This window comes from Sorex araneus, chromosome 1 (assembly GCF_027595985.1).
Source record: "Sorex araneus isolate mSorAra2 chromosome 1, mSorAra2.pri, whole genome shotgun sequence".
In the NCBI taxonomy this organism is placed as follows: Eukaryota; Metazoa; Chordata; class Mammalia; order Eulipotyphla; family Soricidae; genus Sorex; species Sorex araneus.
In genome coordinates, this window is record NC_073302.1 from 95,194,620 (window position 1) to 95,266,708 (window position 72,089).

Genomic DNA, 72,089 nt, shown 5'->3' on the forward strand with positions numbered 1-72,089 from the left:
AGCAGTACTCCTACATTAGAAAAAAAAAGACGAATAGGAAGAGAAGGAAAAAGGATCAGGAGAAGAGCAACTTAAACTACTTATCTCCCAAAGGTTCCTCCTCCAAATACAATCACATTAGGGGTGAGGAACTTTGGGGAGACACACACACACAACTTTACTTCACAATCACAGCTGACAGCATTCAGGATGTAACAAGGAGTGAAAAGAGAACCACAGGATTAACCACCAAGGCCTCCCAGCCTGTGGGCATATTAAGGTCACTTACAAATTTCTCTTGCCTTAAGCTACAGGGCAGTTCCAAATTGTCTTACAGCGATGATATCCAGAATGGAGCAAAAATGTATACTCTTCCTTCTCAATAATTGCTTTGAAGATTCTGTCTAAATAGTTACTATTCCTTATTGTCAATTCCAGCTTCAATTTGCCCTCATTAAGGATACTTAACACTCAAAAGGGTCTGTCAATAAGGTTCCCCAAAATACAACAATGAACAAATTTGTGCTTCTCCTTCCTTTCTTCTGTCCTTCTCTCCTTCCCTCCCTCCCTCCCTCCCTCCCTCCCTCCCTCCCTCCCTCCCTCCCTCCCTCCCTTCCTTCCTTCCTTCCTTCCTTCCTTCCTTCCTGGGAAGGGGAAAAATTGGAGTTAAGATAATAGCATCGTTACCCACAAACCACCCCTGATGCCATGTAAGTTCATCTACTGGCCTTACTCGGGAGACTTATAAGTAAATTTTGCAGGATATCAATTAACCAGGATGAAATTTTCAGGTACCCTCTAATGGCTGTGACATCTGGGACCCTCCAGACTGGTGCGGGCCAACACCCCCCTAAACAGAGCTGCTCGCTCCCACATTCTAGAGTTGCCACTATGCCTCTGGCCAGACTCCATCATCTCAGAATGAAACCTCACTCAGAAATCAACCTGTGGAAAAATTCAGGTCTTTGTGACTGAAATAACCAGACTTTCTCGGAGTTGGGATGGGATACCTCCCCCCCACCCCACCTCCTCGTACTTCTGGAAGTCTTGCAGTCACAAGTCCACACCCCGAAGCCGCCACCCAGTAACAAACTTAACTCTAGCTGTACCACCCAATTAAAAATTCTGGACTTCTTGGAACGACATCTCCAAACTTTACAATAACAATCCAGTAGCAGCACATGAGATTGAATGGGATGTAACGCAAAAGACAACCAGTCTCAACAAAACATTAACTAAAGGCCTAACCTGTCGCATCTTAGTAATCCCTCACACAAGAACTTAATGTCTCCATGGTGAGAGACAACAATTTACACTAATTTTCCTCTAAGGAAATATTTTTGATCATTCCATTAGCACTTTATTGATGAGGAATAATATAAAATAAATTATTGTGGGCCTGCTATAGGAACAGGTGGAGGGGTGGTTCAGAAAGTTGGAGACAATGGTGGAGGGAAGGTACTAGTGGTGTGGGATTAGTGTTGGTAAATGACAGTGTTTATATAAAGTGTAAGTGGGAAAAAAGATAATAAAGCTTGTGGAAATGTCCTTATAAAAAAACACGAGGTCCTTGCCTACCTCCCATAGTTGTCACCACAACAACTCATCCACCAGCTCTGCTCTTCAGATTTATTACCTAAATTTCTAAGATACTAACCAAGCAGCTGAAATTCATGGACCCACCATTTCCCCTGGCTGAAAACTCCGGGCACCCCGAAGAGGGGATGAAGTCTGTCTGCCTGCTCAAGCCCCGGCAGCTGCACCCATGCATCACTGCTGCCACCACCTTAGCGGCCTACAACCTAACTTCACAGCTTCACTATAAATCTCTGCAGAGGCACCAACTTGCATAAACCCCGGAATCCCTCTACCAAGGCTGAGAACTCTGGGGTCTTCTTGGAGTGGAGGCACCCCCTCCTGTGATTTCGGAAGCTCAGGCTGCTGCAGGCATTCACTATCCTAACACTGACTCCTAACCCTGACTCCTAACACTCCAACACTGATGCCAACACACCCATAGGCCCTGCTCTTCAGGTTCACGACCCGAATCTCCGAGGAGATGCAAGCTGAGCAACTGAAATTCCTGGGCACACAGGGTCCTTCAGCTGAAAACTCTGGGGGAACTCAGAAAGGAAGGCAGATCAAATATTGACCTTGTCAAATACCCGACAGCCACACCACACACCCTGCCGCTGCCACACTGATGGCCTCCGGCCTAATTTCACAATTTCACTAAGAACCTCTGTGGACTTACCCTAATTCTATAGATTTAAAAGTTTCTGGGTCATACACCCTCCAAATTCCACTAAAATTCCAGTGGGAGCACACCAAATTACATGAGAAAGTAATGTAGAAGCCAACTAAACTCAACAAACAAAAACAACAACAAAAAAGACTCAACTAGCAATGTACAGCTTAGGATATCATCAGACTAAGACTTAATCCCATGGTGAGATATAACAATTTTTACAATTTTTTAACTGAAGAAATTTTAATAATTCCTTTAATTGCTTGGTTGTAAGATTAGGGAGTGATTGATGATAGGGGACAATGGTGGAGGGAAGGTCACTCAGATGGTGGGGTTGGTGTTGGAATATCAGAAGGTAGTAACAACAGTATTATGAACAACTTTGCAAACCATGGTATTTAAATAAAGTAAAAAAAAAATGAGGTCTTGAACACATGCACACACAGACACACAGGAATACCTGAAGTCTGTTCTCTCTTTATTGAGAATACTTTGGCATGAATCCCCAGCCTTTAGATCCAGTCGGGTTGGGGGTCTAACTCTGCCTTCCACAGTGGGCAGGGATTACCTTGGATACCTTATATCCTCTTTCTCCAATGTGCTAAATCCAAGTGGCCTTTCATTTTTAGGCTAACCTGAAAGCTAGAGTTTGAGGTAATAAAATACTGCCCTAGGGCATGCCCATGCAGAGGCACGTGCTGTGTGCATGCTTTACTGCACACAGCAGCCCAGCGCATGCAGAGAGCACCCACCACGGCTGCACTTAGTTCTGCAACACAGCCTTCAAATCCACACAGCAGTGACAGCCACCAAAGTAAAAGAAGAGACCACTTACTTTTGATTTTTTTTTTGGAAAGTAGCAGAGTTTATTGAAAAGTAGAAGAGAAAAGAAAAGGAATTCCCCATGGGGGAGGAACTTGTTATAGGACTAAGTTCTACTCTTGATTTTTTTTTTTTTTTGCTTTTTGGGTCCCACCTGGCGATGCACAGGGGTTACTCCTGGCTCTGCACTCAGGAATTACCCCTGGCCGTGCTCAGGGGACGATATGGGATGCTGGGATTTGAACCCGGGTCGGCCGCGTGCAAGGCAAACGCCCTACCTGCTGTGCTATCTCTCCAGCCCCTACTCTTGATTTTTTAAAAAATGTAAAAAGAAAGAGAAAAAGATTCCAACCCATGCACAAGCTGAAGGAAATCAGTGGTATTTAATGAGACGTCATTAAGATAGAACTTTCATTGGAAAACAGGTTAAAATCTTTATGGAATGTAGGGTGAGAAAATAATGCATTATCTTTTAAATTTCAATCAGAAACCTTGCAAATATGATGCTAGAAAAAGGGACTGGATGAAGCAAATTTTGCCAGTTTTGTTATGTATCATTCCTTTGAATCCTTGACATGTCATTGGGAGGTTGGAGTTGTCCCCATAGAAAGGAACTTGTCGAGAAGATCAAGGAGCTTTCCTTACATGCAGTTTGGAAGTGCTAACTATCTCAAATTCAGGGAAGGCTGTACCCCCACAGGCAGCAGGGAGGCCCCTGGGTAAGTATCTCTCAGGACCCAGTCATACTTCTAGAACAGTCATACTGGAAGGCGCCTTGGAGGCAAAGATCTCCAATTCCTAGGTACAGAGGCTCAGCTGCGGGTTTCACTAAGGCCTCCTCGTTCCCTGGCCAGTATTCTCTTTGTTTGGTCAGGCGTGGTCTCCCGTCTCAGGGATTTAATGGCTTCCCACCGAAGTTTACTATTCTGTTGAGTTTTCAATAGAGATTTCTCATCTTGCCTGAGTTTAAAAAGGAGCTGGAGAACTATTTCCTTTTGCTGATTTACTCAATGGAAATGCATGAGCTGAGGTTCCCTAATATACATAATCTGCTTTTGATCATCCAAGAGAATGACTAAGAAGTGATTAAATCAGAGCAAAATGGTCTTATTTACAGTTAGTGCTCAGTTTCTTGAAACACAAACTTCCCACCCAAATATTTGTCTCAAGATAAACATCTCCTCCCACAGTTTGCCATAACTGACTTCCTGTTAACACAAAAGCAGGCATCTAAGCAGTGTAGCTAGGCTACACACCATGAATTTCATTGAGAAGCAAAAAACTTCAGAGGACACACTTTTGTGCTGAATTCTGTTCTATAATTCTGGACCAGGATTTCCTGATGGGTCTGGAGTTAAATCTTATTTTTCTCTTGAAGGAAAAATATTAATAAGCCCATTTATGATAGCTAAGAGTTCTTGACAGAACTTAATGCCATCAGTTTTGTAGAAAACTTCCTTCTATTTTCTGGGAGTTTCAAGAGAATAAAACTGAACCTGCACATTGAAGCAGAAAACTTCCAAGTAAAAGAAACCTGGATAGTTTTTCACATTAAGTTGCAAATAAAATTTTGTTTGATGAGTCACATGGTTCATGGTCTCTAAGGTAGGCAGATAACTAAGAAATAGTTCTTCATTTCAGTATTGCATTGGTTGACCAGAGAGTAGGGTGCAAGAAAAGATGAGAATAAAAAGCTACATCTGGGATGTGATCTAAAAGTCTATGATTAGGTAGAGAAAGAACTGTGACACTGCTGGGATTCCTCTACTCATAGAAAGTGGCTGCAATTCCATGACAACCATCTGAAAGGTCCTGGTGGAAGAGACAGTAAAATCATGACTGAATGATAGTCAGACACCTGCAAGGGCACCTACTGGTATTTAGGGACCCACAACAGGGTTTGCTCAAGTGGAAAGCATGGGGTTTCCCAAGATAGATTGTTTCCAGGTCTTATTTCTTTGAACTTCAAGGATCATAATATTCTTGCAGCTGTGGGAGGGGTCTGCTATGGTCTGCAGAGTGGAGTGACTGTAAACTCACTGTTTGGACAAAGACCGTTGCATGTGGCTACCACATGTTCATATGATACCAAAAAGGCTTCTAGTATGGACTGAAGCCATTATCCTATTTGGTTTTCATAAAGAATCACATTTCTTCAAGAGATATCTAGACCCACCAACATTCAGTTGTGCTCCATACCCATACTGATTCTTATTTTAAACTACATTATTTTCCCTGTCACACTTTGATCCTTATTTTTAATTTACCTGTTGGCTCATTGTTATGTTAAACCTTCAGTCAAGTTACTTAATATCATGGTGCAATTCTTCTTGTCTTCTGTTATTAGCTTACTTCCTTATGCAGATTCTCTTCTCTCCCTCCATCTTGGTCTAGAATTTCAACCAATGATATTCTGGGATATATCCCTTGCCCTTGAATAAGCACCAGCATCTCTTCTCATCTGGATTTCAGACTCCAGGCCTAAGCATTTAGTCCTATGGGCAGAATTAGAGGAAGCCTTTTTGATTCCCAGAAGCAAATATGTTCAGTATTTGGAAAGATCTCTCCTTCGTTGGGATCCATAAAAGGCACAAATTAGTACAGCTGCAGAGAATGAGTACATGATATATATTTAAAGTAAATATATGTTCATTACTCTAATACATTTTATATATATATATATATAGTTAAATACCATAGTCTGATTCCAAGAAACAAAGAAGCAAAGTTGGTCAGAAAATAGGAAAATAAGAGTTAACAAATAGTAAACAACACTGCAATTATAACACAGAAGCCAATAGAAAGTACTTCAAAGAAAGTCATTTGACCAAAGAAAATAAGGCAGCAATTCTTGTTTGAGTAGGTTATGGGGGCAATATTTTAGAGACAAAACCAGTGAAATAAATGCTTCCCCTAAAATTAGGAAACTAAAAGATTCTCAGATCTCTCAACCATCAGCTAAGTGGACACAAATGTGTTTATAATCTCTCTAGTTTGAAGCTACAATAATATGAAATGTTTATGGTGTTATGGCATCATTATAAAAATTTCCTCTTTTGAAGAGGAAATGAATTAAAGACAGTCACTTATAATTATGCCATATATTTATATAATGGAATAAGTTATAAAAGATCAAAGATGTAGAGAACTGTGGTGTAAAACTAAAGGCCTTTTACAATTTTGCAAAAAAATTAAGATTATTAGCTTCCAAGTAGGTTTTTTATCCTAAAAACATTGTTTTCAGCATTGGATTTTTTATAATGTCCATAGCTTCATGGTTGACCTATAATCATACGACCTATAATCTTGCCCAGATGATTCAAAAAATTCATTTAGAAAGTGAATGCTTACAATGATACTTGTTGCCGATTCTCTTTTAAAAATCAACTTAAAACATTCCTTAAAAAGATTTTTTAATACTGGGGTCAAATTAGCCAAGAAAACCATGCAAGCTTCTAGATTTACATTCTTCTTCGTCAAAAATTTTGCCTCATAGAGACAAGTTGAGATTTAGCAAAGAGAAAAGAAGGTGAAAACCAAATCAAATAGAGAAATAGCATTTTCCTATAAGAGGTAAAATTTATGAAAGCTTGAAATTGACAAATTTCAAATCAATGCAAATTAATTCTAGCTAAGTGTTCTTTGAGAAGGAATTTAAAATAAAGAAAGGAAACTATTAACTAGGAAGTATACTTTCCCAACTACTACTACTACAACATTCTTTCTACTTTCAGCATATGGGGAACTGAGAAAAACCCAGAAGAAGGAAGTCCCCTGAGCTTCTAGAACTGTTGAAATAGATCCTTGCCCATGTCTACGTGGTGGCAAGTGATACTGGTTACTGCATGGGAGGAGAGCCAAGACCCCATTTGACAAAAATATCTACAAACACAATCAACCATGTAGTTAGTGAGTTAGTGTGTCCTATCCACTTTGGGAGAGGCTTATTGATTGATTGATTGATTGATTGATTGATACAAGTGGCCTTTCAGTAATTCTTGCAGGATCAGCTTAGTTGTTGCAAATTCTGCCAATTCTTGTTTGTCTGAAAAATTTCTTATCCCTCCCTCAAGTCTAAAATATAGCATGGTGGGATATTGGATTCTAGGGTGGAAGTTTTTTTCAGTCAGTATTTTAAATATGTCATTTCACTCTTTCCTGGCTTGTAAGATGTCAGCTAGAAGGTCTGTTATGAGTTATATGCTGTTTACCTTATATTTGAGGTGTTTTTTTTTTAAATCTCTTGCTGCTCTAATTAGTCTATCTTTGTCTTTTGATTACCATTTTTATTACTATGTGTCTTAGCATTCTTTGTTTGAGACTATTTTGTTTGGTAGTCTTTGGGCCTCTTGAATCTGTGGAGAAGCCTCTCTCAAGATATCAGGAAAGTTCTCAGCTATTATTTCTTTGACCCACTCTTTTTCCTCATTACCTTTTTCCTCTCCTTATGGTATTTCTGTGATTCAAAGATTATTTTTCTTACTATTATCTATCAAGAACCTTATATTCTTTTCCATTTGTTTACTTTTCTTTTTTCAATTTATTATTAGTGATGGCCAACATTTTGTCTTCAGTATCACTGATACAATCCTCTGCATGTTGAATTCTGTTGTTTCAATTTGCTTTTATAGTTTTTAACTCCTTCAATTCCATTTGTGTGGACTCTGATACCTTGAATCAGATTCTCTTTGATCTGGTAAAATTTTTCTTCTAGTGACTGCTTTAGTTCAATGGCCATTGTATGGAATATTTATTTGAGTTTCTCATCAGTGAGTCTTTAGGGTTTAATCTGAGCTCTCTTTTTTTGCCAGGACTTCTGTCCCTGTCGCCAGAGCAGGTGAAATCCTTTGTTTCACTATTGTCTCTAAAGGTGTGTGGGTACTACAATTTGAGTTTCAGAGGGCAGATATTGGAGGTCTGATTTAATTTGTTATTTTTCTACAAGCAATATGATTTATAACATATTAGTATCATGATATCTGTGTCCTTAGGATGTTACTTCATTGGTCATGCAGTTCAGTGTCTCATATATCCCTTTGCATAGAAGATTTGAAATAGACATATTTGGGGAAATATATGAGACCCAAGAACACTTGAAATTCTTGGGACTTAAGTGTTCGGGATGTATGCACAGTTTTATATTTGAGAGGGGTTTAGAAGTGGCTTCCTTTGTCCTCTTCCAGGAAGAGGTAGCAGATGGCACATAAGTAGCCGGGTGGGAGGGGAGCTGGTGCCTTGATCCACCCGAATGAAGAAAGAAGCTTTTGTCAGTTTTCAGGGTCCTTGGGGACATGTCTTAGGTTCAATAGGGTTTGGGAAGGGCTTCTTTAGTCTGAGGGACCCAGGAAGAGGTCACAGATAGCACAGAAGTCACCTTGACACTCTGGAATCAAGACATGCTTTAATATTAAACCCCCTTGTTTGCAAATGTCTAGCCTAAAAATCTACTGATAAAGCTCCTACATACTCATTTTTGATGAGTTGACATGCTCTTATTTCACCCCTAAATTTCAGCTTTTCTGCTTTAATTTTTTTAGGGTTTCACAATTTCAAGGCATTGTGCTCTAGCATTGACCTTTATCCTCAGTCTCAATTTTCTTTTCTTTTTTTCCCTCCACAATAGCATGATCCTGAACATCTACAAACTATTTAACAGAAACTCAACCCTCATGTAACTCTCTCTCTTCTTATCTTATCCTGAATTTGGGGCTTCTTCAAGGTTATTATTTTTTGTTTGGGTTGATAAAATCACTTGGGTCACCGGACAGTGAATAGTGCTGCAGTTACCATCTGACAGAACCAGAAAAGAGGAGATAATCTCAGGAGAAAAATGTGTATAAACAGCCTTTTTGGCACTAGGAATCAGAACTTGGTCTCATGTATGTTAAATATGTGCTCTTCCACTGAACTATATCTGCAACCTCTAATGAGTCATTGTTAGTAACAGACTTTGAAAACTATAGTCAGAGCTAAAAGATGTTTTCTGTTCTTGCACTCCCTGTGCTGGCAGCAACTTCTTCTCACATATCAGGAGAATTGGAAGCTGCCTGGCCAGGCCCTAGGTGAAAATGATGAGTATCTGTGGGGCAGCTGGCCAGAGCCCTGGAAACCAGGGGTGTTAGTGGGGAGAGGTGGGGTTGAGTGTTTTAGGAGGAGCCATACCATAAAGCCAGGAGGAGACAAGAAACGTGAGTGGCATGTCCTAAAATCTGATAATAGGCATACAATAAGAGCGTGGCAGGTGGAGGGCAAGATAGGGGGATTGCCTAAGACCCACGTGGGGAGTCAAGGTCAAAGAGTGCAGAGTCTTTGAGTCTGGGGTGTGGGTGGGGTTCATGCTCTGGAAAAGAAGGGGATGCTACTAAATGGTTCTAAGTAAGGACATGATGATCACACTTAAGTCAGTAAGAAAAATCTGCCTGGCTTTTGAGTGGAGAAACTGAGCGAGGGTGAGGGAGAAGGAAAGTAGCAGCAGGAAGACCAGCTAGACTTACTGACCCCAATCTTGCCCTTAGCTCTCTGAAGGTAAAACATATTAATCACTGGGTTTCCTGCCTAAAGTATAACAGAAACGCAGCAATTTTCTACTGAAAACATTAAAAAAGACTCATGCCGCTACTTTCACCTCTTTTTCTCAATATAGAACTGGAAGTGCTTGCCATAGCAGTTAGGGAAGAAAAAGATATTAAGGACATCCCAGATAGGAAAGGCAGAAATCAAGCTCTCACTATTTTAAGATGACATGATACTGTACTTAGAGAATCCTAAACCCTCTACTAAGAGGCTCCTAGAAACAATAGATTTCTGAAGTAGCAGGTTACAAAATCAATACCCCAAAGTCCATGGCTTTCCTATATGCAAATAACAAAAGAGCAGAAAGTGATATTTCAAAAACAGTTCATCACAATCATACCTGAGAAAATCAAGTACCTCGGAGTCAGCTTAACTAAGGCGGTATAAGACTTGTGGGGAAAAAAAACTACAAAATGTTACTTTAAGAAATAAAAGAGGTCGGAGCACCCCGGGCTTCCCTCCCCTCCGGACTGCCGGCTGAGTGGCCGGCACGCCGACCCCAAGCGCCGCCGCCGTCCTGTCTTCCCGCAAAGGTCTGTGGGAAAGGGGCGTGGCCTAACCACCAGGGGGCGTGGCCTAAGAAAAGTGGGCGTGGCCTCATTGCCGGCGGCCAAAGCTCACGCGGCGGAAAGTAGTTTTCTCAACATCCTATCCAAGACTAACATCCTAGCTATTCGCAAGCAGTAGGACAATAAAACACAAGACTTCACATAAGAACATCTCAGTAGGAGACCAGGTTTTACACAGGCAAGTAAAAAGCCAACCACTATTAACTGAGCCTATCCACAATCCTTTTTCGCAACAAAAGGAAACAGGGACACTCATCATCAAGAGCCCTCTTTCATATCACCACAAACAACATGAAGAAACAGCGAAAATCCCCATTGCAACCAGAGGACGATCAAAGGAGTCCGGAAACCTCAATGGGCGCCTCCTACAAACTTGACCTCTCTGAGAAAGAATTCAGACTTGAAATCCTCAACATGTTCAATCAACTCAATGCAAAGATGGACAACTTCAAGGAAGACCTGGCGGAAACAATACAACAGACAGCCGACAAAATACGGGAAGAAATGAGAGCAGAAATAAAAAACCTTCAAAAAGAAATGAAGGATTCCATACATGAAATCAAAAACTCTCTGACTGCCCTCAACAATAGGATGACTGCAGCCGAAGACAGAATCAGTATGCTTGAAGATGAGCTGCAAGAGGCCTACAGGCAACATCAAACCATGGCAAGAGACCTCAAAATAGCTCTAGCCAGAATCAGAGTCCTAGGGGATGAATTCAAGAGGAACAACATTAGAATCATTGGACTACCAGAACCACAGGGAACCAACCCCAACGAAAAAGACACACTCAAACAAATCATTGCGGAAAACTTCCCACAGCTGGACAATGCAGGCATCCAGATTCAAGGCGCCCGGAGAGTGCCAGCTAAAAGAGATCCTAACAGAAAAACCCCAAGACATATCATAGTTACAATGATGGACATCTTCCAGAGAGACACAATACTCCAAGCAGCAAGGTCCAAGAAGGAAATCGCATACAAAGGAGCACCCCTTAGGCTCACAGCAGATCTATCAGAGGAAACCCTCCAAGCTCAAAGGCAATGGTGGGATATAGTGAAAAAACTCAATGAAATCAATGCTTCACCAAGAATACTTTATCCGGCTAAACTCTCATTCAAACTAGAAGGAATCATACACTACTTTGGGGATAAACAACAGCTCAGGAACTTCATAGACTCAAAACCAAACCTAAAAGAAGCACTAAAGGGGCTATTGTAAGACAAGAACAACCTCTACAAGCACAACAAACCCTTGCACAAAGACGGCACAAAATCCCATAACAATAATCTCCCTTAATGTCAATGGTCTGAATTCACCAATTAAGAGACACAGACTGGCAAAATGGATTCAGAGACTCAACCCAACCTTCTGTTGCCTGCAAGAAACACATCTGAATAGCCAGAACAAACACAGACTCAAAGTCAAAGGATGGAAAACAATCCTGCAAGCAAACAACTCCCTCAAGAAAGCCGGAGTGGCTTTACTAGTATCGGACAACATAGACTTCAGGTTGAAAAAGATTAGAAGGGATAGTGAAGGCCACTTTTTATTAATCAAGGGATGTGTACATCAGGAAGAAATCACACTCCTAAATGTCTACGCACCCAATGAGGGACCAGCTAAATACCTACAACAGCTGCTAAGAGACCTCGAGAAGGACATCTCGAGCAACACAATAGTAGTAGGAGACTTCAACACTGCACTGTCTCCTCTGGACAGATCTAGAAGATTAAAACTCACCAATGAAATACTGGCTTTGAAGGAAGAAATAGAAGAGAGAGGGCTAATAGATCTATACAGGGCTTTATATCCCCCAAAAAAGGAATACACATTCTTTTCCAGTGCACATGGAACATTTTCCAGAATAGACCATGTGCTGGGCCACACAACATACCTCAACAGAATCAACAAGATAGACATTGTACCAGCTATCTTTTCAGACCATGATGCACTGAAGATAAAACTTAACTGTGGACAGATGCAGAAAACCAAATCAAACACCTGGAAATTAAATAGCTCAATATTGAACAATGAGTGGGTCAGGAAGGAAATCAAGGAAGAAATCAAAAGGTACCTAGAAACAAATGAGAATGAAGACACGAGCTACCAGAACCTGTGGGACGCAGCTAAAGCCGTTTTAAGGGGAAAATTTATAGCTCTGCAAGCATATCTCAGGAAGGAAGAAAGGGCCCACATAAATAACTTGACTTCACAGCTCAAGACCTTAGAAAAGGACCAACAAAAGGAGCCAAAACCAGGCAGAAGGAAAGAGATAATAAAACTTAGAGCAGAAATTAATGACATGGAAACCCAAAAGACAATCCGGAAGATCAATGAAACCAAGAGCTGGTTCTTCGAGAAAATAAACAAGATTGATAAACCACTAGCAAGACTCACAAAGAAAGAGAGGGAGAGAACCCTTATAAGCCGAATCAGAAATGAAAAGGGGTACATCACAACAGAAACCAATGAAATTCAAAAGATCATCAGAGACTACTTTGAAAATCTCTATGCCACGAAACAAGAGAATCTAGAAGAAATGGATAAATTCCTCGACTCCTATAATCTCCCAAGGCTGAACCAAGAAGACCTGGAGTACCTGAATAGTCCAATTAACATCAAGGAAATTGAAATGGTAATCAAAAGTCTCCCCAAAAACAAAAGCCCAGGTCCAGACGGATTCACTAACGAGTTCTTCCAAACATTTAAAGAGGACCTTTTGCCAGTCCTTCTCAAGCTCTTCCAGGAAATTGAAGAAACAGAAACCCTCCCTAACAGTTTCTATGAGGCTCATATCTCCCTAATACCAAAAGCAAACAAAGACACCACAAAAAAAGAAAACTACAGGCCAATATCCCTGATGAACACAGATGCAAAAATTCTCAACAAAATATTAGCAAATAGAATTCAACAACTCATCAAAAAGATCATACACCACGACCAAGTGGGATTCATCCCGGGGATGCAAGGATGGTTTAACATCCGGAAATCAATCAACATAATCCACCATATCAACAAAATAAAAGATAAAAATCATATAATCATATCAATAGATGCAGAGAAAGCATTTGACAAGATCCAGCATCCGTTTATGATGAAAACACTAGCCAAAATAGGTATAGAAGGGACCTTCCTCAATATAGTCAAAGCCATTTATCACTAGCCTATGGCAAGCATTGTCCTCAATGGGGAAAAACTAAGAGCCTTCCCTCTGAGTTTAGAGACCAGACAAGGATGCCCACTCTTTCGACTTCCGTTCAATATAGTACTGAAAGTACTTGCAATAGCGATTAGGCAAGAAAAAGACATTAAGGGTATTCAGGTACGAAAGGAAGAAATCAAGCTCTCACTATTCGCAGATGATATGATACTATACTTAGAGAACCCTAAAACCTCTACCAAGAAACTCCTAGAAACAATAGACTCGTACAGTAAAGTTGCAGGCTATAGAATCAATACCCAAAAGTCCATGGCTTTCCTATATGCAAATAATGAGAGAGAAGAAAGTGACCTGAGAAAAGCAATCCCATTCACAATTGTGCCTCAAAAAATCAAATACCTCGGTATCAGCTTAACAAAGGAGGTAAAGGACTTGTATAATGAAAACTATAAAACACTACTTCAGGAAATAAAAGAGGACACGAGGAAATGGAAAGACATCCCCTGCTCATGGATTGGAAGAATTAATATTGTCAAAATGGCAATTCTCCCCAAAGCATTGTACAAATTCAATGCGATCCCTATAGGGATACCCTTGACATTCTTCAAAGAAATGGAGCAAGCGCTCCTGAAATTCATATGGAACAATAAGCCCCCACGAATAGCTAAAGCAATCCTTGGGAAAAAGAAAATGGGAGGAATCAACCTCCCCAACTTCCAACTCTACTACAAAGCGGTAGTCATTAAAACAGCATGGTACTGGAACAAAGGCAGAGCGGCAGACCAATGGAACAGGGTTGAATACTCTGACATACACCCCCAAATATATGATCATCTTATCTTTGATAAGGGAGCAAGAAATGTGAAGTGGATCAAGGAAAGCATGTTTAACAAATTGTGCTGGCAAAACTGGACGGCTACATGCAAAAAAATGGGCTTAGACCTCCATCTATCACCATGTACAAAAATCAGATCAAAATGGATTAAAGACCTCAACATCAGACCAGAATCCCTAAGGTACATTGAAGATAAGGTCGGCAAAACCCTCCACGACATTGAAGCCAAAGATATCTTCAAAGCTGACACGCCACTGGCTAAGCTAGTGAAAACAAAGATAAATAAATGGGACTATCTCAAACTAAGAAGCTTCTGCAACTCAAAAGAAACAGTGACCAAAATACAAAGACAGTCTACAGAATGGGAAAGGATATTTATGCAGTACCCATCCGATAAAGGGTTGATAACAAGGATATACAATGCACTGGTTGAACTCCACAAGAAGAAAACTGCCAACCCGATCAAAAAATGGGCTGATGAAATGAACAGAAACTTTTCCAAAGAAGAAATCCGAATGGCTAAGAGGCACATGAGAAAATGTTCAACATCACTAATCATCAGGGAGATGCAGATCAAAACAACAATGAGATATCATCTCACACCACAGAGACTGGCCCACATCCCCAAAAACAAAAGCAACCTGTGTTGGCGTGGATGTGGGGAGAAAGGGACTCTCCTTCACTGCTGGTGGGAATGCCGACTGGTTCAGCCCTTTTGGAAAACAATATGGACGATTCTCAAAAAGTTAGAAATTGAGCTCCCATTTGACCCAGCAATACCACTCCTGGGAATATATCCCGGAGAGGCAAAAAGGTATAGTAGAGATGACATCTGCATTTCCATGTTCATTGCCGCTCTGTTCACAATAGCCACAATATGGAAAAAACCAGAGTGCCCGAAAACAGATGATTGGCTAAAGAAACTCTGGTATATTTACACAATGGAATACTATGTAGCTGTCAGGAAACATGAAGTCATGAAATTTGCATACAAGTGGATCAACATGGAAAGTATCATGTTGAGTGAAATGAGTCAGAAAGAAAGAGACAGACATAGAAAGATTGCACTCATATGTGGAATATAATGTAACTGAGAAGTACAAGTTGGCAACGATGCAACTTCTGGCAGATATCTCTCTGGACTTAGTTACTAAAATACTAAATTACAGAAACCCAAAACTGAGAGGCCGCTAAGTGTGGTCACTCGACCTCACACTTCTTCATCCTCAGCAATGGAAAACAAATTACCTAATGCTTCCTTTTCAGCAGGTCTGACTTTAGGGGAGAGACTCTCCAAACAATAATAGTGAGTTATGTTGAAATATTGTATGCAATCAAAGTGAAAGTAAAGTGAAAGTTATTAGTTACACAGGCGGGGGGGGGGCTTAGGGTGGGGGGGCTAGGGGCGTGGGGGTGTTTGGGGTGTGAGGGGGCGAGGTGGAGCTATACTGGGATTCTTGGTGGTGGAATATGAGCACTGGTGAAGGGATGGGTATTCAAGCATTGTATAACTGAGATTTAAACCTGAAAACTTTGTAACTTTGTAACTTTCCACAATAAAAAATTAAAAAAAAAATAAGAGGGCAAACCTAAATAAGAGGGCATTCTAAGTTCTTTATAATTTTTGGGGGGTAAGAGTGCTGACCTATGATAGTCCATCCTGTGAAAATATTCCTAGTAAAATTTACGTTATTAAAAAGTACACTGTCGGGGGTTGGAGCAAAAAAAAAAAAAGAAATAAAAGAGGTCACCACTGAGATGTGATCCTGTGGGCCACACGTGTGCGGCCTCCCCACAGCTGCACGAGCATCACTCCAGAGGCCAGCTAAACTACTTTTGGTATCGGCAAAAGCAGAGTGTCTCCAGACTGAGAACTAAACCGCGGCCCCATGCCTGCACAGGAGGGGAAAGGTATTTCTCTCTCTCACCTTTTTCTTTGCCGGGGGTGAAGGGCGTGGCGACCGCCATATTATGAGGACCACAGATGAGAGTTACAAGCTTGCAATGATCCAATATCTGGAGGAAATTTCCCTGGACTTATTTGCTAAAATACAGAAATCCAAAACCATGTGGCCACAATAGCGGCCACACAACCTCATATCTCTTCACAACAGGTCTGACTCTAGTGGGGAACTCCTAACAATAATAGTGAGGTTTTTGTTGAAATATTGAATGTAACCAAAGAAAAGAGAAAGTAAAGTGAAATTTACCAGTTTGGGGGGTGGAGGGGCAGGATGGGAGGTATACTGGGTTTTTGGTGTTTTTTTTTTTTCTTTTTTGGTGGTGGAATATGGGCACTGGTGAAGGGATGGTTGTTTCACCATTGTATAACTGAGACTTAAATCTGAAAGCATTTTAATCTTCCACATGGTGATTCAACAAAATTAAAAAAAAAGAAATAAGAGAGGACGCAAGGAAATGGAAACATATCCCCTGCTCATGGATTGGGAGAATTAACATTGTCAAAAAATCAATATTCCCCAAAGCATTATACAGACTCAATGCAATCCCTATAAAGGTACCAATGATATTTTTCCATAGATATTGATCAAACACTCTGAAATTCGTATGGAACAATAAACCCTTGTGAATAGCTGAGAAATCCTTGGAAAATAGATAGGAGGCATCACCTTCCACACCCTCAAACTATACTACAAAGTAGTAGTAATTGACACGGCATGGTACTGGAATAAAGACAGACCTGTAGACCAATGGGACAGGGTTGAATATCCTAATACACAACCTCAAATATATGATCATTTAATCTTTGATAAGGGAGAAAGAAATATGAAGTGGAGCAAAAAGCCTCTTTAAAAGTGGTGCTGGTACTGTTTACAATAGCCAGAATCTGGAAAAACCTGAATGCCCTAGAACAGATGACTGGTTGAAGAAACTCTGGTACATCTATACAATGGAATACTATGCAGCTGTTAGAAAAAATGAGGTCATGACGTTTGCATATAAGTGGATCAACATGGAAAGTATCATGCTAAGTGAAATGAGTCAGAAAGAGAGAGACAGACATAGAAATATTGCACTCATCTGTGGAATATAGAATAATAGACTATAAGACTAACGCCCAAGAATAGTAGAAATAAGTACCAGGAGATTGTTTCCATGGCTTGGAGGCTGGTCTCTCATTCTGGGTAACTCAGGGAAGGGACCACCAAGTAAAATGTGGTTGGAGGTCATGTGGGGGAAGGGTGATGCGGGCCGAATACAGACTAGAGACTGAACACAATGGCCACTCAACACCTTTATTGCAAACCACAACACCTAATCAGAGAGAGAGAACAAAAGGGAATTCCCTGCCATAGTGGCAGGGTGGGGTGGGGGGAGACGGGACTGGGGAGGGGGGGAGGGATGTTGGGTTTACGGGTGGTGGAGAATGGGCACTGGTGAAGGGATGGGTTATCGAACTTTGTATGGGGGAAACATGAGCACAAAGATGTGTGGATCCGTAACTGTACCCTCATGATGACTCTCTAATTAAAAATAAACTAATAAAAAAAAGTGGTGCTGGTAAAACTGCACAGCCACATGCAAAAAAAAAAAAAAGAACTCAGGCCTCTAACACTAGGCACAAAAGTCAGATCAAAATTTGGTACATCTACACAATAGAATACTATGCAGCTGTTAGTAAAGATGAAGTCACGAAATTTGCATATAGGTGGATCAACATGGAAAGTATCATGTTAAGTGAAATGAGTCAGAAAGAGAGGGGATAGACATAGAAAGACTGCACTCATTTGTGGAATATAAAGTAACAGAATGGGAGACTAACACCCAAGAACAGTAGAGATAAGTACCAGGAAGATTACTCCACAGCTTAGAAGCCCGCCTTGCATACTGAGGGAAAAGGCATCTCAGATAAAAAGCTCAGACAAAAAAAAGAGCAGCTCACCAAGTAAAGGGTGCTAGGAGGACCCGTTCGGGATGGGAGATGTGGGCTGAAAGTAGACTATAGACCGTACATGATAGCCACTTAATACCTCTGCTGCAAACCACAACACCCAAAAGGAGAAATAGAGCAAAAGGGAATGCCCTTCCACAGAGGCAGGGTGGGGTGAAGGGAGGATGGGGTGGGGGTGGATGGGAGGGATGCTGGGACCATTGGTGGTGAAAAATAGACACTGGTGGAGGAATGGGCACTCAACCATTATATGACTGAAACACAGGCATGAAAGTTTGTAAGTCTGTAACTGTACCTCACGGTGATTCACTAAAAAAAAATTAAAAAAAAGAGAGATTAACATCAGACCAGAATCCATAAGGTACATTGAAGAAAAGATCGGCAAAACCTTCCAAGATATTGAAGCTAAAGATCTCTTCAAAGATGAAATACCACTGACCAAGCAACTGAAGCAAAAACAAATGGGACTACATTAAACTAAGAAGCTTCTGCATCTCAAAAGAAAAAGTGACCAGAATACAAAGACAGCCTATAGAATGGGAAAGGGTGTTAACTTTCTGGTAAGGGGTTAATATCAAAGATATACAAGGCACTGGTTGAGATCTACAAAAAGTAAAATACATCCAACCCCATAAGAAAATGGGGTGATGAAATGAACAAAAACTTCCTTAAAGAAGAAGTTAGAAAGGCCAAAGGCACATGAAAAAATGTTATTCATCACTAATCATCAGGGCTAGGCGATGCAGATCAAAACAACAATGAGATATCATCTCACACTACAGAGACTGGCACACATCCAAAAGAGCAAAAGCAACCAGTGTTGGCGTGGTTGTGGGGAGAATGGGACTCTTCTACATTGTTAATGGGAATGCCGACTGATCCTGGCTTTTTGTACAACAATTTGGACATTCCTCAAAAAACTAGAAACTGAGCTCCCATTTGACCCAGCAATACCACTTCTGCGAATATACCCTGGGGACACAGCAGAAACACCATCATTCTCCTGTTTTCATTTCAGCACTATTCACCATAGACAAAATCTGTAAACAACCTGAGTGCCCAAGAAAAGATGAGTAGATAAAGAAAGTATGGCAAATCTACATAATGGAATACTATGCAACTGTCAGGAAAAATGAAGTTATGAAATTTTTTTGTCTCTTTTTTTTAATTAACGAATCACCATGAGGTACAGTTACAAAATTATGAACTTTCATGTTTGCATTTGGTTTACATCCCTCCACCAGTGCCCATTCTCCCCCACCAATGTTTCCAGTATCCCTCCCACCACCCCCACCCCAACACCCACCACCCAAACCTGCCTCTGCAGCAGGGCATTCCCTTTTGTTCTCTCTCCTGTTGGGTGTTATAGTTTGCAACAGAAGTATTGAGTGGCCATCAAGTTCGGTCTATGTCTACTTTTCGGATGCAGCTTTCAACCTGAGTGGGAGCTCCCAAAATTATCTACTAGGTGTTCCCTCCTCTATCTTTGCTGCCTTTTCCCCCAGCATGTGAGGCCAAATTCCAAGCTATGGGGAAGACCTCCTGTTTCTAATCTATACAACTCATGGGTGCTAGTGTCCCATTCTGCTACTTTATATTCCAGATGTAAGTGTGATATTTCTGTGTCTGTCTCTTTCTTTCTGACTCATATCACTCAACGTGATACTTTCCATGTAGATCCACTTACATGCAAATTTCATGACATCGTCTTTTCTAATAGCTGCATAGTATTGCATTGTGTAGATGTACCAAAGTTTCTTTAACCAGTCATCTGTTTTTGGGCATTCCGTTTTTTTCCAGAATTTGGCTATTGTAAACAGTGCTGCAATGAAAATACGAATGCAGATGTCATTCCTACTGTACCTTTTTGCCTCTCCAGGATATATTCCCAGGAGTGGTATTGCTGGGTCAAATGGGAGCTCAATTTCTAATTTTTTGAGAATCGTTCATCTTGTTTTCCAAAAGGACTGAACCAGTCGGCATTCCCACCAGCAGTGAAGCAGAGTCCCTTTCTCCCCACATCCACACCAACACCAGTTGATTTTGGCTTTTTTTGGATGTGGACCAGTCTCTCTGTGTGAGATGGTATCTCATTGTTGTTTTGATCTGCATCTCCCTGGTGATTAGTGATGTAGAGAATTTTCTCATGTGCCTCTCAGCCATTCGGATTTCTTCTTTGGGGAAGTTTCTGTTCATTTCATCACCCCATCTTTTGATTGGGTCGGCAGTTTTCTACTTGTGGAATTCAACCAGTGCCTTGTATATTCTTGATATCAACTCTTTATGGGATGGGTATTGGGCAAATATCCTTTCCCATTCTGTAGACTGTCTTTGTACTTTGGTCACTGTAACTTTTGCGGTGCAAAAACTTCTTAGCTTAAGGTAGTCCCATATATTTATCTCTGTTTTCACTTGCTTGGCCAGTGGCATGTCAGCTTTGAAGATACCGTTGGCTACAATGTCGTGGAGGGTTTTGCCGACCTTGTCTTCAATGTACCTTAGGGATGCTGGTCTGTTGCTGAGGTCTTTAATCCATTTTGATCTGACTCTTGTACATGGTGATAGGTGGAGGTCTAAGCCCATTTTTTTGCATATAGCTGTCTAGTTTTGCCAGCACAATTTGTTAAACATGCTTTCCTTGCTCCACTTCACATTTCTTGCTTCCTTATCAAAGGTTAGATGATCATATATTTGGGGGTGTGTGTCTGAGTATTCAACCCTGTTCCATTGGTCTGCAGTTCTGCCTTTGTTCCAGTACTATGCTGTTTTAATGACTACCGCTTTGTAGTAGAGTTGGAAGTTGGGGAGGTTGATTCCTCCCATTTTCTTTTTCCAAGAATTGCTTTAGCTATTCGTAGGGACTTGTTGTTCCATATGAATTTCAGGAGTGCTTGCTCTGGTTCTTTGAATAATGTCAAGGGTATCCTTATAGGGATCGCATTGAATTTGTACAATGCTTTGGGGAGAATTGCCATTTTGACAATATTAATTCTTCCAATCCATGAGCAGGGGATGTCTTTCCATTTCCTCATGTCCTCTTTTATTTCCTGAAGTAGCGTATTGTAGTTTTCTTTATACAAGTCCTTTACCTCCTTAGTTAAGCTGATTTCGAGGTACATGATCTTTTGAGGCACAATTGGGATTGCTTTTATAATTTCGCTTTCTTCTCTCTCATTATTTGCGTATAGGAAAGCCTTGGACTTTTGGGTATTGATTTCATAGCCTGCAACTTTACTATACAAGTCTATTCTCTCTAAGAGTTTCTTGGTAGATGTTTTAGGGTTCTCTAGGTATAGCATCATATCCTCTGAGAATAGTGAGAGCTTGATTTCTTCCTTTCCTACCTGAATGCCCTTAATACCTTTTTATTGCCTAACCGCTATTGCAAGTACTTCCAGTACTATATTGAACGGAAGTGGAAAGAGTGGGCATCCTTGTCTGGTCTCTAATCTCAGAGGGAAGGCTCTTAGATTTTCCCCATTGAGGATGATCCTTGCTGTAGGCTTGTAGTAGATGGGTTTAAATATATTGAGGAAAATCTCTTCTAATACCCATTTTGGGGAGTGTTTTCATCATAAATGGGTGCTGGATCTTGTCAAATGCTTTTTCTGCATCTATTAATATGATCATATGGTTCTTATCGTTTCTTTTGTTGATATGATGGATTATATTGATTGATTTCCGAATGTTAAACCATCCTTACATCCCTGGGATGAATACCACTTGGATTCTGTAATCTGTACATGATTTTCTTCTGTCTTCAGTGTATCATGGTCTGAGAAAATAGCTGATATAATGTCTATCTTCCTGATTCTGTTGAGGTATGTTGTGTGGCCCAGCACATGATCTGTTCTGGAAAATGTTCCATGTGCACTGGAAAAAAATGTGTATTCCCTGTTTGGGGGATATAAAGCCCTGTATATATCTATTAGGCCGCTCTCTTCTATTTCTTCCTTCAAAGGCACTATTTCCTTGATGGGTTTTAATCTTCTTGATCTATCCAGAGGTGATAGGGGGCGCTGCAGATATAGCACAGCGGGTAGGGCATTTGCCTTGCACGCGGCCGACCCGGGTTTGATTCCCAGCATCTCATATGGTCCCCTGAGCACTGCCAGAGGTGATTCTTGAGTGCAGAGCCAGGAGTGACCCCTGTGTATTGCCAGGTGTGACCCCCCCAAAAAAAGCAGAGGTGATAGGGCGGTGTTGAAGTCTCCAACTACTATTGCGTTGCTCACAATGTCCTTCTTGAGGTCTCTTAGCAGTTGTTGTAGGTATTTAGCTGGTCTCTCATTAGGTGCATACACGTTTAGGAGTGTGATTTCTTCCTGTTGTACATAGCCCTTGATTAATAAGAAATGGCCCTCCCTATCCTTTCTAATATTTTTCACCTGAAGTCTATGTTTTCTGATACTAGTAAAGCCACGCCAGCTTTTTTGAGGGAGTTGTTTTCTTGTAGTATTGTTTTCTGTCCTTTGACTTTGAGTCTGTGTTTGTTCTGGCTATTCAGATGTGTTTCTTGCAGGCAGCAGAATGTTGGGTTGTCTCTGAATCCATTTTGCCAGTCTGTGTCTCTTAATTGGTGAATTTAGACCATTGACATTGAGAGAGATTATTGTTATGGGATTTTGCACCATCTTTCTGTAAGGGTTTGTTGTGCTTGTAGGTGTTTTTCTTGCCTTACAGTAGCCCCTTTAGACCTTCTTTTAGGTTTGGTTTAGAGTCTATGAAGTTCCTGAGTTTTTGTTTATCCGCAAAATAGTGTATCATTCCGGGGCCGGAGCGATAGCACAGCGGGTAGGGCGTTTGCCTTGCACGCGGCCGACCCAGGTTCGATCCCCGGCATCCCATATGGTCCCCCAAGCACCGCCAGGAGAAATTCCTGAGTGCAGAGCCAGGAGTAACCCCTGAGCATCGCTGGGTGTGACCCAAAAAGCAAAAAAAAAAATAGTGTATCATTCCTTCAAGTTTGAATGAGAGTTTGGCTGGATTAAGTATTCTTGGTGAAGCATTCATTTCATTGAGTTTTTTCACTATATTCCACCACTGCCTTTGGACTTGGAGGGTTTCCTCCGATAGATAGGTCTGCTGTGAATCTAAGGAGTGCTCTTTTGTATGTGATTTCCTTCTTTGACCTTGCTGCTTCCAGTATTGTGTCTCTATCCATTACATCCGTCATCCTAACTATGATATGTTTTGGCGTTTTTCTGTTAGGGTCTCTTTTAGCTGGCACCCTCTGGCACCTTGAATCTGAATGTCTGCATTCTCCAGTTCTGGGAACTTTTCAGCAGTGATTTTTTTGACTGTGGCTTTCTCATTGGGGTTGGTTCCCTGTCCTTCTGGTACTCCAATGATTCTAATGTTGTTCCTCTTGAACTCGTCCTCTAGGACTCTGATTCTCCCTAGAGCTATTTTGATGTCTCTTCCCATTGATTGTTGTTGCCTGTAGGCTGCCTGCAGCTCATCTTCAAGCTCACTGATTCTGTCTTCTGTTGTAGTCATTCTATTGTTGAGGGCACCCACTGAGTTTTTTATTTCATCTACCAAATCCTTCATTCGTGACATTTCTTTTTGTAGCTTTGTTTTTCTGCTCTCATTTCCTCCCGTATTTTCTCTATTTTCAGTCAGGTCCTTCTTTAATTTAATGGATACCTTGTCGGTCTTTCCATTGAGTTCATTGAACATCTTGAGGATTTCACCTCTGAATTCTTTTTTGGAGAGCTCAAATTTGTAGGAAATGTCTATTGAGGCATCTGGTCTCCTTTCATCATCCTCTCTTTGTGGTGGGGATTTGTGCTATTTCTTCATGTTGTGTTGGTGGTATGAAAGAGAGACCTTCAAGATCAATATCTCTGTTCCCTCTTGTTTCAAAAAAGGATTCTGTGTGGGCTTGGTCAATGATGGTTGCGAAACAACAGACTTGTGGGTTTTAAGAGAATATGTGTTGTGGTGTTAGTGGCCACTGGCCCAAAATAATGCCACGCCCCTTCCGGACCAAGCCACGCCCCCTGTCATACTATAGCTGGGTCTGAGACACAGGCTGAGACGTGGGAAGGACGAGTCGGGGGAGTCACACACCTGGGCCAGAAGAGAAAATGGCTACGGTGCTAGGGATGGGCATGCCGCCAGCTGGGGCGGCTGTCCGGGGCCGGGGAGTCGCTGGGGGTGGCAGGGAAGGTCTAGGTCTAAGCGCAGTTATTAAATTTGCCTGTAAATGGATGGACGTGGAGAGCATCATGCTCAGTGAAATGAGTCAGAAGGAAGTGGACAGATATAGAATGACTGTAATCATTTGTGGCATATAAAAATATATAGAAGACTAATACTAATATCCATGGCCAGGGAAAACATGGTTTAGGAGGACTGGCCAAGAGTCGGAACTAACAAGTGTGTGGCTGAGGCTAGCTAAGATATAGAAGAGACTGGTATGATAAAAATATGTGTGAATGATCATGCTGGTCAAGATCTGAGGGTCAAAAGTAGGTAAAGGATATTTTTGATAACCTTTCAGTATCAATATTGCAAACCACAATGCCCAAAAAGGAGAAAGACAGAGAGAGAAAGAGAAAGAGAGAGAGAGAGAGAGAGAGAGAGAGAGAGAGAGAAGAAAAGCGCATACCATATAGGCAGGCATGGGGTGGGTGTGCGGGTTGATGGGAGGGAACCTGGGACACTGGTGCTGGGAAGTGTATAGTGGTGAAGAGATGGGTGTTGGAATATTCTATGACTTAAATCCAATTATGAACAGCTTTGTAACAGTGTATTCCACAGTGATTCCATTAAAAAGTTAAAATAAAATAAAATGAAATGAAATAAAAGTTTTTCTTCATAAACATATTGCTATCACAGTTTAATTTTTCAAGGAAAGTGTGTTAAGTTAGCATTTATGTGATCATTTTGAGATTTCAGAAACATTGGTTCTGCTTATGAATACTTAACACAAATTGAAAGAGCCAATTACAATAACTATTGCTGTAAAATATATAGCTTCTGTTAAAAAAATTACTTCAAAATTAATGTATGAAGATGGTTGTATTAAGACAGTGGGATTATGAAAGCTTTATTTCCTATTAATGCTCCTCTGTTTTTCAGTTTTAGATTACAGTTCCTATACCGAATTGAGTTTCTGGAAACAAGAACACTCAGACCAATTTTTGGAAGTCAACCCACGCAAACCATAGGGATGGCATTCATATCCTTTGGACATACCACTGAAATAGTCTCATTTCAATGTGAAACAGTTGTTATCTTGAAGCCTGCTTGTACATAATTAGTTTTCTTCTAGAAGTAATGTGTTTAGATTCATATGATAAATCTAAATGTTAACACTGGAACCTGCTCTTATGAAAATAATTATAAACATCAATAACTAGGTTATGTAAATAGCAATGCTAGAGGGAAAATCCCATTCACAGATATGTGTCGTCTGGTTCAGACTTGAGCCAGCTGGCTTTTATACCAGTCCAAACCAGGGCTCTGTATATGGGGTTTCCTTGGGCATTGTTGCAGGCTCTTTCCCAATCTCCTTACTTCTAGTTTCTCTTGATACTCTTGGGCCTTTGTAGGGCCTATGGGTTGTGGCTTTACTTTACATGGCATTTTTTGGCATTTATACCAAAGTTTTCTTTTATTATCTACTGTCTTATTTTCAGATGCTGGTCTTAGAGTGAGAGAAAGGGGAAAGACTTGATTTGTATGGCCATTGCAAAAAGATCACTAATGTACAACACTTCTGTTTGCAAAGGAATGCATTTTAGGAAGCTTTCAAACTTTTACTTTGATGTGTACAAAGTTCATTGGGAAATCCTTTGGGGTAGTGTCTGACTGTGTCTCTCATGCAAGACACAAAAGATGCTCTATGATCCTGTGATGAAAATCTGAGGGGCTCCTCTGATTGGCATTTCTGAGGTCAATGGTTAAAAGCAGGCATTCATTCTGTACCCAGATCATTGCCTGGCAGCCTGGTTAAAACACAATTCTTACCAAAAGGACACAGAAAAGAGTAAAATGTAGCCCGTTATTTGAGGAGAGGGATTTTTGATGCAAAGATCATCAGCTTTTCAGAAACTTGAATAAGAGAAAATAAAAGCTGCATTTGCTTTTTAAAGTGATATTGAAAGCTACCAGGACTACAGGAGATAGAGTTGAGTGATTAGCAACTTGAGAATATTATTTTTAAAACATTTGTCTGGATTCCACATCGTTGTTGGATAGTGTTCTACATGAAGCTCCAAGCATAACTGGTCCTGAAATATAGTCCTAATGGTGTGGAACTTTGGAGAAGGCAGACTGTTAGTTCTTTGTTTTGTTTTGCATTTTAAAAAAATAGAAGAGAAACAACATCGGCACAAATTGGCATCTTCTCTGAGTTACTGAGCTGTCCAGTGTCTTTCCAGTAAAAGAAAGGCTACCTTTATTGCAAACCACAACATCTAATCACAGAGAGAGAACAAAAGGGAATACCCTGCCATAGTGACAGTGTGGGGGGGGGTGGGGAGACGGGACTGGGGAGGGTGGTAGAGAATGGGCACTGGTGAAGGGATGGGTTCTTGAACTTTGTATGGGGAAAACATGAGAAAAAACATGTATAAATCTGTAACTGTACCCTTAAAAATAAATAAATAAATTTTTTAAAAGGGAATAAAAAATAAAGTTTACATTTCATATTGTAAAAAAGAAAAAAGAAAGGCTACTTGTAGCTCATAAAGACTTACTGTATCTCTCACATAGTAGATGGCCTCTCCTCCCTCCTTCACTGGTTTCTGAAGGAGGGGGTTGGATTAAAACCTAGATTCCAATTCCTGCCTCTATTCCTTCAGTAGTGGAAAGCTTTGTGGAAGGAATTCAAATAGTAACTGATTGAGCAGAACCATTTATGTACAACATCCAATGTGCCTGGCACTATTCTAAGCAGACCACTGTGTTTTCCCCCAGGTATTGCATTAGCTATTCTTGGAGGCTTTGGTTCCATTTCAGGAGTGTTTGATCAATTTCTTTGAAGAATGTCATGGATATCCTTATAGGAATCGCATTGAATCTGTATAATGCTTTGGGGAGTATTGCCATTTTTACAATGTCAATTCTCCCAATCCATGAGCAGGAGATATGTTTCCATTTCCTCGTGTTCTCTTTTATTTCTTGAAGTAGTGTTTTGTAGTTTTCTTTGTACATGTCCTTTACATCCTTAGTTAAACTGATTCTGAGGTACTTGATTTTCTGTGGCATGACTGTGAACAGGATTGTTTATTTCATATCACTTTCTTCTCTCATTATTTGCATAAAGGAAAGTCATGGACTTTAGGGTATTCGTTTTATAGCCTACAATTTTACTATACACGTCTATTGTTTCTAGGAGCAACTTGGTAGATGCTTTAGAGTTCTCTAAGTATAGTATCATTTCATCTTCAAATAGTGAGAGCGGGCGGGATTTCTTCTTTTCCTGTCTGGATGTCCTTAATGTCTTTTTCTTGCCTAACTGCTATGGCAAGTACTTTCAGTACTATATTGAATAAGAGTGGAGAGACTGGGCAACCTTGTCTTGTCCCTGATCTTAGAGGGAAGGCTCTTAGATTTTCCCCATTGAGGATAATACTTGCCATGGCCTTGTGGTAGACATCTTTGACTATATTGAAGAAAGTTCCCTCAATTCCCATTTCGGTGAGAGTTTTTATCATAAATGGGTGCTGGATCTTGTCAAATGCTTTATCTGAATCTATTAATATGATCACATGGCTTTTATTTTTTCTTTTATTGATATATTGCATTGTGTTGATTGACTTGCATATATTAAACCATCCTTGTTTAACAGGCAGACTGTTAAATCCTACTTGTTCATGGTGTATGATCTTTTTGGTGAGTCATTGGATTCTGTTTGCTAAAATTTTGTTGAGAAGTTTTGCATCCATGTTAATCAGAGTTATTGGACTGTAATTTTCTCTTTTTTGTGGTGCCTCTGTCTGCTTTGCTTTTGATATTAGGGTGATATGTGCCTCATATAAACTGTTTGGGAAAGTCTCTGTTTCTTCAATTTCCTGGGAAAGTTTGAAAAGGACAGGTAATACATCTTCTTTAAATATTTGGAATAATTTGACTCAGAATCCATCTAAACCTGGACTTTTTTTGAGGGGGGGGAATATTGATTACTGTTTCAAGTTCCTTGATAGTGATAAGTCTGTTCAGGTATTACAAATACTGTTGATTCAGAATTCAGAGGTTATAGAAATCCAGGAATTTATCCATGTCTTCCATGTTCTCTTGTTTCATGGCATACAGAATTTCAGAGTAATCTCTGATGATCTTTCACATTTCGTTGGTTTCTGTTGTGATGTCCTCATTTTCATTTCTGATGTGGTTTATTAGGGTTCCCTCTCTCTCTCACTCACTCTGTTTCTTATTTTTTTAATTTTAATTTATTTATTTTAAATTAGTGAATCATTGTGAGGGTACAGTTACAGATTTATAACTTTTTGTGCTCATGTTTCCCTCATACAAAGTTCGAGAACCCATCCCTTCACCAGTGCCCATTCTCCCCCACCAGTAAACCAAGCATCCCTCCTACCCTCCCTATAACATCTCCCCCACACCCAACCCTGCCACTGTGGCAGGGTATTTCCTTCTGTTCTCTCTCTCTAATTAGGTGTTGTGGTTTGCAATAAAGGTGTTGAGTCGCCACTGTGTTCAGTCTCTAACCCACATTGAGCCCTCATCACCCTTCCCCCGCATGGCCTCCGAACGCATTATACTTGGTGATCCCTTTTCTGAGTTGCCCTCTCCCCAGAATGTGAGGCCAGCTTCCAAATGATGGATTCAACCTCCTGGTACTTATTTCTACTATTCTTGGGTGTTAGTCTCCTACTCTGTTATTCTATATTCCACAGACGAGTGCAATCTTTCTATGTCTATCTCTCTTTCTGACTCATTTCACTTAGCATGATACTTTCTTTTTTTTTTTTGAATACTGAAATTACAACAGGTTTTGATGATGTTTGTCATTGGCAAATTTTTTTATTTTATACTTTATTTATTTTTAATTAGTAAGTCAGCGTGAGGGTATAGTTACAGATTTATACATTTTTGTGCTCATGTTTACACCATACAAATTTCGAGGGCCCATCCCTTCACCAGTACCCATTCTCTACCACCAGTAAACCCAGCATCCCTCCCACCGTCCCCAGTCCCGTCTTCCCCCACCCCACACTGCCACAATGGCAGGGAATTCCCTTTTGTTCTCTCTCTCTGATTAGGTGTTCTGGTTTGCAATAAAGGTGTTGAGTGGCCATTGTGTTCATTCTCTAGCCTACATTCAGCACGCATCACCCTTCCCCCGCATGACCTCCGATCACATTTTACTTGGTGTTCCATTCTCTGAATTGCCCAGAATGAGAGACCAGCCGCCAAGCCATGGAGTCAACCTCCTGGTACTTATTTCTACTATTCTTGGGTGTTAGTTTCCTAGTCTATTATTCTATATTCCACAGATGAGTGCAATCTTTCTATGTCTGTCTCTCTCTTTCTGACTCATTTCACTTAGCATGATACTTTCCATGCTGATCCACTTACATGCAAACTTCATGACCTCATTTTTTCTAACAGCTGCATAGTATTCCATTGTATAGATGTATGAACGTTACTTCAACCAGTCATCTATTCTAGGGCACTCGGGTTTTTTCCAGATTCTGGTTATTGTAAACAGTGCTGCAATGAATATATAAGTGCAGATGTCATTTCGACTATACTTTTTTGCTTCTCTGAGATATATTCCCAGCAGTGGTATTGCTGGGTCAAATGGGAGCTCAATTTCTAATTTTTTGAGAATCGTCCATATAGTTTTCCAAAAGGGCTGAACCAGTCGGCATTCCCACCAGCAGTGTAGAAGGGTCCCTTTCTCCCCACAACCTTTCCAACAGCGGTTGCTTTTGTTCTTTTGGATGTGTGCTAGTCTCTGAGGTGTGAGGTGGTATCTCATGGTTGTTTTGATCTGCATCTCCCTGTTGATTAGTGATGTAGAGCACTTTTTCATGTGCCTTTTGGCCATTCGTATCTCTTCCTTGGTAAAGATTCTGTTCATTTCTTCGCCCGATTTTCTGATGGGGTTGGATGTTTTCTTCTTGTAGAGTTCAACCAGTGCCTTATATACCCTTGATATCAACCCCTATTCTGATGGGTATTGGGTGAATATCCTTTCCCATTCTGTAGATAGTCTTTGCATACTGGTCACTGTAACTTTTGCGGTGCAGAAACTTTTTAGTTAAATGTAGTCCCATTTGTTGATCTCTGTTTCCACTTGGTTGGCCAGTTGCATGTCATCTTTGAAGATACCTTTATCTTCAATATCGTGGAGGGTTTTGCCGACCTTGTCTTCAATATACCTTATGGGTTGTGGTCTGATGTTGAGGTCTTTAATCCATTTTGATCTGACTTTTATGCATGGTGTCAGGTTGAGGTCTAAGCCCATTCTTTTGCATGTGGTTGTCCAGTTGTGCAAACACCATTTGTTAAAGAGGCTTTCCTTGCTCCACTTCACATCTCTTGCTCCCTCATCAAAGATTAGATGATCATACATTTGGGGTTGTGTGTAGGGAAATTCCACCCTGTTCCATTGGTCTGCGGCTCTGCCTTTGTTCCAGCACCATTCTGTTTTAATTGTTACTGCTTTGTAAAAAAGTTTGAGGTTGGAAAGGGTGATGCCTCCCATCGTCTTTTTCCCAAGAATTGTTTTAGCGATCCGTGGGCGTTTGTTATTCCATATGAATTTTAGGATTGCTTGATCCATTTCTTTGAAGAATATCATTGGTATCCTTATAGGGATCGCTTTGAATCTGTATAATGCTTTGGAGAGTATTGCCATTTTGACAATATTGGTTCTCCCTATCCACGAGCAGGGTATATGTTTCCATTTCTTCATGTCCTCTTTTATTTCATGGAGTAGCGTTTTATAGTTTTCTTTGTAGAGGTATTTTACTTCCTTGGTTAAGCTGATTCCGAGGTACTTGATTTTCTGGGGCACAATTGTGAATGGGATTGCTTTTTTCATGTCCCTTTCCTCTGACTCATTGTTTTTGTATAGGAAGGCCATTGATTTTTGGGTATTGATTTTGTAGCCTGCAACATTACTGTATAAGTCTATTGTTTCTAAGAGTTTCTTAGTAGAGGCTTTAGGCTTCTCTAGATATAGTATCATATCGTCTGCAAATAGTGAGAGTTTGATTTCTTCCTTTCCTATATGGATGCCCTTTATCTCTTTTTCTTGTCTAAGGGCTATCACAAGTACTTCCAGTACTATATTGAAGAGAAGTGGTGAGAGTGGGCATCCTTGTCTTGTGCCTGATCTTAGAGGAAAGGCCCTTGGTTTTTCCCCGTTGAGGATAATGCTTGTCCTAGGCTTGTGGTAGATGACTTCGACTATCTTGAGGAAAGTTCCCCAAAACCCCATTTTGGTGAGGGTTTTCATCATGAACGGATGTTGGATCTTGTCAAATGCTTTCTCTGCATTTATTGATATTATCATATGGTTTTTATATTTACTTTTGTTGATATGATGATTATGTTGATTGATTTCCGAATGTTAAACCATCCTTGCATCCCCAGGATGAATCCCACTTGGTCATGATGTATGATCTTTTAGATGAGTTGTTGGATCCTCTTTGCTAATATTTTGTTGAGGATCTTCGCATCGGTGTTCATCAGTGATATTGGTCTATAATTTTTTTCTTAGTGGTGTCTTTGTTTGCTTTTGGTATTAGGGAGATGTATGCTTCATAGAAACTGTTTGGGAGAGTTCCTATTTTTTCAATTTCCTTGAAAAGCTTGAGGAGAACTGGCAACAGGTCTTCTTTAAATGATTGGAAGAATTCACCAGTGAAACCATCTGGGCCTGGGCATTTGTTTTTGAGGAGATTTTTGATTACAGTTTTAATTAACTTAACATTGATGGGTCTATTCAGGTATTTCAGGTCTTCTTTGTTCAGTCTTGGGAGATTGTAGGAATCAAGGAATTCATCCATTTCTTTTAGGTTCTCCTGTTTTGTGGCGTATAGTCCTTCAAAGTAGTCTCTAATGATCTTTTGAATCTCACTGGTTTCTTTTATGATGTCAACCTTTTCATTTCTGATTCAATTTATTATTGTTCTCTCTCTTTCTTTCTTTGTGAGTCTTGCTAGCGGTTTATCAATCTTATTTATTTTCTCGAAGAACCAGCTCTTTGTTTCATTGATCTTTCGGATTTTTTTTTGTTTCGATGTCATTAATTTCTGCTCTAATTTTTATTATTTCTTTCCTTCCATCTGGTTTGGGTTTCTTTTGCTGGTCCTTTTCTAAGCACTTGAGCTGTGAAGTCAAGATATCTATGTAGGCCCTTTCTTCCTTCCTGAGGAATGCTTGGAGAGCTATAAATTTTCCCCTTAATACGCTTTAGCTGTGTCCCATAGGTTTTGGTAGCTCGTGTCTTCATTCTCATTTGTTTCTAAGTATATTTTGATTTCTTCCTTGATTTCCTTCCTGACCCACTCATTGTTCAACATTGAATTGTTTAATTTCCACGTGTTTGATTTGTTTCTCCGTCTCAGTGAGTGGTTAGCTTCTATCTTCAGCTCATCATGGTCTGAAAATATGGTTGATACAATTTCTATTTTTCTGATTCTATTGAGGTACGTTCTGGGGCCCAGTACATGGTCTATTTTAGAAAATGTTTCGTGTGCACTGGAAAAGAATGTGTATTCTTTCTTTTGAGGGTGTAAAGCCCTGTATAGGTCTATTCAGCCTCTCTCTTCAATTTCTTCTTTCAGAGTCAGTGTTTCCTTGCTGAGTTTTGTTCTTGTGGATCTATCTAGAGGTGATAAGGCGGTATTGAAGTCTCCGACTACTATTGTGCTGTTAGTGATGTCCTCTTTGAAGTCTGTTAGGAGTTGTTTTAAATATTTAGCCGGTCATTCATTAGGAACGTATACGTTTAAGAGTATGATTTCTTCCTGTTGTACGTATCCCTTGATAAACAGAAAATGACCTTCGCTGTCCCTTTTAATCTTTTTCAACCTGAAATCTATGTTGTCGGATACTAGGATGGCCACTCCAGCTTTTTTAAGGGAGTTGTTTGCTTGCAGGATTGCTTTCCATCCTTTGACCTTGAGTCTATGTTTTCTCTGTTTGTTCATGTGTGTTTCTTGCAGGAAGCAGAATGTTGCATTTAATTTCCAGACCCATTTTGCCACTCTTTGTCTCTTTATATGTGCATTTAGGCCGTTGACATTGAAAGAAATTATTGTGATGGGGTTTTGTGTCATCTTTCTGTGGGTTTTGTTGTTCTTATGGGGCTCCTCCTTGTCTTACAGTAGCCCCTTTAGACCTTCTGTCAAGTTTGGTTTTGAGTCAATGAAGTTCCCGAGCTGTTGTTTATCCGAGAAATAGTGTATGGTTTCTTCGAGTTTGAGTGAGAGTTTAGCCAGATAAAGTATTCTTGGTGAGGCGTTCATTTCGTTGAGTTTTTTCACTATGTCCCACCACTGTCTTCGGGCTCAGAGGGTTCCCCGACAGGTCTGCTGTAAATCTGAGGGGTGCTCCTTTGTATGTGATTTCTTTCTTTGACCTCGCTGCTTGCAGAATTGTGTCTCTATCCATAGCATCCGTCATTCTGACTATGATATGCCTTGGAGTCTTTTTATTTGGGTCTCTTTTACTGGTACTCCTTGGATCTGGATGCCTGCCTTCTCCAGCTCTGGGAATTTCTTAGCAATGATGTCTTTGACTGTGTTTTTTTCATTGGGTTACTTCACTGTGGTTCTGGTACTCCAATGATTCTGATGTTGTTCCTCTTGAAGTCATCCCCAAGGACTCTGATTCTCTCCATAGCCATTTTGAGGTCTTTTGCCATTATTTTTTTGTTGTCTGTAAGCTTTCTGCAGCTCATCTTCAAGGTCACTGATTCTGTCTTCGGCTGTAGTCATTCTACTGTTGAGGGCACCTACTGAGATTTTTAATTCATCTACCGACTCCTTTATTTGTGTGACTTCCGTTCGTAGCTTTGAAATTTCTGCTCTCATTTCTTCCTGCATTTTCTTGTTAGACCGTTCCAGTGCTTCATTCATATCCTCCCTTAATTTATTGGATGTCTGTTCCATGGTTTATTGGAGTACATCAACTCTCCTCCAGATTTCCTCTCTGAATTGTTTATCTGAGAGGTCGTAGATGTGAGTAGCCCCTGTTGATGTTTCTGTAATCTTTTCTTCTCCCTCTCTTCTTGGAGGGGATTTTCGCTGCTTCTTCATATTGTTACGGAAGTGTAGAGTTGGAACTTTGTAGTTATTTATTCCTGTTCCCTCTTGTGTAGGAAGGAGGGACTCTGGTTGTGCTAAGCTTCCCTTATTCACTGATAGCTTTTATAAAGTTATACTAAGCTAATGGGTATTTTGCATAAGTGGTTGAGATGACTAAAGTGATTTTCAAAGAAATAGACAATACCTATTGTGCTAAGGTAAAAAATAATAACTGCGGCCTCATTAGTGGGCGCCACTCCGATGGGAAGCCACGCCCATTTTGAGACCACGCTCACTGAGATACAGGCCATGCCCCTAGTATCTTCTTGGCTGGGTCGCAGTTTCTCGCAAGGCCACGGAGCGCAGGGGGGCGTTCCCGGATGGTTACCTGGGCAGGACGTGTGAGTTGGGGCGGCGCTGGGGTTGACTGGCAGTGGCAGCAAAGTGGAGGTAGGGTCCAGAAGAGCCCAAGCTGGCAGGACGCCGACTTGGGGGCAGTTTCTCGCAGGGCCGCAGAGCGCAGGGGGCTCTCTGTTTCTTTGTGAGTCTTGCTAGTGGTTTATCGATCTTGTTTATTTTCTCAAAGAACCAGCTCTTGGTTTCACTGATCTCTGGAATTATATTCTGGGTTTCCATGTCATTAAGTTCTGCTCTAAATTTTATTATTTCTTTCCTCCTGCCTGGTTTGTGCTCCTTTTGTTGGTCGTTTTCTAAGATCTTGAGCTGTGGAGTCAAGTTATTTATGTAGGCTTTTTCTTCCTTCCTGAGAAATGCTTGGAGAGCTATAAATTTTCCCTTAAAACTGCTTTCGCTGTGTCCCACAAGTTCTGGTAGTTTGTGTCTTCATTCTCATTTGTTTCCAGATATCTTTTGATTTCTTCCTTGTCTTCATTCTGTTTGTGTCTTCATTCTCATTTGTTTTCGGGTATCTTTTGATTTCTTCCTTGATTTCTTCTCTGACCAATTGAGCTGTTTTATTTCCAGGTGTTTGATTTGATTCTAAATTTCTGTGTGTGATTAACTTCTATCTTCAGTGCATAGTTTTCTAAAAAGATAGTTAATACAATGTCTATCTTTTTGATTCAATTGAAATATGTTTTGTGGCCAGACAAGTGGTCTATCATGGAAAATGTTCCATGTGTATGGAAACGAATGTTTATTCGTTATGGGGGGCATGAGAAGCCCTGTACATATATATTATCTCTCTTCCATTTCTTCCTTCAAAGCAAGTACTTTCTTGCTGAATTTTAGTCTACTTATTTATAAAGAGATTATAAGGTGATATTGAAGTCTCGACTACTATTGTCTTGCTTTCAATGTCCTCCTTGAAGTCTATTAACAGTAGTTTAAGTATTTTTCTGGCCCCTCATTACATGTGTATATGTTTAAGAGTGTGATTTGTTCCTGCTGTATATATCCCTTGATTATGTTTTTTACCTGCTTGATTTTCTTTTTTTTAAATTTTATTGAATTACCGTGAGATAGTTACAAGCTTTCATGTTTGGGTTACAATCTCAAAATGATCATACACCCATCCCTCCACCAGTGCACACTCCCAACCACCAATATCCTGGTTATTCCACCTCCCCTTTCCACCCTCCTCCTGCCTCTAAGGCAGACAATATTCCCCAAACTCTCTATTTTGGGGCATTATAGCTTGCAACAAATACACTGAGAGGTCATCATGTTTGGCACATTATCTACTTTTGGCATGCATCTCCCATCCCAACTGGTTCCTCCAGCCATCATTTTCTTAGTGATCCCTTCTCTATTCCATCTGCCTTCTCTCCTTAGCTCATTAAGCAGTCTTTCAGCTATGGGGCAATCCACCTGGCCCTTGTATCTATCATTCTTAGGTGTCAGCCTCATGTGATGCTACACTACACTACACAAATGAGTGCAGTCCCTCTATGTCTGTCCCTCTCTTTCTGACTCATTTCACTTAGCATGATACTCTCCATGTTTATCCATTTATAAGCAAATTTCATGACTTCATCTCTCTTAATAGCTGCATAGAATTCCATTGTGTTGATGTATCAAAGTTTCTTTAACCAGTCATCGGTTTTAGGGCACCCGGGTTGTTTCCAGATTTTGGCTATTGTGAACAGTGTTGCAATGAATATACAGGTACAGATGTCATTTCTACTGTGCCTTTTAGCATCCTGGGATATAGTCCCAAAAGTAGTATTGCGGGGTCATATGGAAGTTCAATTTCTAGTTTTTGAAGGATTGTCCATATTGTTTTCCAGAAAGGCAGGACCAGATGGCATTCCCACCAACAGTGAACGAGCGTCCCTTTTTCCCCACATCCATGCCAGCACTGGTTGTTTTTGTTCTTTTGAATGTGTGCCAGGGTCTGTGGTGTAAGATGATATCTCATTGTTTTGATTTGTATCTCCCTGATGACTAGCGATGTGGAGCATTTTTTCATGTGCTTTTTGGCCATTTGTATTTCTTTTTTGAGGAAACTTCTGTTTATTTCTACTTCCCATTTTTGATGGGGTTGGAGGTATTTTCTTATACAATTCTACAGTGTCTTGTATATCCTGGATATTAACCCCTTATCAGATGGGTATTGGGTAAGTATTCTTTCCCATTCTGTGGGCTCTTTCTGTATTTTGGTCACTCTTTCTTTTGAAGTGCAGAAGCTTCTTAGTTTGATGTAGTCCCATTTGTTTATGTTTGATTCCACTTGCATGGTCAGTGCTGTTTCATCCTTAAAGATGCCTTTAACTTCAATGTCATGGAGAGTTTTGCCTACATTTTCTTCTATAAACCTTATAGATTCATGTCTGATATTGAGGTCTTTAGTCCACTTTGATCTGACTTTTTTCCCTGGCATTAGACAGAGGTCAGAGTTAATTATTTTTGCAGTACCTATCCAGTTTTCCCAGCACCACTTGTTGAAGAGACTTTCCTTGTTCCACTTTGCATTTCTTGCTCCTTTGTCAAAGATTAAGTGGCCATACATTTGGGCATCTGTGACAGGATATTCAACTCTGTTCCATTGGTCTGCAGGTCTGTTTTTATCTCAATACCATGCTGTTTTAATTACTACTGCTTTGTAGTAGAGTTTGAAGTTGGGGAAGGTGACGCCACACATCTTATTTTTTCCAAGGATTGCTCTAGCTATTCTTGGGAGTTTATTGTTCTATATAAATTTCAGGAGTGTTTTGTCTATTTCTTTGAAAAATGTCATGGGTATCCTGATAGGGACGGCATTAAATTTGTATAGTGCTTTGGGCAGTATTGCCATTTTGATCATGTTAATTCTCCCTATCCATGAGCAGGGGGTGTTTCTCCATTTCCTAGTGTCCTCCTTTATTTCTTGAAGTAGTGTTTTGTAATTTTCCTTGTATAGGTCCTTCACCTCTTTGGTTAAGCTGATTCCAAGGTACTTGATTTTCTGAGGTACTATTGTGAAGGGGATTTTTTACATGTCTCTTTCTTCTCTTTCATTATTTGTATATAAGAAAGCCATGGACTTTTGGGTGTTGATTTTGTAGCCTGCCACTTTACTATATCGACCTATTGTTTCTAGGAGCTTTTCTGTAGAGTCTTTGACTGCTATGGCCAGGACTTCCAATACTATATTGAATAGGAGTGGCAAAAGCAGGCAACCTTGCCTTGTGCCCAATCTTAGAGGGAAGGCTTTCAGTTTTTCCCCATTGAGAGTGATACTTGCTGTGTGCTTTTGGTAGAAGGCTTTGAGTATATTGAGGAAAGTTCCTTCGATGCCCATTCTTCTGAGAGTTTTCATCATAAACGGGTGCTGAATTTTGTCAAATGCTTTCTCTGCATCTATTGATATGATCACATGGTTTTTATTATTTCTTTTCTTAATATGATGAATTATGTTGATTGACTTGCGAATGTTTAACTGTCCTTGCATCCCTTAGGTGAATCCTACTTGGTCATGGTGTATGATCTTTTTGATGAGTCCTTGGATTCTATTTGCTAATATTTTGTTGAGGATCTTTGCGTCTGTGCTCATTAGGGATATTGGTCTGTTATTCTCTTTCTTTATGGTATCTTTGTTTTTGGTATCAGGGTGACATTTGCTTCATAGAAACTGTTTGGTAGTGTTTTTGATACTTCAATTTCCTGGAAAAGCTTAAAGAGGATTGGGAGTAAGTCCTCTTTAAAGGTTTGGAATAATTCACAAGTAAATCCATCTGGGCCATGACTTTTGTGCTTGGGGAGACTTTTTATTACCCTTTCAATTTCTTTGATGGTGATAAGTCTGTTCAGGTATTCCAGGTCTTCTTGGTTTAGCCTTGGGAGGCTATAGGAGTATAGGAATTTATCCATTTCCTCGAAGTTTTCATGTTTCGCGGCATAAAGATTCTCAGTCATCTCTGAGGATCCGTTGAATTTAATTTTTGTTGTAATGTCCCCCTTTTCACTTCTAATTTGGTTTATTAGGGTTTTCTCTCTCCCTTTTTTTTGTGAGTCTTGCTAGAGGTTTATCAATCTTGTTTATTTTCTTAAAGAACCAGCTCTTGGTTTCATTGATCTTTTGGATTGCTTTTTTGGTTTCCATCTCATTAATTTCTGCTGTAAGTTTTATTATTTCCTTCTTCCTTTTCGGATTGGGCTCCTTTTGTTTGTCATTCTCCAAGCTCTTAAGCTGTGAGGTTAGGTTACTCATGTGGGCTCGCTCCTCCTTCCTGAGGAATGCTTGTAGAGCTATAAACTTTCCTCTTAACACAGCTTTTGCTGTGTCCCATAGGTTTTGGTAACTCATGTCCTTATTTTCGTTTGATTCCAGGAATCTTTTGATTTCCTCTTTGATTTCCTTTCTAAGTCACTCATTGTCCAATAGTGAGCTGTTTAATTTCCAGGAGTTTGATTTCATTTTCTGTTTGTGAGTGTGATTTATTTCTAATTTCAGCGCATCATGGTCTGAGAAGATCGTTGATACAATCTCTATCTTCTTAATTTTATGGAGGTATGTTTTGTGGCTCAGCATGTGGTTTATCTTGGAGAATGTTCCATTCACACATGAGAAGAATATATATTCAGCTTTTTGAGGGTGAAGTGTCCTGTATATATCTACTAAATCCCTTTCTTCCATTTCTTCACTCAGATGCTGTATGTCCTTGCTAACTTGAGTCTGGTTGATCTATCAAGAGGTGATAAAGCGATGTTGAAGTTTCCCACTAGTATTGTGTTGCTATCAATGTCTTTCTTCAAGTCTATGAGTAGTTGTTTTAAGTACTTTGCTGGTCTTTCACTAGGTGCATATATATTTAGTATTGTTAGTTCTTCCTGTTGTACAGATCCCGTTATCAATAAGAAATGACCTTCACTATATCTTGTGACCTTCAGTCTGAAATCAATGTGGTCTGATACTAAGATGGCTACACCAGCTTTTATATGGGAGTTTTTCTCCTGTAGGATTGTTTTCCAGCCTTTGACTTTGAGCGTGTGTTTGCTCTGACTGTTGAGATGTGTTTCTTGAAGGCAGTAGAATGTTGGGTTCAATTTTCTAATCCATCCTGCCACTCTGTATCTTTTAATTGGTGTGTTTAACCCATTGACATTGGGAGAGATTATTGTTATGGGTTTTGTCCCACTTTTCTGCTGAAGTTTGGTGTATTTGAGGGTCCTGTCTTGTCTTAAAGTAGCCCATTCAGTTTTTCTTGTAACCATGGTTTTGAGTCTATGAAGTTCCTGAGCTGTTGTTTATCTTTGAAACTGTTATGAATGAGAGTCTAGGCGAATAAAGTATTTTTGGTGAGGCATTTATTTCATTGAGCTTTTTCACTATATCCCACCACTGTTTTCGGCCGTGAGTGTTTCATCAGACAAGTTGGCTGTGAATCTTAAGGATGCTCCTTGATAGGCAATTTCTTTCTTTGATCTTGCTGCTTTCAGGATTTTGTCTCGACCTAAGGGTTTTGTCATTTTGATCAGGATGTGTCTTGGGGTATTTTTATTTGGATTTCTTCTAGTTGGTATCCTTCGGGCCTCCTGACTGTGATCACATGTTTTCTTCAGCTCTGGAAACATCGTAGCAATTATGTCTTTGACAGTTTCTTCTTCATCAGGGTTTTCTTCCTGTCCATCTGGGATGCCAATAATTCTTATATTACTCCTCTTGGCTTCATCACGATCTTCTCTTGCCATTTGTTCCCGGATTGTCAGTCTCTTTTCCATTTTCTGTTGTTTTCTACAGAGTATCTGGACTTCATCTTCGAGCTCACTAATTCTGTCCTCAGCAGCTGTTACTCTGCTGCTGAGGCTGTCCAGTGAGTTTTTTAATTCCTCCTACCAGGTGTTTCATGTCTGACATTTCTGTTTGTATTTTCCACATCTCTACCTTCAAATCTTCTTGTATTTTATTGGTATTGCTTTCCATTATTTCTTTTGGCTGCCTAAACATCCTCAGTAGTTCCTTTCTAAATTCCTTGTCAGAGAGGTTGTATAGCACTTCATTGCTGTTAGGGTCTTCTGGGCTAGCGTCTTGAACAAGTAAGCTTGGTGGGGATCTGCGTTGCTTTACCATTGTGAGCTATGTGGCTCAGCACTTCACACTCACTGATATTATTCTGTATCACTGTATCACTGTCATCCCCTTGCTCATCAATTTGCTCGAGCGGGCACCATTAACGTTTCCATTGTCAGATATCTCGTTACTGTTTTTGGCATATTGAATATGCCACGGGTAGCTTGCCAGGCTCTGCCATGCTGGCGCAATACTCTCGGTAGCTTGCCGGGCTCTCCAAGAGGGGCAGAGGAATCGAACTCGGGTCAGCCGCATAAAAGGCGAATGCCCTACCGCTGTACTATTGTTCCAGCCCATTATTCTGTATATGATGCAATATTAATTTAGGTGGGCTTAATGAGATATTGGCTAATATGTTTCTGCCAGTTAAGCTATCCTGCTGCAAATTTGAGCTAAAGGGTAACTTCTGGCTCTTCTGTAATATGAAAGGAAGAGAAAAACTCGGGCTGGTACCTGAATTGGGTGGAAGAGAGCGCGTGGAATGATTCAGCTTTGGATATGGCATGGTGTTCCTCAATTCCCATCCCCCGAAGACCAAGGGCGAAAACCGGCTTTCCTGGGAACTGGGCAAAAACGCGGCCCCGGGCAGGAGCCCCGACCCGGGCTGGTACCTGAATTGGGTGGCCTATCCCTTGATTATTAAAACGTGGCCTTCACTGTACCTTCTAATCTTTTTCAGTCTGAAATCTATGTTGTAGGATACTAGTTTGGCCACCCTGGCTCTTTTTGAGAAAGTTGTTTGCTTGAAATATTGTTTTCCATGCTTTGACTTTGAGCCTATGTTTGCTCCGACTGCTCAGATGTGTGTTTTTGTAGGCAACAGTATGTTGGGTTTATTTTTTAAAATCCATTTTTTGCCACACCGTGTCTTTTAATCAGCGCATTTAGACCATTGACATTGAATGAGATTATTGTCTTGGGGTTTTGTGTCATCTTTCTGTAGAGGTTTGTTTTGCTTTTAGGGGTTTTTCTTGTCTTGCAATTGTCCCTTTGTACTTCTTTTAAGGTTGGTTTTGAGTGTATGCCATTCCTGACTTGTTGTTTATCCATGATATAGTGAATCATTCCTTCAAGTATGAGTGAGAGTCTAGATGAATAAATTATTCTTGGTGAATTCTCAATTCATTTCATTGAGACTTTTCAGTATATCCCAGTACTGTTTTCAGGCTTGGACGGTTTCCTTTGATAAGTCTGCTGTAAATCTAAGGGATGCTCCTTCATACGTGGATTCCTTCTTTGACCTTCCTGATTGCAGTATTGTGTCTCTATCTGTGGTATTTGTTGTTCTGATTACAATATGTCTTGGAGTCTTTTTATTAAAGTCTTTTTTAGTTTATACCTTTTTGGCTGCTTGGATCTGCATGCCTGCATTCTCCAGCTCTGGGAACTTCTCAGCAATAATATCTTTAACTGTTACTACCTCATTGGGATTGCCTTCTTGTCCTTCTGGTGTTTCGAGGATTTTTTAAAAATTTATTTTATTGAATCACCATGCGGAAAGTTACAAAGTTCTCAGGCTTATGTCTCAGTTATAGAATGCTCAAACACCCGTCCTTTCACCAGTGCCCATATTCCACCACCAAAAAAACCCCTAGTATACCTCCCACCCCCTACCCCCCACCCTCACCTGCATAACTGATAAATTTCACTTCATTTTCTCTTTACCTTTATTACATTCCATATTTAAACACAAAACTCACAATTGTTGTTGAAGTTTCAACACACAACTTGTTGTTGGAGTTTATCCCCCCAAAATACAGCCCTACTGACAAGAAAGCATTTGATAATTAGTTTTCCATTGATGAGAATGAAGAGATATGAAGTTGTGCAGCCACAGTAGCGGCTGCGTGATTTAGGATTTCTGTATTTTAGTAATTAAGCCCAGGAAGATTTATGTTGGAAATTGCATCATTTCCCTTCCTGGGGCAGCATGGGGCTGAGGCTTAGTTCACAGTCTAGAGACATGGCTGCAAGCACTTGCTGGGACCAGAAGTAGTGTAGCTGGCTCTGGATCTTGGTCGTTCAGCAGCAAAGTGGCCGTGCAAAAGCATGGCCACCCGGGTCGAATCTCAGCGGAGCACGAGCCGGTATCAGCCCCAGCCCGAGACTGCCTCGAGTATTCTTATGTTGTTCCTGTTGGATTCATTCCCCAGGCCCCTAGGTCTCTTATTCACTCTTGTGCTATTTTTGAGGACTTTTTTTCATTATATGTTTTCCCTGTATGCTTTCTGCAGCTCTCTTCAAGCCCACTGATTTTGTCTTCGATTGTTGCCACTCTACTGTTGAGGGCACCCACTGTGTTTTTAATTTTATCTACAGAATCCCTTATCAGTGACACTTCTGCTTGTAGCTTTCTTATTTCTGCTCTCATTTCTTCCTGTATTTTATTGGCTATCTGTTCCAGTTTCTTCCATATCCTCCTTTAATGTACTAGATGTCCATTTCACCATTTCTTTGGACTCATTAAACTTCCTCAACATCTAATCCATGAATTTTTTATTGGAGAAATTTGTATTTGTGGCGATTTCCTGTTGAGGCTTCAGGGCTCTTTTCTTCTTCCATTCCTCATGGTAGGGATCTGCACTGTTTCTTCATGTTGCTCTAGTAGTATGGAGGTGGCTCCTCCAGTTCACAATCAGTGTCCCCCTCTCTCTGCAAGAGAGAATTCCGGTTGAGCTTGTCAATGGTGGTCTCCTTTTCCCTTCAAGAATACTAACTTTCTCTTTGGTGCTCCTGTGCAGCTTATGTGGGGCCTGTAGTGCAGCTTCAGGGGATGTGTTCTTTTACATTAGGCTTGTTCAGATTCTTGTGTTCACCGTCATTTCTGTGAGCTTGGGGAGTATTTTGATTAGAATAGGCTAGTGGACTATTGGCCTAATGTGTTTGGGATAGCCAGGCTGTTCTCATAAGAATTAAGTAATGGAGTTTGATATATGAGTCCAAAGCCCTATGAAAGGGTAAAATAACTGCAGCTGCGGGTCTGCAGTTATTTTACTGGGTCACCTTTGCCCTGGTGTCCACCCACCACTGCTTTAACTTTGGGGAAGGGGCCACATTGGTGCCAGTCCTGGATTAGAGTTCTACTTTTGGTGCACTTCTAATTTTGCAGGGTCCCCTCTGGCATAGGTGCTCAGCGGGCCCCTTAGCCGAGTAGAGTTTCCAATTTCCTATGGTTGCTCGCCTAGTACACTGCCCTGGAGGCCACTGAGGAACACTTTCTGAACATCAACTTTAGGTTGATGGGCAGTAAATCCTTGTGTGCTCTGGTACATATACTGTACTCTTCTATCTGCTAATGACGCTTACAGATGAGATTCTCCTTATTATGGCATCTCAGTTCAAGCTGCTATAATTAAATTTCATCCATTAGAGACCATTATAGATCCATTACTTATCTGGTAATGGATCTCTAATTACTTACATGGGTAACTAAAACAACAGAAATTTATTTCTCACAGTTTTGAAGACTAAAGTCTAAGACCAAGGTGTTGACTAAATTTGTTTCCCAGAAGGCCTCAGTTGGCTTGCAGATAGTAATGACAGAGGAGGAAGGGCCTTCCTCCCTTTAAAAAACATCAGTGTACTTATAACATCATCAAAATTCTACTCTGCGACCTAATTCCCTCCACTATTAACATCATATTAGTAATTATGGTGTCAACATGCAAATTTAGGATGACATATTCAGTCTATAGTATGTGTTCCTTGTGCTTTGGGAGGGGAACTGAAGGTCAGGGAAAATAAAAGAGCTAAGAACAGATTGGGATTTGAACTCCAAGTACTCAAGAGAAGAGGATTGACAACTTTAAAAACTTGGATATGTTGATAGAACCTAAGGTCCCCTATTTCTTTCGGATCAACTTCCTTGTTCCTCTCCTTGCCCCTCCTCCCTTGCCTCCAACTTTGTTTTTATTTAAAGACCTCAAGGATATCCCCATTAATATCTGGTTTCTAGCAACCACCTATATTTTTTGGGCAATTTTTTTTCAGTTTCTCAAATGTTGCATAATGATGGTGACACTTCTTCAATGGTCACTCTAAGTGGGTCTTGGCATTCCCCAAGGGCTATCGTGACTCATCATCACACTCACACCACAGATGGAAATGTTAAGGTTGCCTGTTGAAGGCTTTAGCCTCTCAAGGTATGCTTAATGGATTCAAACAAGTGGACTGGCAGGAACAATACTGGAAATTGGGAGGCCAATTCAAGAGTTGCTTGGCTGATAGACAGGAGTCAGCAAGGCTCTTGGAGGTAAGGATACAGAGAAACTGATAAACTGTAAAAGAAGAGGTAAAATAGAAACAAAAGTTTCACAAAACAAAAAACTTATAAATTAACATACAAAACTAAAACAAACTCTTAAGTAACAAGAGCATATGTGGCTAGCAGAAGGAAATAGGGAAGGAGAGTGGGTAAAAGAATGATTCTGGAAACTAGATTTTTTTCCCAATAGTCACTTCTTTCCCTTATGGAATTCTATGGTGTAGAATTTTTAGCTTAACATATGGGCATTCAGTTAAAGATTGCATTTCCCTGGGGCTGGAACGATAGTACAGCGGGTAGGGCGGCCTACCTGGGTTTGATTACAGCATCCCGTATGGTCCCCTAAACACTGCCAGGAGTAATTCCTGAGTGCAAAGCGCAAAGCCAGGAGGTAACCTCTGTGCATTGCCGGGTGTGACCCAAGAAGAAGAAAATAAAATATTGCATTTCCTAGACTTTTATGCAGTTAGTTGAGGCATCTGTCCATGTTCAGACTAATGAGTAAAGTTGTATTTGTAAGTCTAAATAATTCCTTAAAGACATTTCCCCTTTTATCAGGCTTCTATTTCAAACTGATAACAGATACAAGGGAAGAGAACTTGAACCATAAAGTGCAAGGCACAAGTGGGAATAGCTGAGCAACAAAAATATGACTGCAGTCTACCCACTCTTGCCTTCCCAGACTTATTCCAAAGGATGAAATAGTTTAGTTGTTTAAGCCTATATGTTGGGATTAAGCTTTGATACTATTGCCTGACTTTCAGTCTAACTAGTACAAAAGTATTTGTTTTGTTTTTGTTTGTTTTCAGTTGTTCCAAGCACAAAGCTCTAAAAGCTAAAGATAACAATCTGAAGTCATACAGGGTAATCTAAACCTGCCTTTGCTTGTTTGTTCTTCAAATATCTGCAGAGGATTTGAGCTTCAATACTTTGAGTCATTGACAGGAGGCCCAAGCCTAAAGTAAATGACTACTTATGTAACTAAAGTTTCTTTGATAATCTGTGTCTTCTGCTCCAATCAAGAGAGCCAAGTCAAATAATAACCGAAGCAAAGATCCCAAGTAGACATAGTATCTTATCTGCCTTTAGGACCTAAAACAGCATCATAACTTCTAATTTTCCATACAACTAAGTCATAATCTCTTGACTGACTGATGAGCCAAATGTACCCCTCACTCTAAGCATGCAAGATCAGCTGGCACCAAATTGAACAAATTCTTTAATCCTACCTTGTGGCAGTTTAATAATAAATCACTACTAAATCTACCTCAGATGTATAGTCAAGGATGTGCACTGAAAACCAGTGGCATAGAAGCACCCAGTGAAATAGGCTGGGGAGAAGGCTCAGTAGCAAAGTGCATGCCTTGCATAGATGAGACCTGGGTTCAAATCCTATGATACACACACACAAATCAATAAATGCATTCAATCCACGGAAGGTAGGCAGCAGTCATGCCTTGCTGCTTCTGAAGATCTCACTGCATGAATGTACCAAAGCATCATCACAGTGATCTGACTAAACACCCTTTCATTTCTTCTGTGTCTGAATATCAAGATCAAAAGTTGAAAAACCATTAGAGCAACAGTTGAAGGATCAATGGAAGTAAATGACAAAAATCATTGTAGTCATATGGGTAAGTCGAATGGGGAGGGTCAAGAAAGAAGACTAATTCACTCTGGAAAGTAATATGCTATTTCAGTAGAATGCCCTGAAGTGTGAGAAGATGGGGTTTAAGTAGGTACTTTTCCTCCAAAATGGAATTTACTGTAAACACTTAGAACATGAGACTAAAAGTAAAGCAGGGACATTAAAATAATAAAGTTGAGAAAAAAAGGTTTGTGAATCAAATGAGACCATTTCAATACTAATTGAGCATCTCTGGTTGGTTAGAATGATCTATGATAAGAAAGAGAGTCTCTATATGATGGTCAGGATCTAGTGTGGAAGACAAAACAATCAACCAACGATAATCATGGTGTATCTCAGTACCAAAGAAAACACATACAGTAGAAGACTATAGGATGACATTACTTTGTCCTTTCCCCTCTTGCCACAAGGAGCTTGTCCCGGTTTTTCCGGGAGTTTAGGCTTACCCCAGTCACACCCATCAAGGTATTCCCAAATCACTCCCATCCCTTTGTTTAGCACTTCTCTATGCTCTTTTCCCCAAAACAGTTAATCAGCTTTCCCCTAATCTGACTCTGCTAATTTGTAAGGTCAGACCTTCCTAGGACACTGAACTTATAATATAAGTTTTATTTCTCCTCTCCTTATGCCTTTTGAGTAATTTACTTTAAAGCAATATTCTTTTTGTATAGACACAAGACAATATTATGCTTTTGTAACTTGGGACTTAATTGGCTTCGAATATTATTCATTCCCGGGCATCTGCTTTCTCCACTTAAGCCTCAGTTGTCCTTAGTTCCTAGAACCCCAAAAGCAGGGTCCTGACGAGGGATGGGAAGGATCCAGGGCAAACGGTGAGTTATGTGCTACCCTGGCATTGAGATGGGCCTGGCCAAAGTGCCTAATATTCTCCTCCACATCAATTGCACTTTTCAAACACAGGAGAATAGAATTAACAATCTCCCATGTAGTCCAGAATTCCCAGGGGATCTTAGTCCCTTCCTTAGATGCCTTATAGACATTTTTCTTAACTTGTTTCCAAATCTTGCTTCCTAGAGTTCCTTCATCAGGGAACCATGGGTTAACCGCATAAACTATTTTAAAGCAGGACTGGAGTTGGTCTCTGGAAATGCAGAGTTCTGGGTCTCCTGTTCTGCAGGAGAGACACTGAATCAAATCCATAAATGACTTGCCCTGTTCAGTCTGGCTTGAGAAAATATGAAAGATCTTGGGAAGGCCAAGAGTCTGTCTCATCTTAGTAGGGGATTTCTGCTAGGATTCTAACTCCCAGCACACTAAAAAATCCTGTTCTCCTACTCAGTTTCTAGAGTGGGGATGCACAAAACGCTATTCTTACCCTTAGTTGGTCGTTTGTGTCTGCTCCAGGGTCGCCAGTTGTAAAAAAACTAATGCACGCTGGCGGGTGTGTGCACTCACGGGCTCTCCAAGCGGCTCTGTATCACCGCCCACTTTCGGTGCTCTGGAACCGCTGTGTGTGGCTGTTGGTCAAGATGGAAGGAAGAAGGCCAAACTGGTTGCTCAATCAGTTTATTTCATTCTCTCTCTCTCTGCTTCTATCCCGGCTCTGGATCTCTCTCCAGATCTCGCCCCCAACCCATTCTTACAGCCTAGTTAAATCCGCCCAGCATGAGGGGGTTGGGACATACACACAGGTGTGGTCACAATCAATAGGGGTAAGGTTCCTTTCCCTCAGGGGATGCTTCTCCTAGGACTGATTCTCTTTCAGTAGGAGGATCCACCCAAGGATGGAGTCCCATGAGTGTGTTTCTCCTCTCCTCATCCAGCAAACATATAAGTATTCATAATAGTAATCATTTTGTATGGACACAATAAGAAATGCATTAAAGCTTATAGAATTGCTCTCCTGGAGCCATCTTGATCTCAGACTACAGTGCTCAGGCCAGATTAGTCTTTCCTATCCCTAGCAGGGTTCTGTCTTGTCATTACTTTTGGATCATGACAGCATTCATCCATGATCAAGCTCTTAACTTATAGTTAAGAATTAGGCACTTTGGAGAGCCTCAGAGCAATGGAACAGGGTGAAATATCCCTACACACAACCCCAAATGTATGACCATCTAATCTTTGATAAGGGGGCAAGAAATGTGAAGAGGAGCAAGGAAAGCCTCTTTAACAAATGGTGCTGGCACAACTGGACAACCATATGCAAAAGAGTGGGCTTAGACCTCGACCTGATACCATGCATAAAAGTCAGATCAAAATGGATTAAAAACCTCAAAATCAGACCATAAACCATAAGGTAGATTGAAGACAAGGTCGGCAAAACTCTCCAAAATATTGAAGCCAATGGTTTCTTCAAAGATGTCACACAACTGACCAACCAAGAAGAAACAGAGATAAACAAATGGGACTACATTAAACTAAGAAGATTGTGCACCGAAAAAGTTACAGTGACCAGAATACAAAGGCAATCTACAGAATGGGAAAGGATATTCACTTAATACCCAACAGGTAAGGGGTTGATATCAAGGGTATATAAGGCACTGGTTGAACTCTACAAGAAGAAAACATCCAACCCCATCAGAAAATCGGGCAAAGAAATGAACAGAAACTTTCCCAAGGAAGAGATACGAATGGCCAAAAGGCACATGAAAAAGTGCTCTACATCACTAATCATCAGGGAGATGCAGATCAAAACAACCATGGGATATCACCTCACACTACAAAGACTGGCGCATATCCAAAAGAACAAAAGCAACCACTGTTGGAGAGGATGTGGGGAGAAAGGAACCCTTCTACACTGCTGGTGGGAATGTCGACTGGTTAAACCCTTCTGGAAAACAATATGGACGCTTCTCAAAAAATTAGAAATTGAGCTCCAATTTGACCCAGCAATACCACTACTGGGAATATACCCTGGAGAAGCAAAAAAGTATAGTCGAAATGACATCTGCACTTATATGTGCATCGCAGCACTGTTTACAATAGCCAGAATCTGGGAAAAACCCGAGTGCTGGAGAACAGATGACTTGTTAAAGAAACTCTGGTATATCTATACAATGGAATACTATGCAGATGTTAGAAAAAATGAAGTCATGAACTTTGCATATAAGTGGATCAACATGGAAAGTATCATGCTAAGTGAAATAGGTCAGAAAGAGAGAGACAGACAGAAAAATTGCACTCATCTGTGGAATACAAAATAACAGAGTAGGAGACCAATACCAAGAATACTAGAAATAAGTACCAGGAGGTTGGCTCCATGGCTTGGAAGCTGGTCTCACATGCTGGGAAAAAGGCAGCTCAGATAGAGAAGGAACACCAAGTAAAATGTGGTTGGAGATCCTGCGCGACAAGGGAGATGTGTGCTGAAAGTAGTTTAGAGACTGAACATGATGGCCACTCAATGCCCCTATTGCAAACCACAACACCCAATTGGAAAGAGAGAGAACAAAAGTGAATACCCTGCCACAGAGGCAGGATGGGGTGGGTGGGGGGAGATGGGATTGCGGAGTGGGAGGGATACTGGGTTTATTGGTGGTGGAGAATGGGCACTGGTGGAGGGATGTGTTTTTGAACATTGTATGAGGGAAAAACAAGCTCGAAAATGTGTGAATCTGTATCTGTATCCTCATGGTGACTCACTAATTCAAGAATAAAATAAATTTAAAAAAATACAAGAAGAAAAGTAACTCATATTTCAGGAGTATAGAGCGGAGAGACCACATGGCCACAGAAAGATGGAAATAGTTGTTCCCATTTTTAGTTTATTATTCATCTGATTCTCTTGATTTGTATTCCAGAATTTCTGCTCTTGCAATCTATGAACAATACAGAAATAAAATCAATGTTTTTGAAAAATTAATTAAAAAATTAGGCACTTTGGCCAGGCCCATCTCGATGTCAGGGTAGCACATAACTCATCGCTTGCCTTGGATCCATCCCGTCCCTTGTCAAGACCCTGCTTTTGGGGTGCTAGGAACTGAGGGAAACTGAGGCTTAAGTGGAGAAAGCAGATGCCCGGGAATAATAATATTTGAAGCCAATGAAGTCCCAAGTTACAAAAGCATAATATTGCCTTCTTGTGTCTATACAAAAAGGATATTGCTTTAAAGTAAATTATTCAAAAAGCATAAGGAGAGGAGAAAGGCAATATTATAATATTCAGTGTTATAATATTCAATATTAACTTATAATATTAAGTTCAGTGTCCTAGGAAGGTCTGATCTTACAAATTAGCAGAGTCAGAATAGGGGAAAGCTGATTAACTGTTTTGGGGAAAAGAACATAGAGAAGTGATTACAGCTAAACAAAGGGATGGGAGTGATTTGGGAACACCTTGATGGGTGTGACTGGGGTAAGCCTAAACTCCGGGAAAAAACGGGACAAGCTCCTTGTGGCAAGAGGGGAAAGGACAAAGTAATGCCATCCTACAGAAGACAAATGAGGAGGACTCAAATCTAGTTATAGTAGTGTGTATAGGATAGACCATAGTTCTTACCCATAGAAACTATAGGCAAGTTGAAAACGTTCTGATCCTCACCTTCTACATTAATAGGATGGGGATGGTACCTGTTTATAAAATAGGGCTGACAGTTACCAAGTTAATGCAAGTAAAATCTGATTTGTACTGTATAATACCCAATCAGAGATGCATTATGTTGCCATAACCTACATGGACAACAAAAGAGCTTATTGTGCATGGTTTAGAAGCATAAGTCTTTCAAAATAGGAAATAGAAATCGATAGACTGGTGGGTAGTACAGTGGGTAGCCCCCTTGCCTTTTACTCAGCTAACCCAGTTTGATTCCAGGCATTGCATATGGCCCCCAGGTACTACCAGGAGTGACTCTTTAGTACAAAGCCAGGAATAAGCTCTGAGTACTGAATGTGTGGTTCCCAAACCAAAAATGAATAAAAGAAATTGATGTGTCTTGGTGAATTTGTATCAGTCAGAAAATCTAAGCTTGACATGAATGAAGCATGAATGAAAAGGCCTTGACAGAAAATGTGTCTCCTGCAGCAAACTCAATACCATCTAGTTCTAATCCTGCTAACAAGAATACATCTACATAGGCTGGAGAGATGATAGAGCAGATAGAGTGCTTAGCTTGCATGTGACCAATCCCAGTTTGATCTTTGGCACTTCATATGGTATTCCAAACAATTCCAAAAGTGATCCCTGAATTCAGAACCAAGAGTAAGCTCTGATTACTACTGGTTATGGCTTCACCCCCAAAACAAAAACAGAATATATTCACAAAAGCCAAAGCAGGTGGAAGTTAGAATTGACTAAAAATCAGAGGTAGACTGCTTCTGTCCTCCTTCCCAACCAATACCCTTGTGAATTTGTCTTACATTCCCAACCAGTCTCTTTATCTGGAAGTGAAATACTAGAGGATGAAACTAGTTTTCAGAAACATTTTTATGGTATTCACCATAAAAATCAGAATTCCCCATGGTGACCAGGCATAATAGCGCCCTATATTAAGTTTTACACATTTGCTATTTTTAACTCTTTTCAAACCCATCTCTTTAAAATAAAAATGCTAGTTAGAGCTACTAGGCCAATTTTATGTTCCATAGTTTGTAACCTGTGGTCTGAACAACTCCAGATGAGCTCATTCCTTAGGGCTTTTGCAATTTTGATTCCAGGAATTGCCAACATAATCATTCACTATTTAGTACCTTTTAGCTATATAGTCTTCACTACAGTGGAGTGGCAAGGACAAAGAAGCTCACGAGATCCACCAATAAAGCTCTAAGTATCATACAAGCAGTGAAACACACACCCCCATTCATGGATTTCAGGTGGATACAAAGCATTTTTAGCATCTCAAAAAGCTCAGGATTTTTAAATCTCCTAGATTTAAAAACAATACATCATTAATAGAATGAAAAAGACTTCCTAGACTCACATTAAATTCTAAGCTATTCACCAAAGGACACAAGGGTGCTCTTGGGAAGGTGGGAAGCACTGGCCCCTCCCGCCACCAAGATGTGATCCCGGGGGCTGCACACATTTGCGGCCTCTCCGCAGCTGCACGAGCGTGAATACAGACCCAGCAAAACCTCTTTTGGCATAGGCAACTCCTTGCAGTATGTCTCCAGCCTGAGAACTAAGCCGAGGCCCTGTGCCCGCCCAGGAGGGAAAAGGTATTTCTCTCTCTTGCCTCTTTATCTCCGGGGATGAAGGGTGTGGTGTCCGCCATATTAAGATGACTACAGATGGGGTTTTCAAGCTTGCAGTGATCCAATATCTGGAAGAAATCTCCCTGGACTTAGTTGTTAAAGAACAGAAATCCAAAATCATTTTTCTCCACAATTGTTCTGACTCTAGTGGGGTACTCCTAACAATAATAGTGAGGTTTGTGTTGAAATATTGAATGTAACCAAAGTAAACAGAAAGTAAAGTGAAACTTATCAGTTACAAGGCGGATGGTGGGGGGGGGCGGGATGGGAGGTGTACTGTGTGGGTTTTTGTTTTTGTCTTTTTTTTGGTGGTGGTATATGGGCACTGGTGAAGGGATGGTTATTTCAGCATTGTATAACTGAGACTTAAGCCTGAAAACATTGTAATCTCCCACATGGTGATTTAATAAAATAAAATTTTTATTAAAAAAAAATTCTAAGCTATTCACAAGAGTAAGTGCTAAAGACAATCACTATCAGAAACAATTATAGTCTTCATGACAATTTCTAATTTTTCATTCTGGCCTCCATCCCTCAACTATCTGATGATGGCACACAGATGAACTCTGGGGGAGCCAAATGACTTGCTTTTAATATTATTTTTCATCAAATTTTATTTACATATACCTTTAAACCATTTAGTGCAGTTGGTCTTACCTTACTCTTGCCTTTTTGAGGATGAATCTGCCATTGCAGGAGTGAAGCAGAGAGCCAGAGACACCCAGAACACATCCTCAGAGATGCTACCAGGCTGCCAACTCCAGCTTTAGCTGCATCCTTTCCTTTAAGTCATTTTAATACCTTGTATTTGCTTTAGATTGTTTCAGATGAGTTTTTTAAGATTAGCTATCAAAATAATTTAAATTAAAAAACACTAAATAGTCCAAAATTGTATTATGCAAATTAATTAGGGTCTTTTCTGGGAGAGGTTGGAGATGGTGTGCCAGGTGTTGGTTGAGAGAAAGATTCCCCCCACACACTTAATTTTTCTATTCTTTCTTCAAATAATTCTGCAGGAAACAATCCCAATACTGAACATCTTAATACATGTTGCTATCCTTCAAAACATCTCATTCCACTTGTATTTATTCACTTGTGTTTTATAGTCCTAAGTTAAGGAAATTATTAAAATTTTTATTTTGTAGCAAGTTTTAAGGACTTTTTACAGTTTAAAATATGGTTTCAGGACTGGAGATATGGGTCAGTGGTTAAGCACTTGTCCTGCATTCAGTTTCAATCACCAGCACTGTGTGTGACACCCTGAGGTCCACCAACTATGATATCTGAGCACCAACTCAAGAGTAATCCCAGTGTGGACGAAGTCCCTCATCTCCCAAATAACATAGCTTGTAATTCAGTAATTAATTTGTCAAAATTATCGACTGAGGTCATAATCGTGGGTTTTCTTTGGTGGTATATTTTTTTCATTTTTCTTTTTTTTGAGACACACCGGTGATGCTCGGGGTTACTTCTGTCTCTGCACTGGAAGTTGTGGTTGTAGGTGCTCAGGGCACCATATGGGATGCTGGGGATAGAATCGTTGCTGGCTTCATGCGAAGCAAGCTCCTTACCTGCTGCGCTATCTCTTCTGCCCTGTGGTAGGAACCATGGGTATCTTAAGTATACATTTTTAGATAGAGAAAATTTGATTAAAGGAGATACCCAAGAAAAATTAAGGATATGTCTGAGTTCCTTTGAGAAAGTGTGAAAAGAGGAGAGGAGATCTCAGATCCAGGTGTCTCCTTCCTGAGCTTTAGTCTCACTCTGTTCCTCAGCTTAGCTCAGCCCCATTGGGAAAACTACCAAGTGTGTGTTTGTGACTCAGCTGTTAGCTGCAGGCCATACCAAAGCCCCAGAAATCCAAGCCTGGATTCCTTTCTGGAAGAATCAGAGCTGGTGACCTTGGGCAGATTGCTTTTGTCTTCTTATCTGTATGTGGGGAGGTTTGAATTATACAGTGAGGTTTGAATTAGGGTCTCTGATGTCCCTTCGAGGGCGGAAAGTTCTGTTATTCAGATTTTCTTGTTCCCACTCACAAGTTATTCTTTTCTTTCTCAGAAGAATAACTGGCTCTTTGGCTGACATTTGTTCCCTCTGGGCACTCGGTGCTGGGCTGGGCAGGCTACCTAATTTCACCACTTCTGGGAAGGACGGGCCCTCTTACAAACCAGGAAACTTGGACTGGCAGTTCAATGAACCCCAAGGAGAAGACTGGCCACTAGGGCATTCTTGCAGAGGAACTCTGCATCGGCCATACTGGCAGCAGAGTGGTGCGAGGAGAAGGTGGACCCTCTTCTGGGGCCCTGAAAGGCTTGTGCAGCCTCATCCCAGCAAAGAGGAGGCTCCCTCAGCCCCCCAGCTGCCACCCACCTCACCCTCCTCCAGCCACGCTCTCATTCCCCTGCAGGTCAGTGGCCAGATGTGAGCACACGGTGCAGGGGACGGACGTTGCAGCACTCAGGCACACCTGCCTCTCGGGCAAAGCGAATCTGCCGGGTCCAGGAGGGCTGCACCTCTAGTGCTCCAGGAGGTACAGAAATTGGGGATTGCCTTTCCCTTCCCATCCACTGCAGGAAGACGCTGGCAGTTAGGATCTGGGTACCAACCCTGCACTCAGGCGCACAACTTGCCCGAGGTCACACGTGCGTGAAAAGTGAAATCGATGACTATCAATGAAATACAATGAAATGAACCTGGTTCTCAGTTCACCCACCACATTTCAGGGAATCAAGTGCCATGTGTACAAAGAAACTGCAGGGTTAGTCAGCAGAGGCAGAGGGCGTGGCCATCTCTCCTGCAAGCTGGACACTGCTGACCGAGGATCCACAGTTTCCGGGGTTCCAGGAGCACCCAGGGATTTAAGTCCATATAGTTCTGGTTTTAATTTTATACTTTGCAGAGCCTGGCAAGCTACCTGTGGCATATATGATATGTCAAAAACAGTTAACAAATCTCACAATGGAGACATTACTGGTGCCCACTCCAGCAAATCGATGAACAACAGGATGACAGTGCTACAGTGATACTTTGTTTATAGGTTAATCAGGAGTTTGTTTTTTGGTGAAGCAAGGTAGTTTTTATTGAAACTTATTTAGCAAGATGTAAGGGGAGAGAAAGGGAGAAGTGTGCTGGGGAGAGAACCAGGCTTTTCCAGAATGGAAACAGGCAAAGCGAGGAAACAGATAACCAAGTGAGATAGTGTTCAAGGCAGAACTTGCTTGAAGAAGCCAGGAGTTGTTTTGATGTTGTTAAAGTAAACATACATGTGTGAAATAAAATCAATAAAATCCAAATGTTTCTGGGGGCCAATATATAATCCCATAGCCTGGTACTGTCAGTTTTTCCTTGCTGCTCCGCCCCTCTCTTCCCTCACTCTCCTGTCCCACTCAGAGCTTGCCTCAAGACCTTTGCCCTTGCCACTGATTCTCCTTCAAAGGCTCCTTCTCTTAGATCTCTCGTATGATGCCCTTTAGAAGGTCTTTCTCACTCTATCTAGTATTGCTTCACTAGGGTTTATACAGTGGAAGGTTTCCCCTCAAAATTAAAAAATGAACTCTGACCTCTAACATCAGGCACAAAAATAAGATCAAAGTGGATTAAAAACCTTGATATCAGACCTGAATCCATAAGGTACATGGAGGAAAATGTAGACAGAATCCTACACAATATTGAAGCGAAAAGTATCTTTAAGGATGAAACAGTACTGACCAAGCAAATGGAAACAGACACAAACAAGTGGGATTACATCAAACTAAGAAGCTTCTGCACCTCAAAGGAAACAGTGACAAAAATACAGAGAGAGTACATGAAATGGGAGAGAATATTTACCCAATACCCATCTGATAAGAGGTTAATATCCAGGATATACAAAACGTTAGTAGAATTGTACAAGAAGAAAACCTCCGACCCCATGGGGAGAATAAATGAACAGAAGCTTCCTCAAAAAAGAAATACAAATGGCCAAAAGGCATATGAAAAAAAATGCTCTACATAGTTAACCATAGGGAAATACAAAGCAAAACAATGAGATATCATCTTATGCATAGAGACTGGTACACATCAAAAAGAACAAGAACAACCAGTGCTGGCACGGATGTGGGGAGAAAGGGATTCTCTTTCATTGTTGTTGGAAATGTCCACTGATACAGCATTTTTTGAAAACAATGTGGGCATTCCTTAAAAACTAGAAATTGAGCTTCCATATGACCCCACAATACCACTTCTGTGAATATATCCCGAGGGTGCAAAAAGTAGAAATGACATCTGCACATGTATGCTCATTGAAGCATTGTTCACAATAACCAGAATCTGGAAACAACTTGAGTTCCTGAAAACAGATGACTGGTTAAAAAAACTGACAAGTCTACAGATGGAATACTATGCAACTGTTAGGAAAGATGAAGTCATGACATTTGCTTATAAGTGGATTGTCATGGAGAGTATCATGCTAAGTGAAATGAGTCAGAGAAAGACAGACATAGAATGACTGCACTCATTTATGGAATATAAAATAACATAGTCTGCGCCTGATACCCAAGGACAGTAGTGACAAGGATCAGGAATAATGCTCCATGTTTGGTAGCCTGCCTCATGAGCTAGAGGAGAAGGCAGCTGGAAGATAGACGGGAACACTAAGTCAATGATGGTTGGAGGTATTGTTTGGGATGGTAGATCACTTGTATCACTTGTCATCCTGTTGATCTTCAATTTGCTTGAGCAGGTGCCAATAATGTCTCCATTTGTCCCGGTCACATGCTAGTATAGCCCAATGATATCTGATGCCTCCGGGAATAGGAAGAGCCTCAAACTGTTTATTCAGGGTTTTGATGAAAAAGTCTGACCATCTCATTGGTGGGCAGCCACATGGTCTTTTGACGTCCTGTGGAATCCAGTCAGTAACAGCTCTAATCCAGCAGTCATCTCTGAATTGTATTACATGTCCAGCCCATCTGATTTTTAATGCTTTGGCAAACAAGACTGCGTCCCTGATTCTTGACCATAGATGGAGGTCGGAACTCCGGATTCCCTCTCTCACTTGAGTGAGATAGCTCTTTCGATTCCTCTCTGGGATACCCGAATAGCGTTCTCATCCTGTTTGTGTAGGGCCCAGGTCTCTGAGGCGTATGTTAGTGCAGGAAGAATGGTGGAATCGAAAAGATGTGCCCAGAGTTGGAGGTTCTTCGTCCTCTTAACCACTCCTTTGATGCTCTTGAAGGTGTTCCACACTGCTCTCTTTCTCCTGTGCAGTTCTGGCACCAAGTTGTTCCTCATATTGAGTTCTTGACACAGGTACATATAGCTGCTGCATTCGGAGATGTTCGTTCCATTGAGAGCAAATGGAATATCAAGGACTAGTTTATTTTTCATGAGCATCGTCTTGTTGAGATTCAGCTGCAGTCTGACCGTTCCACACTCGTGGTCAAAGTTGGCCAGCATTTGTGCCACTTGGCTAATGTTTGGTGTTATGAGAACAATGTCATCAGCGAAGCGGAGGTGGTGTAGTTGCTGACCGTCTATCTTCACTCCCATTCCTTCCCATTCCAGTCATCGCATGATGTTCTCCAGGGTGGCACTGAAGAGTTTTGGTGAAATGGTATTGCCCTGCCGAACCCCTCTCTACATCAATGATAACTTCCTTGTAGAATGGTGAGATCTACAGGATGGTAGAAGTGTGCTGAAAATTGATAAAGGAACAAACATGATGTCCTCTCAGTATCTGTATTGCAAACCAGAATGCCCAAATTAGAGAGAGAATATGGGGGAAATTGTCTGCCATAGATGCAGGGGGAGGGTTCCGCTGAGTGGGGGAGATACTGGGGACATTGGTGGTGGAAAAGGTGCACTGGTGGAGGGATGGGTGTTTGATCATTGTATGACTGAGACTCAAACATGAAAGCTTTGCAACTGTATCCATGGCGATTGAATAAAAAAAAATTTAAAGAAATATTATATGCCTAAAATTCAACTATCAATAACTTTTTAAATCACAGTTCTCTAATTTAAAAATCAATACTGTTTTTATATTTGCACATTTTTTTGCCAGCAGATGAACTTGATTGAAGAGATTATTATGCTTACAAATGTGTGTAATGCACAGCAACTATCAAACGTTGCCAGAGGATCAGACTTTCCTGGATACAGTGGCCTTTCCCTCAGCTGGAAAGTATTTTATAGGTAATCCCAGTCACTTGAAGCCAGTTAGAAACCAGAATGTAAATGACAAAATTATCTAAACAATTGTAATGTTTATATAGTCTATGCATGAAGCACCTACAATTTACATATAATAATCTCTCCCACGTCATCACCAGTAATTTGGTTCTCTTAACCCAGATGTAATTAGAACAACAGTGTGTGTGTCTAACCTTGGGTTAATTACTGGAGAGGACAAAGGTTAAAGGCAGGTCTATCAGATGCAGCAGAGAGGCAGGGGCTGCTCTGATCTACAGAGCTATCCCGGATTCTTTCTCTGGGGTTTGTCTCCTCTCCATGGAAACACTAATGCTCACATCAGCAGCCCGGTCAATAGAAAAGGGGAAGAGGGAATTGGAGGACAAGCAGTTTTCCTTTAGGGAAGAGATATGGAAGGGACATATTACTCCCATTTGAGCTCCATCGGTGAAAACTCAGTCCATAAAGAAAGGAAGGCTGGAAAATACTCTCTAGCATGAAAGCCACGTAAGTGCTCTATTAAACCTCACAGGGGGAGTTTGCTACTTTCTAGAAGGAGGGGACCATGATTCCTGGGAACTAGGAATTCCAAGGCCACACATAATACTTATTTTGTATTAACGTGTTCAGCATGATTTGTTGTGTATTTTTGTCACATATTGCTCCTATTTCTGATTTTATAGCTACTTTCTTGCTTCCAGAACTGAACATAGAATTATTGAAGTCAGGTTCACATCCATGAAAATATTTCAAAACTTTTCCCAAACTAATATAATTCTGTTTCCATAGCTAGTCCATCCCGGGTCCAGTTCAGCACAAGACAAAACTAATAGTCTTTATAATCTATCCTGGTCCGTCTCCCTTTACAGCCCATTATTTCTGTTGTTTTTGTAATCCTGGTTTCTGGGGCAACAATAAAGAATCCTAGTCCCTATCTTTGGTCAGGGATTTGAATTCCAAGGTCAATTTGAATTCGCTATCCCCCTGACCAAAGACACGTTTTGCAAGGAAACGCCCTACCCGCTGCGCTATCACTCCAGCCCCTCACAAAATGTGTTTTAAGAAGCATTTTTGTTTAAAAAACCATGATTTACAAAGTTATTGATAGTTGAATTTTAGACACACAATACTTCAACACCAATTCAACCACCAGTGTCAAATTTCCTCTATTATATTTTATGCTCCCTGTCCCCAGCCCCTGCCAACTTGATAGGAACATTCCAAAGTTCTATTTGTTGCAGCTAGAAATCATGTTTTCAGTGTTGTCGAGTCTGTGCTCTGGCTATATACTATACCACTCTCCCATATCACCGCTAGACCCAAACCCCCAACCTCTGTTCCCCGTTGCTTACCTTTCTCATTTTTTTTCCTTTCCTCCTTGATTTTTTCCTTCTCTGTCCTTCTCCCCTATACGTTGAAGTCAAGAGTGATCTAGACATCTCCCCTTTATTATATTACACTTCCTCATCCAGTTATTCCATATACCACAAGATAAGTGAGACCATCCTGTCTACATACTGCTTTTTAGCTCATGCTTTCTTAAAAAGAACTAACCTGCAGTAAAGCTAGTAATGTTCCATGATAGTTCAGCTCTGTTATTTGTCTACAGCTAGACGACTGGCAAAGAACATGTATTTCCTCCACATCTGCATACCCACAACTCAAGATTGTGCCTCAGTTTCCTCTGCTCCCAGCACCTGCCTGAAGCACTCCTCTTGCTGAACAAGTCCACTTCCACACTGTGTCTCAGTGCCAGGTACCCTATGGGCTGGGGTCTCAGACTCCCTCGGACTCTCCCCAAACCTGTGATCTATCCCTCTGCCCCCTCCCTCTGGTCTCTGTGACGTGATTGCTATATGTACCTCTCTTCTCTGAGCTCCGATGTGGCTCATGGAGGTAAAAACAACAGCTTCAAAGTCATACAATATTGATTTTACTTTAAGTTCTATATCGATCCCACTTGAGTTGTTTTGATAAATTTAACTAGTCTGAATATTTCGTTATTCATTTATTTGGTTTGGAGGCCACGCAAAGAGTTTATGGGGGTACAAGATTCTGAGCTTGGGTACAAGCTCAGTACTGGGGATGAGGGCAGGCAGTGCTGAGGATAGACACCACGACTCCCACACTCAGAACAAGCACTTGAGCTCTCTGAGACATCTCCCTGACCTGTTTATTTTTAAGTGCAATCTAATGAATACACTAACCCTACATCTGATACTGCTCTCAGGATGAATAAATAACATTTTATTTGATCTTACTATATTTCCACAAACAACTTACATTGTTTTAAGCTATTTTTAACCATACAAATCTTCTTTTTAGTGCTCTGATTCATGATTGGCACTTGAACTCATAATCAAACTTTCAGATACAAGGTACCTATTGATTTCTACCCAAAGAGAGCACTAAAGAGAGACTTGGAATTGCCTCCTTCCTCTTTGCATGCTATTAACTCATTTCAGTATTTCCTCTCACCACACTATAGCCAGAGCCCTTTACCTACAAGGAGATTTTGGTCTGTCTCTAGTGCATTCTAGAATTACCTTCATCATCATCTAATAAACTTAGCAGTAGATCCCTCCTACATGTTCAGTTTCTGATAGTCCCAGATTCTTTTGTTGGAAGAGGACGTCGTTCCATTCTTAGAAATGTGAGTGGATTTCTACACTTCCTAAGGCTACCTCAGCATCCACTTCCCTCATCAGCCTCATTGCAGCCATGAAACCAGTTCTATGACATTCTCTTTGTTCTATACCTAAATGACCTGTTCTTGACTGGACTCTGCCTAATATAAATTGGTAAAATTCTTATCTCCTTTTAAGGTGAGGAAGCAAAACCCAATGAAGTAGTATAACCCTCTTGACATGGTCAGTAACTAAGTCCAGGCTCTAGAGGCCATGCTAGACAGGTGGCAGCTGAGCACTTATACCTGGGAAGGACTAACCCAGGCTTCCATGATGGGAACACTAAGCAAGTGTACTGGGTCATCTGATCTACAATCCTTCCTTCACCTTCCGGCTCTTCAGCCTCACCTTCAGCCACTGAGCACAATCGTTGCTCACTGCTCTGAGCGGACTCTCCTGAATAAGGAAGGACAGTGGCTCTGAGGGACCTAAGTTAAGAAAGGAAAAGGTGGAAAGGTGGAGAACCAGGGTCTTCACTCAGCTACTTTGGCAAATGTCCCTTGGAGTTATTTCTGGTAACAGATTCTTCCTCCCTTCTTACCCCTCTGCCTATCTCCTTGTCTCCTTCCTCTGTTCCTTTAAGTGGAAATAAACTATTGGCTGGCATTTTGAAAATGCCATGCAGAGAAATGAAACTAATTTTATTGGGTAGTAGAAAAAAGACTATTTCTTTGTTTTCTATTGCATTGCATACTCTGTTTTTTTTCTATCTGCTTTGTTGCCATAATTTCTTAAATACCTAAACAAAAATAAATATCTTAGACCTAATCACATTTCAAATAGAGGTAGCCCTAAAAAACTTCCTTATCTCTGCATACTGATATCACAAAAGCACTTTGAAATCTCTGCTTATAAAATCAGCCAGCATTCTATTCAAGTAATTGTTGCAGTAAACATAATAGCTTCCAGACAGAAGGGCACAACATACTGAATTCTTTCTCATCAGCCTCTCTGACTAATTCTCCTTTAGCTCTGTCCTAATTCTCAACAGGCTTGCTTCCCTTCGCAACCAGGGCTAAAGGTCAGCACCAATTTTCATGATTGCTTTAGGCACAAACAGTTTAAAAACCACCTTATACCTGCCCTTGCTTCAGTTCTGCAACAGGAACTCCAAGAGGAAAATCCCCTCGATAAGAGACTTAGGAGAAAGGAATAACAAACTCTTCTTGTGTATTTCCTTGATCTCTGGATTTCCCAGCTGTTGTTTTTAAAACTCTATTTTCTACCCCTCTTAAAACACTCTATTCAAGGCCTCAGTGCTTTGGCAGCACCATGTCATGGCCCCATTATGCACTCTGCTTTTGGGCTTCTTCCCTCCTTATACACAAGTCACACAAAAAGGCAACTATTAGGAAAAAAGGCAAAATTTGGAAACATGGAAGCAGCTGCTGAGCTAAGCGACCGATAAGAGACCAAATCTGTGCCCTGGATGTTTGTTTGGAAGTCACACTATGGCCCAGCAGGGGGTGGGCTTCTTTGTTCGTGGTGCAAGGTGCCCATCTGGTCCTTTCAGCATCTCTGCACCCGCTGACCCCTCCACGGGCTATTTCTCGGTTCCTTCGCTTCTGGGCTTCTGAGCTCATTAAACTGTAATGAGCAGATCTTCCCACTTGCTCAGTGACCACTGACCATTGGCATCTGACTCACTTCTAGAAGGGGAAAGAAATAATTTTAAACGACAGTTTTAATCTCAGTGGGACAAAAATCATTAGCATTCTGGAAAAATCTGCAGGTTTTCACAAGAGTGTGGGTTATTTTTGTTTTCAGTGTTTAAAAGTATGTTTTACGGCTGTACAACAGGCGAGACTAAACTGGGATAACTGCAGTGAACATACAATTTAGCTCCTACAGTTGTTTTTTGTTTCCTCTTCTAACAAGATTTAACCACCTATTAAATATGTCAACATGTAATGTATTATATCATAATATAATGTGTCACTATAACATAATATGCTATTAAATCCCAAAAGGTCCCAGCTGCTAAGAGAACTTCAGCATCAAATCTCCTTGCTTGAGACAAGGAGAACCTTTCTTGTCTTGCTCCCAGACAAGAAAGCTGTGAATTCCTGGGAAGTTTTCAGCCCGGACAGTTCCCAGAGGTCCTGCATGTTCTCTGTGCAGCCACACAGTAGCGCTCACTGCGATAAAGCCAACATGGTTTCTCCCTCAGGTCACTGCAAGGGTTCCAGCAGACCTATTCATTACCAGGAATATATGCGCTTCTCAGAGCACAGGTGGATGTAGTTCTCCTTTGCTTGAAGTTGGGATTTGGTTTCAAATCTGAAAGACTGCCTTTGAAAGGTGAGCTTGGAAAGTAATCAGGTAAAATACAAGAGCACAGTTTTGGTTTTCAGGTGTCAGAATGAGCTGGACACCATTGTTTTGTTTGTTTGTTTTGTGTATAGTAGGCTTGATTCTGTGGTTTCAAGACAGGTCTAGGATTTAAGCCCCTTAGCCCATTAAGTTGCATAATGAAATCAGAATGTAAAACCAGCTCTCCATTGCAGCTTTTAACGTTAAATTTTTGCCAATAGAAAGTCAAGTTCTTTGTATAGTAGCTAAGAGCTTTGTCTCTGGAGTCAGATACATTTGGTTTGAATCCCAGCTCAAGCTGTTTGATCCTGGAGGATTTACTTGATTATTCTGAACCTCATTTCTCTTGTCTCTAGGAGAAAATTGTTGATTATAATGATACTTAGCAAATAAATAGGTGTGATAATTAAATACTCTATATAGCAATATTCAATAAATAACAATTTATTATTTCAATACTTCCTCTAGATTTCCAGAGATCAATATTTCCATAATATTAACACATAATAATTATCAAATAACCTTGAAATAAACTGAAAACACACTTAACTAATGGAGATATAGTCCGGGGTTAAGGCAATTGCCTTGAATCCTGCTGACCCCTGCTTCAACCCCTGGTATCACCATACATCACCTCCTCAAAATATGAATCATTCAAATTTGCCATCTCCTTCTGAGAGTGGGCAGGTTCCTGGAAGGATGAAGTGACCCTCTAGGGATTTGGTTATTACATCACTCCTTTCTCATATTTACAAACATTTCTGAGCTAAGATGAGCACAATTGAGTTCCAGGGCAACCTCATATTTCAAACTTTATACTTCAAACCTCTGCTTCATCTAAACCTTTGTCCTGGCTCCTAATTCTAGATTATCTGGCAAAAATTCTTTATGATATAATTTCTCTGAAGGAGAGGCAATTTTTTTAACTTTTTATTAAATCACCATGTGGAAAGTTACAAAGTTCTCAGGTTTACGTCTCAGTTATACAATATTCAAACACCCATCCCTTCATCAGTGCCCATATTCCACCACCAAAACCCCCAGTATAACCCCCGCCCCCACCCCCTACCCCCTACTGTATATCTAATGAATTTCACTCCATTTTCTCTTTACCTTGATTACATTCCACAATTCAACACAAAACTCACTATAGTTTTTGGAGTTTCCATCCAAGAGAGACAGACCTACTACCAAGGAAGCATTTGATAATTAGTTTTCCATTGCTGGAAATGATGAGATATGTAGCCCCACTGCTACCAGTACATAACTCTTTTTTTTTCCTTTTTCCCTTTTTTTTTTCTCCCCCTCATCCCCCTTCCTGCGCCTCATAGTATGGTGTACGCCACACCGCGTCAGCCAGCATGGGGCTTTTGCTTAGTTCACAGTCCAGAGAGGTGGCTGCTACATTAATAACCTTCAATATTTCAACAAAAACTTACTGTTATCATTTGGAGTTTCCCCCCCAAGTCAGACCTGTTCAAAAGGAACCGTTTCACATTGCTGACAATTATAAATGTTAAGTTGCACGATTTTGGATTTCTGTATAAAGTCCAGGGAAAATTCTGCCAGAAATTGCATAGCCCAGCTCACAGTCCCAGTGCATTGCTGTAAGAAGTCTGGAATCAAAGTCTTTAGGCGCAGAGGGTCCGCTGCACGCTCAGCGGCTCCGGATTTATCTGGGCCGAGGGCGTGCCGGTTACACCCCCTTCCCTTGTGTCCCTGGGAGCCCCAAGTGTAAAAATTGAATACCTCTGGGTTTGGAGTCTTAGAAGATGGCGCCTGCCATGTGGGTGCCGCCAAGCCGAGGAGAGGCAATTTTTTCTTCTCAGCATTAAAGCTGTTATAGGTTTACCAGGTTTACAAAAAAAATACCTGGAATGTCAATAATAGGGTGAGAGTTGGTGGGATAATAATGAAGTGAACTGGATGTGAAACGAGGGAGGTCTTGGACACTTTGGGAGTGGTGAAGTCAAATAACTACACACACGAACCATAGTATTAATCAACACCTCTGTAAACATGCGACTCAAACTATAATAATTAAATTAAAAATAAATTTGTTAAGGGGTTAGGGAATGAAAGGGGATTCTGAAACATTGCTGGAGGGACACGGATACTATTGGTAGGCATAGAATCAGAATGGTATGGCCTGAAATTATTATTTTAAGTACAATAAATCATGATGCATAAATAAAAATAGGAAAGAAATGTAGTAGAAAATGAAAAAAGAACATACACATTCATCAGTAACTTGTGTAGGCTCAAGTTTTTCTTTATATACACTAACACCACTTGCTTAACAGCTAATGTGCTCAGACAGGGTCTAAGTGTCCCACTGCTGTGTGATGTTTAAAGATCTCTTTTATAGAGCATACAAAGGAACTCTCATTGAAGTTTGGTGATTCAACAGGCCTGCTTGCAACTCCAAGCTCTTACCTAGTTGGGATGGCCTGTCACATACCTCTAAAAACCATTTACATTAAAAAGTTAAGGAGGTGGTGAAACAGGAATGGGGGAAGACTGGAATTTCCTATTAATCAGGAGAAGTATTGAATCTGTGTTGCAATTTCTCTAAACTCCTGGTAATTACTGTGTGTTCACAAAAGTAGGCAGGGGGCTGGTGGGGCTCTATCTCTCCCGCTGCCCGAGTTCGGGAGTCTCACAACATTTCCCCCCACCCTGGGGAGGCTGATGGAGATCAGCAGGTGAAGGAAGGAACGAATGCCAGGCTGGTCAGTATCAGTAGCAGTTTATTCCAATCTCCGTTTCTGTTCTGCTTCTCTTTTTCTCTTGCCCCCCCTTTCTCTCTCTCTTCTGTGTGTTCCCCCACTTCTGTCTCTTCCGTCTACTTCTGTGTCTTCCCCGTTCTTCTCTCGTGTCCTCTCGTGTGTTTCCTTCTCTGTCTCTTCGGTCTTCTTCCTCTGTCTTCTCTGTCTTCTTCCTCTGCCATCAGTGCCCCCCGTCAGTGCCCCACAGCCTTAATTTATATAGCAAATTACATAGGGTTGTGACACAAAGGTGGGTTGAACATTAACAAATCGACAAAGAAGGGTAAGACCATTTCTCGAGGAGATTAACAAAATCTCATCTAAGGAAATCTCATCTAAGGAGATCAGCTCAAGGGCAGGGGTCCAAACAAGGGTGTGCCAGGGTGTGAGCTAGTAATCTGCTTAAATAGTTATAGTAAATCTACTTCTAATATTTCTAGCAATGCCATTCTGTATGAGCACAGTAAGAAATATAAACTTAAAGTTTGGTTCTTCCTGAGGACATCTCACTATACATTCCAGACCACAGTCCTCAGGCCAGGTTAGTCTTCCTAACCCCAGCAAGGTCCTAATCTCATCATTACCTTTGGATCATGACAGCATTGTCCATGATCATGAGCTCAACTTATAGTTGAGTACTGTGGCGTTTTGGCCTGGCCCATTTCGATGCCAGGGTAGCTCACAGCTTGCCCTGGGTCCATTCTGTCCCTTGTTGGGACCCTGCTTTTGGAGTACTGGAACTAAGGGCAATTGAGTTGAGAAAGCAGATGCCCAGGAGTGAATATTATTGGAGTCAATCTACTCCCAAGTTACAAAGCATAATATTAACTATCTTCCTGTGTCCATACAGAAAGGACATTGCTTTAAGGTAAACTATGCAAAGGACACTAACTTACAGTACAAGTTCAGAGTCCTTAGAAGAATCTGATCTTACAAGATAACAGAATCTGATTAGTGAAAAGGTGACTAACTGGTTGGGAATGAGGGTGCAGAGAAGAGTTTACAGATAAACAAAGGAATGGGAGTGTCTCCAGAGCACTTAAACCTAAACTCCTTGTGGCAAGGGAGGAAGGACAAACCAATGTCATTCTACAACTACAAATGATGTGGAATCATAGCATTCCAATGTTGGAAGGACTTTAGACATCATTCAGGTATAATAATTCAGAGATGCCAAGAATAGGAAGTTCACTCCTGGATGAGCTCTTTGGATGCAAGAAGCACAATATCCCTGCAGCAGTGGAATTTCTCAAGAAATGAGGAAAATCTACTCCCTGAGAAAGAAAACTATCCTTAAGATTAATAAGCAATATAAACTTGGAAGCCTTACTGTACTTTTTCTCCTAGTTTTCAGCTTTTATCAAATGTCATGTTGCAGACAGACATTATCTCTTCCTTAAGAAGAAAATGAGACACTGAACTGATCCCCAATGCTGAGCCCTAGAACTAACAGAGAGAAAGTTCATGGGAACAACTGAATCTCAGGAGAAGGGACTGTTCAGTCTTATCACAAGTTTGAAGAGGCTCCAACTAAGTCAAGAAGATAGAATTCCTAGACAGAGTAAGTAGTGATTGATAATAGAATTAGTAAGTACATGTCAAATTGGAGTAATATGCTGTTCATAAATGTTGTCTAATGTACTATATACATTGCAGTACAGGATATTGATGGGGTTTTTCTTATCTCCAATTTTATCTGTTAGCAAGGATTTGTAGGCTGTCCTCCCTTCAGACCCCAGCGAGACAATTTTCTTTGTCTCTTCTACGTGATTCCAGTTCGCCTTGGCTTGAGACAGCATCACTCCCACATGCCTCTGATGTGTTGCATTGCTTCTCCCTGTTTCTATGTTTCCAGTTCTATATGCCTTGGATTTAGGACCCACATGGATAACCCAGAACCATGTCATCTCATGATTCTTGTTTCACTTTGTTTTGTTTTCATCTTTTTGTGTATGTGTGTTTGGGCCACACTTGTCACACACAAGCAAATTTGGGCTTACTCCTGGCTCTGTGCCCAGGGATCACTCCTGGTGGGCCTCTAGGTGCCCAGAATTGAAACCGGACTGGCTACATGCAAGCAGGCACCCTACCATCTGTACTCTTTCTCCTGTCCTTCATTCATTATTCTTTTCTTTTTTTTCTTTTTGGGTCACACCCGGCAATGCTTGGGGCTACTCCTGATTCTGCATTCAGAAATTACTCCTGGAAGTGCTCAGGGACCATATGGGATGCTGGGAATCAAACCTAGGTTGGCCCTGCAAGGCAAATACCCTACCCGCTGTGCTATTGCTCCAGCCTCTCATCTCATTATTTTTTTCTCAATTCTTCACTCTTCTTTTATTTAAAAGAACAGAAAATAGTTGAACAAGAAATATGATCCTAATGCATTCAAACAGGAGGAACTATAATGTATTCAGGGCTATGAGAAACTATATTCTACATGTGCCAATACAGCCATCCTGCAGAAAGTCACGTTCATAGGTGAACACCTTCTTGCTCAACAGTGAACTATGCAAGGACTGAGCATGAAGAATGAATGAAAACAGGAGAATTGATGGACTATCAGTATGGTAGTTTTGTTTCTTCTATAACTTGAGTTTGTGCTGTCATCTCATTGTTCTTATTTTTTATTAAATTTTTATTTTATTGAATCACCATGAAAAAAGTTACAAAGCTTTCAGTTTTAAGTCTCAGTTATATAATTATCAAACCCTCATCCCTTCACCAGTGCACATGTTCCCCTACCAAGAACCCCAGTATACCTCACCCGCACCTGAGTGGCTGATGATCTTCACTTTACTCTCTCTATACCTTGAGTAATTCAATATTTCAACAGAGGACTCACTATTATTATTTAGAAATTTCCCCCAACAATCAAACCTGATGAAAAGGCATTATTTGATAACTTGTTTTCCATTGCTGAGAGTGAAGAATATATGAGCTCTGGATTGGATTTCTGATATTTTAGTAATTAAATCCAAAGAGATTTCTGCCAGGAGTCGCCAAAAGACAAGGCTAGAGAGAAAAAAGTTTCCCCTTCCCAGGCGGCCTGGGGTTGTAGCTCAGTTCACAGTCTAGATGCATTTCTGTAAGAGGCTGCTGGGTGCCAAAAGTGATTAGTAACCCTCCAGGATCATAGTATTTTAGGAGCAGAGGAGCCATTTTGTGTGTGTGGCTGCTCCGGTTCTCGTTTGGGTGGGGGCTGCGCTGGTAACACCACCCCTCCTTCCCGAGATCTCCTGTGTGCCACGTCACTGCAATCTCGTACCTCTAGTTAATGGGGTCTGGAAGATGACAGTCGCCACATGGGCGCAGCTGTTGCTGCCGCTGCCGCTGCCAATCCCATAGAAAGAAGAGGTCAAGAGAGAAAAAAACCTTTCCCCTCACCTGGCGGCCTGGGGTTGTAGCTCAGTTCACAGTCTAGATGCATTTCTGTAAGAAACCACTGGGTGCCAAAGGTGATTAGTCGCCCTCCAGGATCATAATCTTTAAGGAGCAGAGGAACCGTTTCATGTGTGTGGCCGCTCCAGTTCTCATCTGGACGGGAAGCCTCATCTCATTATCCTTAAGTATATTTCAAATATTCTCTTTTAAGAAGCAAATTCACAATCACAGGTCTTGGGATTAGGATTTGTGTCTTTTTGTTTGTTTTGAAGGAGGGGGCACGAAGTGAGTGGTGGGGATGGGGTGGAGGGTGTTAACAACTAAATCCAGTTCCTTTCTAAACTCCTTTTCTCCTCCAATCAGGCAAAGATCAGAAATTTTATTTTATTTGCTTTTATTTTTTTTAGTTGAATCACCATGAAATACAGTTATAAAGCTTTCATGTTTGAGTTTCAGTCATATAGTGATCGAACACCCATCACTTCACAGTGTACATTCTCCACCAGCAATGTCAGTGTCCCTAGTATCCCTCCCGCCACCTCCACTTCACCCCAACCCCTGCCTCTATGGCAGACAATTTCCTTCTTACTCTCTCACTACTTTGGGGCATTATGGTTTGCAACACAGATACTGTTTGGTCCTTTATCTACTTTGTGAAACAGGTCTGAGTTTGGGAAAGGAATCTCTGAAGTGAATGTGAAACTAAAACTTATATCTCAGTTAACCCTTATTATAACTAGAAATGTTTCTATGTTTCAGAGACACTTTCAAAAGCCGCGGAGAGATGTGACCAACGTGTAAACAGCTGCGGTGGGAAGGGACATGGTCCTACCCTATGGCGCTCTATCGAGTTCAGCATATTCAGTAAACCAATCACTATGCTATCAATGTATAACTCTGCCTTAAAATAGATGAGCTTTGGGTGGGTGTTTTACTGTATAAGCATAATATAAAGATGAAAAATGCTAATATATGTGTTCTCTGTGACCATCATGTTAGAAAGGAATGAGTCTATTGGGACAAATATCCATGGAAATCAAAACTGTAAAATTGTGCTAAATGTCACTCACTGCTTTTGATAACAGATTTCTCACTCACCTCCCTGACTACCAATCAGATAATGGACTCATAAAGATAGCACAGTGAGACTCTAACATAGTCCAATAAATTCATCAAAATTCAATAATTCAATTTTGTATCAGTTGGATTTACTAGAACTCTATCACATTATTGGCAGAATTGAGATTGAATGGATGAAAAAATTGCTAAGTTCAAATGAACCTAGTTGTTTGAACAATTTACTTTTTTCCATTACAGAAAATTTAGAACCTGAAAATTAGGACCTCTATTCTTACATTCCTTCTAATTCTAATGTTCCTTTCAGCTGATATTTTCAAGTTCCTGCAATCTTTACAATGTTGACTTTGTCATTCCATGTATTACCTCTCACTTAGAGTTTTGTATCATGCACACATTTGGTAAATTGACATTCTGGGACTTGAGGAATGTTGGGATAAGATAGAGCTCAGCAGTGGATGAGTGGAGATACTTGAATTGGTATTTATTCGGTTTAAAGGCTCTTGAAGATCACTGGATGCTTAAAGGTCATTCAGAAGTTCTCATTCAGTTATGTTCACAGCATTAGACTTTTAAAGAGAAATACATATGCCAACAAAATAAGATAATATCAAAGTAAATAAAAAAATCCATGTAAGTCTTGTTTGAATCCCATTCTGTCCAATATCCTTTTCCTTCTACTCATATAGTTGATGGTGTATAGAGTAGTAATTCATGTCCAGCTTTATGAGTTTCAATAACTTTAAAGACTAGAAAATGACTTAATT